We start from the raw sequence: 61,247 nt of genomic DNA, 5'->3' as shown, positions 1-61,247 counted from the left end.
AAGATAAGATGCAGGCCATCAAATATGAAAATTGTTTTGTGTTTCTGATTTGTCTGTACAAAAATTCAGGCAGCTTTTGTTTTCAAAAGTGATGGCACAAACACATTGCAATATAATGCATATGTTTCTTTCCCTTAGAGCGGCTAGGAGGGAGTTCAACGTCATGCCGTTTGGCCTTTGCAACGCCCCGGCAACTTTCGAACGCCTGATGGACACCATCCTTAGTGGACTCAAGTGGGAGAGTTGTCTTTGCTATCTCGATGACATCGTCGTCTTTTCTGCGGACTTTTCTTCTCATCTCATCCGCCTGGAGCGCGTTCTGACTTGTCTTACTGACGCTGGGCTCCAGATTAATTTGAAAAAGTGCCGCTTTGCTGCCCGACAACTCACCATTTTAGGACATGTAGTCTCTAAAGACGGCATTCTTCCGGACCCCGCCAAACTTCGTGCAGTTGCCGAATTTCCGAAGCCCACCTCACTGAAGCAGCTCCGTAGCTTCGTTGGCCTTTGCTCGTACTTCCGTCGCTTCATCTTAAATTTCGCCTCGATCATCGCTCCTCTGACCCAGCTACTCGCAGGCAGCTCCAACCTCTCCGCTTGGACGCCTGCTTGCGATGACGCCTTCTACACCTTGCGCCGCCTTTTGGTTTCGCCTCCTATCCTGCGCCACTTTGACCCGACTGCGCCTACTGAGATCCACACTGACGCCAGCGGTATTGGACTTGGTGCCGTTCTCACCCAACGCAAACCTGGCTTCCGTGAATATGTGGTCGCCTACGCCAGTCGGACCTTGAGCAAAGCGGAGGCCAACTATTCTGTTACCGAACGAGAATGTTTGGCCATCATTTGGGCCATTGGAAAATTTCGTCCCTATGTCTACGGTCGCCCGTTCTGTATAGTAACCGACCACCATGCCCTGTGCTGGCTGGCCTCTCTCAAAGACCCGTCAGGCCGCCTAGCTCGCTGGGCTCTGCGATTGCAGGAGTATGACATTCATGTCATTTACCGCTCCGGCCTCAAGCATAATGACGCGGACGCTCTTTCCCGCTCGCCGCTACCTAGTGCCTCATCGCCTGCTCCTGTGTCTGCTTACGACTTGTCCTCGCTTGCCACTGCCGACATGTCAACCGAGCAGCAGAAGAAAGACCCTTGGATCGCCACTCTTATTAACTTCCTTTCGAGTCCTTCGACTGATAATTCGTCCCGTTCTCTCTTACGTCAAGCCCGTCACTTTTCTATTCGGGACGGTCTCCTCTACCGTCGCAATTACCTGTTCGACGGACGCAAATGGCTCCTAGTGATCCCCCGCCATCTACGCACCGACATTTGCGCCGCTTTTCATGCGGACCCACAGTGTGCCACACGGCGGCGTGTTGAAAACCTACATGCGTCTGCGTCTTCGATTCTACTGGCGTGGCATGTACAGGCGCGGACAAAAGTAAACGGAGCACGCAACTGTCTTCGAATATTTTTCACCCGTCACCTAATTGAAATTTCCAGCAGTCGTACGCGCATACTGGTAGAGGAGGTTGGTGGGCTTTCTTGTAAATAAACAACGCTTCTTCATTGCTAATGGAGAAAGCGTGATTGCACTTCTAACGCAATAGCGTGCTCCGTTTACTTTTGGCCGCGCCTGTACCGCTTTGTTCGCCACTTTGTGCGATCTTGCCCATCCTGTCAACGGAGTAAATGTCCGCCTCACACCTCGCCTGCTCCACTGCAGCCGTTACCCTGCCCTGCCCGCCCGTTTGACCGCGTTGGCATAGACCTCTACGGCCCCCTCCCTCCCACTCCCGCTGGTCACCGCTGGATTATCGTGGCCGTGGATCATCTCACACGTTATGCTGAAACGTCTCCATTACCACCTGCCTCCGCCCGCGACGTGGCTTCCTTTCTTCTAAAGAACCTGATTCTTCGCCATGGTGCTCCTCAAGAACTGCTCAGCGACCGTGGACGCGTATTCCTGTCTGACGCTCTTGAGGCCCTCCTCAAGGAATGCCGCATTATCCATCGAACCGCTTCGTCTTACCACCCTCAGACCAACGGCCTGACCGAGCGTTTCAACCGAACCCTCAGTGACATGCTGTCCATGTACGTCGACGCCAACCACTCCAACTGGGACCAAGTTCTTCCCTTCGTCCCCTACGCATATAACACTGCGACACAAACCACCACTGGATTCTCTCCCTTCTTTCTTCTGTACGGCCGCGAGCCCCCCTGCACGATGGATACTCTTCTTCGCTACCGACCCGACATTTCCGAGTCCACGCCATTGTCCGACGCTGCCAGGTACGCCGAAGAATGCCGCCAGCTTGCTCGCTCGTTTACCACGCAGACCCAGTGGCAGCAAAAACATGACCGCGACACTTCCGCGGCCTCTACCTCCTACCGTGCCGACTCCCTTGTGTGGCTCTGGGTGCCTCCCACAACTCCCGGCCTTTCGCGGAAACTGCTGCATCGGTATCATGGTCCCTACCGGGTTCTCAAGCAAACATCTCCGGTCAATTATATATTGTTGAGCCTGTTGCACCCGCTGCGGACTTGCGTCGCCGTGGCCGCGAAACCGTCCACATCGACCGACTGAAGCCGTACTACGACCCCTCTGTTCTTCCTTCCCCTTAAGACGCCAGGATGGCTCCTTTTCACCCGGGGGAAACTGTAGTGTGCCAACTGTTACAGGTTCCGCTACCGCCATGCGCCGACACTACGCTGCGCCTGACGACGACGAAGTTATGCGCCGACACTACGCTGCGTCTGACGACGACGAAGTTCCCCCGCTCTCTTGGAGCTGGCTACGCCCGTCTACGCTGCCAGACCCTGCACAGCGGTTCGGTCTCTTGAGGACGCCTAATAAACGCACCCCTACACTTGTTACATATTTCACTAGTACTGAGCCACGAGGAGCTTCCAGTATGGAAAAAGCTAGGGTGAAAGCAGCCCCCGCTTTGAGCACCGCTAAAGCACCGGCGAAGTGCCTCTTCCGCATCTTCACTTGCATCCCCTTCAACGCAAACACAATACGAAGCTGTGGCGAGGGAAAACGTGGCGATAGCTGTATTTTCTATCTTCCCGTAATGCAATGACCAAGAAACCCTGGAATAAAGTGTTGGGTTTTAACGTAGTCATACCGAGCAGACGCGCGAAAACGTGTTCATTCTTCGCCTTTTCTTACTGGCATCAGCGGACGTGAGGCCGAGCCGAGGACCGCGAAAGGCAGAGGCAAAAATCAATCAAGGTAGCACACAAAAATACTACGCTAGCGCGACTGTCGGCGCGGCTCGCTCGAGCAAAGAGCGTGCAAGGTGTCCAATGGCGTGATATAAACACACACAAAACAGAGGCGATGCTGCAACGCGGCCTTGAAAGTTTCGCATGTCACGCTAGAGCGGCGTGCGAACGCTCGCGTTCCCAAGGCACACAGACGTACTTACACTAAATGGCATGAGCCAAGCTCTGTACACTAAGCGACACAATACGAAAAAATGAAAACCGAAACCATTAGCGTTCGCCAACATCATCATCATTCCCGATTCTGCGACACGACACAGTCACGGGGAGCTCGGTTATAGTCTTAGAACTAAATAGTTAGTGCAGCCATGTAGCGACTGCGGCTTCCCGCATGAGCCGACCTGCGTCGCCTGTAGCCAGTGATGCCAACTCAGGTCAACGTTTTCTCCCTGGATTAAACCCCCCAAAATCCCTAGATTGAAGAAAAATCCCTAGCCTACAATTGTTCAATTGGTAATGCGACCATTTGAGCTTTAACAAAGTCTCAGCGCAGTTCACTGTTTCGTCCATTGGTTATACATTTTGTCAGACATTTTGTCAGACCGTCAAATAGTTTTGGAGGTACTAAGGATTGACGTCCCGAGAAACTGACATAACCAAAAATGTAATCTTGTTATAGTTACACAGCAATGATACAGACTTAAGATTGGTAATTACAAAATCAGAAAGTGATTCCTTACAACTTTGAATGTGTTTTTTGGTTGAACAGCACGTTTAAATCAAGTTGTCTAGCATATGTGGAGAATACGAACAATTGTGGAACTTTTTGGTAAAGGTAAGCGGTGAGCGTAAACGTAGCGCGTTGATCCAGGCACTACAAGTCAAAATTCAACTTCGTCTTTCGTAGAGGAGCAGTCACTCGAAGCACCAGAGATGGCACGAACGTTAAACAGTTTGAAATTCACATGGTTTCGTTTTTCCTCCCTGTGCAGCAGTCGATAATTTCGCGTTGCAGAACTGCTTTCGCCCTCTCTCGGCTCGGCAGAATACCAAAAATAAAGGAGTAGTAATTAGCATTTTTCATAGTTTTTTCTGTTACAAGCGCAAAATAATCACATAGACCTGCTATTAAGCCGCTTAGAGTAGCAATTCTACGGCCTCTCAAAAATCCCTAGATTTCACAAAAAAGACGCTAGATCCCTGAAGCAAAGAAAAAAACCCTAGATCTAGGGATAAATCCCTAGGGTTGGCATCACTGCCTGTAGCTGCCCGCCTCTGCGAGCTTTCGTTCGCAGCGCTGCCAGAAGCAGATGGTTGTGAATAGTTGCATTTTTTCGCCTAAATTATTATAAATTTGAAGACTTTGTGATTGAAACAAAATATTTTGTCTTTTAATGCACAACTGTTTGACAAACAGAGCGTTTACAGTGCTTTTTTTTAAGTGTGTAACGTTAGGCGAATTTAGCGTCCTCTTTCCATTCGCTGGCGGCGGATTGCGCGTCTCATGTTGGCCGCGCGCTACACTACCTTTTCAGTACGCTGAAACGACTCTTTGTTGACGGGGTGCGATGGTTGTGAAGTTGTGGGTGACTTTCTTCGGTTTGTTTGTGTTGAATGTGCGGCCTCGTTAGTGTTGTGGTAGTGTGACTGAACTCGGAATGTGACAGATGGCTCCAGTGCTGCGGAAGACGTTCTTACGCGCATGCAGTGCTCAAAAACTGCTCTGACGTACTGCACCCAACCACGCCGAGAGCGGGCGGCGCCCGATGCCCGATAGAAGAAACGGCTTGCCGCGAACGTTGACGAATGTAAGTACAGAACTGGAAAGTGACTTTTGCGATGTGTCGGGGGGGATGCATGAGGGCTGCGAATGCATTTGGGTTGGTCTTCACGTCTTGTTCGCAGTGAGATGCAAAATACGAGCACCACGCGATCTTTTGCAGATTTAAAGGGACACTGAGGAGAAATTGAAGTTGACTTGCATCAACAGAATACCAGCTCCTGATTACAAAAACGCCATTCATACTGACAACAAAGCTCCTGTAACATAGAAAAGAGCAAGAACCAAAATACAGGTATCGCCGCCACAGGCCAAACTCGCAAGTACAAGCTTCATGGCATCAGAGGACAAAACAGTGTTGCTAGAACCAATAGTTCTAGCAACAGTAGGACACGAGAAGTTACGAATCACTGAGGCGCAGCAAATGCATGCGCAAATCTCCTTGACGTCGCCAGATGGCGCCACGTACCCGATAGCTACGCGCCTCCTGCAGCGCCGGGACCAATCAGCGCTTGCTCTCAGCGGTATGGGGGCTCCCGGTATTCCGCTAACGGTAACAAGGTACACAGTATGCTCAAGGCGTCTATTTGCGAGAACTTCGTTGACGACTTCGAGAACGGGTCCATTGTAACGCTGGCAAAATGCCGGTGCAAATGTAAACGAAGCGACGGCCGCAATAGCCGATAGATGCCTTCAACGTGCGGCCGGCGGTAGCTTTCTTTTCGGCTGCTGCTGGGCCGCACTGCTGGCCGCCAGAAATCACAGAGTCTGCGTTACGTCATGTGAATGTCATGTTTCACGTCACTTAGTTCTGTGTCGTCATAGCAGAATCCCAAGTTGGAATCAGAGCGGCGGGAAAAACTATTTCAACTTCGAATCCAAATTTCTTCGAAATAAATGCATCTTTCGCTGCCGGCCAAGTGGCAACAAAGCCATGCAATGCCGAACTATCGGGTTTTGCTATAAAAAAAAATATTAATAGAGCTCTCCTCAGTGTCCCTTTAAGGTGTTCTGGCACGCTCGCTTGCCAACTATGCAACTTTTAGCCCGCCGCCTTGCGCTCTTTGCGTCAGCTCCTCGGCGGAGAAGTTATGTGATAGAATTTGGTTGCACGCTGAGAACTATGGGGTGCTCCTTGATTCGTTATTCCGACTGAACAGGAGCAGCGGGTGAAAAGGAGACCATAAGAACGAAAAGTGCTTGTATTGGCGTGCGTCTTTTGATTCTGCTGTCTGAGTGTTTACTGGATATGGAGCATTGCCCGTTCCACATCTCAGTCACGTCAAGTGCTGTGGTTCTTAGTACCTCTGGTCAACGTAACGACGATTAAAAATAGCGGAACCATTCCTTTGCAGTGCAGCTGAGGTAATCGCACAGTGGAAAGTTTGTTGTCATTTTATTTGAATTACATTCAGTACATTCATGTCATTCCCATATTTTCAGCCCGAAGTGATAAATTATAACGTGATTCGCGAATAATGGCTCTAAGAAAAGTATGACTAGCTTTGTAAACCATTTTTATGCGAACTATAGGAGGCGTAGGCAATTAATCGTTAGCCTCCACTCCTGAACACATTGCACTGAACAGCTGGAGGTTGTAATGGGATGTGGCTTCTGTGATGATGTTTATAAAAGCATGGCTCTAATACAGCCTTTCTTCAAATCTGCCCGCAGTCAAGTTCTGTACAGCTGCTATACCGGTATCATTACGCTACTTTTGCACCAGCTTTCATCTGTCATCGAGCCAGTGCTACCTCAACCGGAGGCAAATGACATCAAGACCTGCTGGTGCAGGTCTATCAGCCATTCACACTGGATATCAAGCATGTGCCACTTGTAAAAGGATAGGTACATGAGTGGGTATTTTCTCCTTGTCTTTTTTAGCCTGACAAGAATCTTCTGGCCCAGGCTCCCTCTTTCTTTCATTTGTTTTTTTTTCATCTTTTAAAAGAGGACCAAGAGAAAGGGAAAAGATTGTGGGCGTCATGAAAGCACTCCCCTAGTCAAGCGCATGGTGTTATAGTGTGAAATGCTTTTCTATAGTTTTTTTCCCTCATGCCTCTCATGCTTGGGAATCTTGATCATAGTATAGACCAAATTAAAACAATTATCTGCTTCATGACCTTTATACAGTAATCTAAAAACAGCAAATAAATTTTATAGGTTTACTTCAGCAGTACCTACCTCTTACAAGGTATGGGATGTTTGAAGTGAACCAGTGGTGTGGTAACTGTATGCTAGGCATAGCCTAACGGGCATAATTGCATAATTCAATATTAGCGTTCAAGTGGAGCACTCTGCTTTAGAAGCATAGGTGTTGCTAGCATCAATAATTGATACCTTACCAGATTATCCTTGCATTACATGAAACCCTGTAAAGCTTATATTGAAGCTGTACAGAAGAAAGGTGCTTATTCGATATGTCATGAGCATTGCTGAGGTTTTCTTTCACACTCCCTTTGTCACAACTGACTGCACTGTACAGTTGAAATGCATTTGGCATTGAGTACTGGTCCATTGTTATTTTATTCATGCCGAAGTTCAGTTACTGGTCCCATTACACTAGCTGAGCCTAGGTCAACAAATATTGCTGTGACCTTAACATGACCCCTTGCTGTACTTGAACCAATGCGTTTGATGTTGCCTCTCCCCCGTGCCATCAAGGTTTGTAATAAGCTGTGTAAATAACTTAATTTACTTTCTCGAGGTATTTATTGCTGCAATTAGTAACAGGTAATTTCCTAAAGAACAACCTAAGTACTCCTTTGGAACACTTGTTTCCCTTGTATTCTTAACTTAAACAGATATGAGCAGGCCTCAGCACTGGAGGGAAGTGCTGTGGGACAAATAAAAAACTAGCAGTCCAGCTGCTCCGTTAGGGGCACGTTGCTGAGCCTTTTATCGCTTGTAGTTCGATGCATCTTTACTTACAAGTGTTGTATCTGATGCAGTGTGTGCCTTAATATTTTGATTCATTTGCTTTAGAGTGTGCCACTCTTGCCCTGAGAACTTGCTCACCTCTGTACTCTTTGTTCATACATTTTCCCGTAACACCTGGCATAGCTCGAAGTGATGCTACATTATCTACAAGCTGGTAAATAAAATGAACAGCAAGTAAAGTTAAGTTACTCCCTCCTAGCCGCTCTAAGGGAAAGAAACATATGCGTTATATTGCAATGTGTTTGTGCCATCACTTTTGAAAACAAAAGCTGCCTGAATTTTTGTACAGACAAATCAGAAACACAAAACAATTTTCATATTTGATGGCCTGCATCTTATCTTCACATGACTGGAATGGCCTAATTAGGCGTAGTTCCTGTGAATATCATTCAGTCTTTGAATGTGGGGGCAGAATTGAACACAACAGCATGTTATATAGCTTTTTCTTGTTCAAGGAAGCATTGCATTTAGCTCTAGTCTTGTGACTGCTGCTTATGCTTTTACTCAGCAGCCTTATCAAACTCACTCGGAGTGCTGAATTTTAGTGCAGATTTAACTGATTATTGCTTCTCTGTGTTTGATTCTATCAGAAGTTACTATATCTGTATACCTTGAATGTTTTCTTTTGCAGTTCTCTTCCTGCTGCATTCCGCCATGGAGGAGGCTGCCTGTTAACTGGTGCACACGTCTGATCACTAGGACGCTACCTCTTCCGCTGGTGATGCAGACTAGTAACGGCAGGGTTAATTGCAGAGACATGAGAGAGGCCTTCGCCCTGCAGTGGGCGTAGTCGGGCTGATGATGATGATGATGAACAATCAGGCTGCCTGATATTGAGGACAAGTGTCAGGGTAGTGCACCAACAAAGTTGCTTAAGCATTTCTGTGCTGATGTATGTTTATTAAAATCAGCTCATAGCTTGAAATCTACATCCATGTGGACATTTAGCATATGTTCGGCATCCTGTTTGACTTTTAATTGACTAGTGTTTGCAGCCTTTAATTTAAGACAGTGTAAGCATTGTTTCACTGTGTGGGATTTTTTAGCAGTTTTGGAGAGGTGTGTGTGTATGCATGCAGAGTTTTTTTCCACGGGTTTGTTATTTGGCTCATGGAACCTTCATGTTGCAGAAGAAATTTTTTCATTTCTGTGTTGTACTGGAAAGTGAGCAGTATTTATATCCACCAGGTGTTTCAGGGAAGAATAAATAGTTTTCAAAAATATGGCTTTTGCTCCATAGTATTACCAGTGTTAGCAGACACCAGAAAACTGGTGAGGTGTATTTAGTAAGCTGGTTAACTAATTTCTGATAATTAACTTTTTAACTAACACAGGTTTGCAACTGGTTGCAGTTAGAGACTTTTAGCCAGTCGTTAGTAGTAGCCATATCAGTTTTTAGAATGTACGAAACATGATTACTTTCGCCGCTGTGGCTCGACAAAATTTGGCTGCATCGTGCGAAAATACATGCGCTTTTGAAAGCACACAGGGAGAGGAACCCCTCCAGTTCATGTAACTGCTACAAATCTCTAATTGCAACTAGACGCCTAACTCTGATATTTAAAAGGTTCATTAATAAAAATTAGTTAACCAGCTTACTAGGTAAGACGATTCACCAGTTTTCTGGTGCCTTCCAACACTGGCAATACTATGCGGAAAAAGCCATATATTCAACTCAAAATACCTGTTTTTTGAAAATTACTTAGTCTTCCCTGAAACACCTCATATATATGTAAGAAAAACCTAACGGTATTTAATTCACGACGTTTTGGTCGGAGGGCGAACCGTTTTCAAGTGTACTACAGCATTTCAAGCACACAGCTTTTATTTTGAATGCTGTACTATACTCGAAAAAGGCTGGCCCTCTAGCCGAAACATCGTGAATTAAAACCTGTTATGTTTTTCAATTTCTATGTGTCAGTCATTGTTACTAAGAGGGAACTGAGGGGAACTGTGCCGAAGCCAATATTCTGTTCCTGTATTGTTCTCCATAATATATTTTGATGCATCATGCATATCTTCTAGCGCGTATGTACACTTGTGCACAATAAATATAATAATTTGCATTTTGCTTCTATTATTCTTTAAGCAGTCCAGGATACAGTGTTCACAAAATGATTTTGAAGTGATAACACTACATTGGTAAAAGTTGTACTGTGTAGTTAAGACACACTTTTCCAAACGTTGATGTAGGAATTATACTGTCTTCGTACTTGAGTCTTTTGAATAACGGTGGCCACTTGTCGGAAGGCCGTTGATAGGGTGTTGGTAGACATTGTCAGTATGTGGTTGATAAGAAGTGTAAAGACTTTCTATGTACTTGAGTCTTTTGGATAACGGTGGCCAATTGTCGGAAGACCTTTGATAGGGTGTTGGCAGACATGGTCGGTAAGGGGTCAATAGGAAGTGTAGAAACTGTCGATAAGGGGGTGATAGGAAGTATAACGACTTTCTTTGTACTTGAGTCTTTTGGATATCGGTGACCAATTGTCAGAAGACGGTTGATAGGTGTTTACTACAATGTATAAAGACGTTCAAAAGACTTTCGGTTCAATGTTGATAGGTTCTATTAACAATTGTCGAAAGACTTTCTGAAGAATGTTACTAAAAATTTTTGTAAGGGCATACACTGGCTAATCCAACTCCTCTGGGCCTGGATGATGGCCCTGCCCACGCACTTCGTCAGGGCCGGTGCAAACGAAGAGGCGGTCAGAGGCCGAGTCACTGCCCTCTGTCTGCTCAGTGATGGTGACGGCCTTGTCGTTCGAGTCCTCATCCTCATCATCCGTCAGCTCCGCAGTAGTGTCCGACGAAGATGTGCAGACCAAGTCGTCAGCCAAGTCTCTGCAATGGGCACGCGCTGCCGACCCTTGTCCTCGTCGTCGTCAGTCAGCTCATCGTCGTAGTCGTCGGGGTCGTGGGGCCGTGGCTGGGACAGGGAGGCGACCCACGAGCCCAGGTCGTGGTTTTGACTGAAACTGCTCGCGTTGAACGATCCCCGTTTGGGGGTGGTGGCCAGGGCCGCCTGCATCAGCTCCACCCTCTGGCTGCTTTCGCCAGAAGATGCTGCAGGGGGCTTGATGAAGAGGCCCTTCCTCGGCGGTGGTGGAGGCCGATGTGATTGGTTCGACGACTGAGCAAAAGGTTCCCTCTGTGTCCACCTGGAGTGGCCTGCCGGAACGCCTTGCTCTCTGCGCGGCTTCCAGGAGTTGGCAATGCCACTTTTGGGCATGGGTGCGACGACAGGCTCTGGATTGGCTGGCTTTTCTAATGCGGCGCTAGGCTCGTCACAGTCCAAGAAGTCTGAGGGCATGTTGAAGGTGGGCGCACGAAGTAGTCTTTGACGGTGCCAGTAGTCATCGACAACGTCATCATCACTGTCAGACAAGCCATCCTGCATGGAATGCGAGACGCCATTGGGAGGTCGTCCTCTGCCGATGCCGGTCGCTGCATGACGATTCACGAACCCAGGATTTTCCTCAGTCTTTTTTCTTGAGAAACTGGAACAAGGGCAGTTCTTGAAGAGGAATTCGTTGGCGGCTGCGGCACCAGCAAGGCAGAGGCTGGCAATCAACTGCATCTTGAAAATCCAACGGCGTCGTAATACACTGGCTATAGTCTATATCCATTACGCGGGAAGCAGTGGTTGTAACAGATTATTTTTGTTACATATAGTCTATATCCATTACGCGGGAAGCAGTGGTTGTAACAGATTACATTGTTACGTAATTGTACGCACCCAAGGAGTAGTCACTGAGGGATGCTGATGCTGACAGCAGCTCAGTCGAACTACTGCCGGCCAACGGCGCACAGATCACACTTCGTTCTCTTCGCGCTCCGTGCACGAGCCCAGCACTGTCTTCTTCGTTGTCCACTGACAATATGAACGCGGCAAAGCGAATTACAAGCTGTGGACGCAACCAGGCTGACCAGAGACCGCCGCCTTACAATATTTTGATTTTGTATAATGTATATTGTTCAAAAGTGTTATGCTTTTTATATTCCTTACACTCTTTTTACTTAAATACATTTGCCTATATATGATCTTCTTCTGTTTGTAGTAACGGGCATTATATCTTCAGCTTTCCACCTCTCCACCTTTCAATTTCTATTCCTGCCCTCGAGTTTTTTCACTCTCTTCACAAATAACGAAGGTTCTGAGTTCACATCCTCCCAGAATTCACCCACTGGGCTGAAATTTAGAGTGTAACAGAAAGCTAGAAAGTAATTGACCAGAACAGAGCACTACGGAGAGCGAGCTAAAGGTACCGTTATGGGAGAAGGAGAGTGCCGTAAATTACACAATGAACTCCAACTGATGATATCCTGCAGCGTGAGACCAGGATAGGGAAACAAACTTGGGCGGACGAGTTCGAGTAGGCTTAGATAAGGCTTGGAAATTTGCCCGGATAGGGCAGCCGTGGCGTAGGACACGGCTAGTTCGAGAACAAGTCTAGAGGTGTTAGTCATGGCATTAAAAGGAAACTTGACTGACAGTGATCACGTACTGACTCCAGAGTTTGGGGGAAAGATATATGCAGTTGGTACTGCCTCAGGGTGGTCACTTTTACAGCCAGTTTCAGATGCGGCAGTAAACCTTTCATCTTGCTATGAAGGCAGCTTCAGATGGATTTCGCGGGCTGGCGTCTAATGTACAAATTCATCTTCAAAAAAAAAAAGGCTGAGGCTTAACTTGGTTAAGCCTGGAGAATGCGAAGCATCATCGTGTCGCGTAATTTGGAGGCGCACAACCACAGCGACGGCGCGAGGTGGGCCCCCGTTTCTCCACTGTCGTGACGTCATCGTGTCACGTGGTGTGACATCATGTATCACGTGATTTGGAGGCGCACAACCACAGCGACGGCGCGAGGTGGGCCCCCGTTTCTCCACTGTCGTGACGTCATCGTGTCACGTGGTGTGACGTCATGTATCACGTGATTTAGAGGCGCACAACCACAGCGACGGCGCGAGGTGGGCCCCCGTTTCTCTACTGTCGTGACGTCATCGTGTCACGTGGTGTGACGTCATGTATCACGTGATTTGGAGGCGCATAACCACGGTGATGGGCTGAAGTGGTAGCAAAAGTAGTATGCTTCGCATAAAAAGAGTTCACCATTTGGTCTAGGTGCGTGGCAATGCCTATGTACGCGGCAACTGTTGCCAGCCGCTGCACACCGAGTGATGTCTCCGAACCCTCTCTCGAACGTAATCGTTGTGTTATGTGTCATCTAGCACAACAGGACTCTCTTCTATCAGCTTTAACTATGCCGGATCGTTGCCAACCAGACATTCGCCATGGCACTGCACTCGCTTAGTCAAGATGTGCTGCCACCGTACGAACGTCCAGCTGGTCTCTGAACGCGGCTTAATACGCCCTTTTGGCACTGGCGTGTTCTGATAGCTTTCCAGCCGCCCGATGGGCCTCGCAGATAACATACTGCGACTACAAAAACCGCGTTAGGCTCCCAGGAGGTAAGTAGCCAAGCCCACAGCAGCTCCTTGATCCGCAGGCGAGTTGAAACGTTGCCGTCGCTGCTTAGTGCCACGGTCGACATGGACAAATCTGTGAGAGCCTTAACTTGGATGGTGGCAGGCGCACGCTATGAGAAGTCGGAAAATTGTTGGAATGTGCTCATGAACATTTCTGAAGTTTGTGCGAGATCTTGTGGCTAGCAACGCTGCGTTTCTTTCCAGCCGATCGCCCATATGGCGGAGTCCGGGAGGAGAAATGGCGTCTGCTGTGGCGTTCTCAGTGGTGCTTCTGGAGGAGTGCGGCTACGACTGACGTCAATTAGAAGGCGGTCAACGCGCGGTCTCTACACTATGGCGCGCCATTGTTGCGCAATCATTCAGCAGTAAAACTGGCGAGGAGGTCCGACGTGGGTTCACTGCAATTCACAAGAGTCTCAGTATGCCGGCATACAATGGACCCGTATGGCCACCCTTGCCGTCCCTGTGAGTGACTATAAGCATAGCGCATATGACTGGAAAGACCGCATTCTAACTCTTCAGCGTTATGCTCTGAGTTTCGTCCCGCATAGTCTCGATTTTTGGCAGGGTGACCGCATGTAATCTTTTTTCTCGCCACTAAACTTTATTGAGCGCTCGAAATTACTCATTGCAGAAGAATTTATATTGAGCTTTTTTATGGAGTTTTCGGGTCCTTTGTGTGCCATTTCTTCTTTTGAATCTATGAGTCCTGTTAACCTTTTCGGCGCATTCTAGTGACCTTGTTTTACTCCACCTGTATGTCCGACAGACTTTCGTCGAAATTTCCGGAGCCCTCCACTGCGGCGTCTCTCATAGCCTTAGTCGCTTTGGGACGTTAAAACCCCTAATACATCCAACATTTCATGTTTTTTTTTTCAGTACATTAAATCCCAAGAGTGCTTGAATTCATGCAAGTAAATTTGGTTCATGTTTTACCGAGCCTCATTGTATCCTTTAATGTTTCTGATCGTCGATGTCTATGGGTTTTAATGCATTTGTCTGTTCACTTCCTGCTTGTTCATTTTTCTACTGAGTTCCCGTTTTCTGTGTTAAAGAAACGTTTGGACAAGTATTTAATTTGTATGCTCTTCCCTCCGCCTATGTACATCTCAGTGTATTTTTGTTTACCGGGACATGACGTACTCAAAAGAATAAAAAAAGGCCCTTCTCCTCGTCTACAAAAATTTTGCTATAAACTCCACACCGAGACATTACCCATTAAAACATGGTTAGAGAAGAAGGGCATTTTTGTGTCTACCACAAAATGCCGCCAATGTGGTGCTCCTGAAACGATTGAGCATTGTTTCCTCAATTGCAAAGATGCAAATACTCTTTTGAGATATCATGCAATGGACCATGTGAAAAAGATTTAATTAGACACCACATTCTGTATGATACCTCACTGCACTGCTAGTTTTAGATAAACCCTTAGACTCTTTCTTCCACATAACTGCAGCGTAAAAAACGAAGACCAGGAAGGAAGAAACACCTACGACAAGGACAAACGCTGCCCGTTATTTTTTACGCTGCAGTTTTGTGGAAACAAAGTGACCAACTTGCCCAAAAGCTCGTTTTAGTAAAACCTTAGACTTTTTCTTTTTAATTGGATTACACAGCCTCTGGATGGGGTGACATTGTGAATCAGTTGTTTCTGCTAAAGACCCCTTCAGTAGAATCATTGTGCGCCTAAAATAAGTGCATGCCCGGACCATATATTTTCGGAACGGAGTGGCGCTCATTGTTAGTGCTGTGATCGTCATTGCCTTTTTTTTCTAGTGCTTTATTCCTTAGGTGTGTCGTATTATGATGAGTCAGTTATGGGCTCTGCATTGCCTCTTGTCTCGTGCTTGGTTGCTTATAGGTGTCTCTTGTTACGCATAATATAGGTTTGCCGCTGTGTTCCTGATGTCTGTACATAGTTCATGTACGTAAAATATTACATCAGTGTAACTGATAAGGTGTCGAAGCAGGCAAGTGGCGATGGCGTTGTGTGCCAATGCTGTATCAACAAAGCTCATCTGTAAGCGCCGCCGCGTGTTCCAAACCTGCTCCTGGTCATGAAGAATGTTATTTTATTTTATTTCATTTTAGGTCACGCAAGCTTCACACAAGGACCACCGAAATCTGAGAGTGGCGGCCTTTATTGCTATAGCGCACTGGAAAAGAAGACGTTGCGTGGCATGGGTGGTGGAAGACGCGGTGAAGGAAGAGCGGGGACACGCGCCTATCGCTCGCTCCGGACGCCTTTGGAGGGAAGACGCCGTGGACGTGGCCTGTTGCCCGCAGGGCCGCCGGCCGAGCGTAATCCAGCCCCTGGAGTTGAGGAGCTTTTGTAGCAGCGCATGGTAAGTTCCGTGACAATATTACAGACACATTTGCCGGGGCTTTAACTTCGTAGTGCGCAGTTGCGTTGACGGCGAGGGTTTTCTGCCATGGGCCCCTTTCTCACTCTCTGCACCCGGAACGCGGACGGGGCGCGTACTTTGATGAGCGTGCGCATTAGGGTTGAACAGAATAAGTAGGAATGTGGACCGCTGACTAGGGGTGGTATTCTGCTGGTGTCGCCTTTTGCGACATGTCGCATTAGGGCGGGGCCTAAAAAAGTGCGTACAGTTGCTCGAGGAAACGGAAAACGCCCTTGGCACTTTCGTCTGCGGTGCTTTCATTCACTCCGAGAAGCGACAATTTACCACTGGTGATTCACTAGCAGCAGTAGTTTCGTATCTTTCATAGCAAGAATATTTGCCATCACACGACGTGTAATGTTCAAAAAACATTTGCAAATTTAATATAAACTCGCTTTACTTCATTTAAGTCTATCAAAAACCGCGAAAAAGCTCCAAATATAATTTTGTTTCGTTCCGGATGGTTGTGCTAGGTTTCGGCTGCGTTTCGGGTTGTTGCAGACGGTAGCAGTGTAGCTGGAGGTCCCATTAGGCTTGCGCGCTCCAGAATCGAGAGCGTATCAAAAACTAGGCTGAATTGCAGCTTAAACTTTATCGTCAAAGCAAGGTAACTCATAGCGAAAAGCAACAGCACCAGTAGTTGCCTGTAAACATGCCGACCGGAATCGCAAGGACTTTGGAATTCGCTGAAGCAGGCGGCTCTCGCTTGGAAGGACGCCGCCATGTTTTCACGCTAAGGGCGCAAAAGCCGTAGCTGCCGATTCCGTTCGTACGCAAACGGTAGCCCGTCGCCCGCGCGAATCGCTTTAGCGCATTCCGTTCTTCGATTAAGCGTAGTAAATTCGTGCGACGTCACGATGACGTAGCAGGAAGGAGGATCCGTGTCGTCACGCCGCCGTCACAGCGGCTCGAGCCAATCAGTGAAGAGCGAATGCGCCATGTCGCAAAAGGCGACACCGGAAGAATACCATCCTAGGTGTCTAGCTGTCACCCGGTGTCAATGTTTCGGTTGCCAATCCGAGTGAGATGCACCGCTGGCGCTCCTCCTTATCTGGACTGGACCGTCGTCCTCGTCACTTGCAGGGCCTTGGCACCGACGTTCCAGGGGGAGGATTTTCTTTTCTGCGTAAAATCTCCCATCTTAGATTGCGTCTAAGGAGAAGAGGACATCTTCATGAATTTTGGGGGGAATCTTAACAACTAGCATCGATAGGAAGAGGCACATTTTTTTTTGTTGCACTGGAAGATATTATCGGCCTACGATACACATCACGGCCAGGGCAAGGCGCAAGCCCGGCCCCAAAAGCTGAAACGGAAGCAAAAAGAACGGAAAATCGATTCCAGTACGGAATGCCTTATCCCTACGCTCACCTTCAGACCTTCTCGAAAACGACAGTCCCTACTGCTTTTATTTTGCGACGCTTTCATGAGCTCTTTCTTTTCAAGGCAGCCGTAGAAACGACTGGCATACTGCTGTCAGCAATAAGGCACACCGTGCCGTCTCCTTCTAGAAAGCGCGTTCGTCATATCGTTGCTTTGTTGTGTGATTAATAACTAACATTAACATACCACAGCGTTGACGAGCGTACGTTTATGTTCTCTGCCCAACATTGAGAGAACGAAAAGGTGGTGGTTCCATTTCGCGTATTCTGTACCGGTGAGCTATATATCTGGTTTCTGCGCTGAGCTCAAATACTGCTCTGACTCCGGTGACATGTTTCGCTCAGCGCTCCTGCATGTGCGATATACTGTGCCGGGAACCTTAAACGCATCTTGGCGGTCCAGAGCTTTCGCTGGGCGACCCATCCTAGGTTCTAACCGCAATTTTTCAATGGGAAAGCATTCCATGTCACATTAGCACAAAAGCCGGCGTCCGTCACCGTCCAGATCCCGAAATTACTAATTGACGTCGCCATGCTCTCACATTACATCGACAGTATACATAATGGCATCTAGAGCAAAAATAAAAAATTCGCTGTGGCTTAGCTTGGTTAAGGCCGGTAATTGCGAAAGCAATATCCGTACCTACGCCATGGTTCAGCTGGTAGTGTAACTGGTGGTGCTTGTGGTTCCACCAATCCAATCCAGTCTAATCTAATCTAATGTTAGGCCGCCGTTCATGTGCACCGCCGTCGCACACGGACGGCGCGAGATGGTCGCCCAGCTCTTCGGCGTGACGTCACAACACCTGTGGCGCTCCTGGCGGAGAGAGCCGGAGTTAGGCCGCCGTTGATGTGCACCGCCGTCGCACAAGGACGGCTCGAGATGGTCGCCCAGCTCTTCGGCGTGACGTCACAACACCTGTGGCGCGCCTAGCGGAGAGAGCGGGAGTTAGGCCGCCGTTCATGTGCACCGCCGTCGCACACGGACGAAGCGAGATGGTCGCCCAGCTCTTCGGCGTGACGTCATAGAAAGGTCATGCGAAAGGTCATTTCATGTGCACCGCTGTCGGACCGCAAAGGCTTGAAAGTGAAAGTAGTATTGCTTTCGCAATAAAACTAAAACTTCTTCCGAAGCTGCGGGGGATTCAACAACGGACCTTCAGATAGCGAAGCGAGTAGGCAACCCACAGGCCTTGAAACATACTTCTCGGCCCATAAAGGTGAACCTAGTGCATGTGTTTCGTTACGATTGTATGCTAATGAGTAGGCGTGTGACTGGAAAGGAAGGAATTTTTAATGAACCTCCCAACAGAGCTCACGATGAGACAATGTTTTCGCATTCCAAGCATGTAAGCAGTCTTAAGTGCCCTCGGTATTTTTTTTTCTTCCCGACGGTAGGGTGTCGACTTGTACGACGGATCACACCAACTTGGTAGAACATGTGGAATTTATACAAGGTGTCCCAGCTAATTTTAGCCAGGGTATGAAAATATGCTGAGAAACTCTTGACGACGCGACAAAACGTATGTTGCTGGTTATTGTACATAGCAAGTGACATAATTTTTGTGTTCCGCATAATTGATCATTTCTCTAGGTTAATTAACCTACTTCGCAAGCAACGAATTTACGCGAAAAATTCCAATGATAAGGTTCTAGAACGATCCGCAAAACTTGCGACTGAAGAGTTTATAACTTTCCATCGATAACGTAGTTTTTTTTTCGATCACTCCAGATGGCCGCCCATTGGATAAAAATACTATGTGACATCGGCGCTTGCGCGCCGCGATGAGAATGCTCTCAAACGTTCCACGTACAAATGGACACATCATTTAGTCGGGTGTGCTGTCACTCAAAAGTCGACGGGGCAGCGACGCAGGTGCTGGCTCTGCGATTTGCGCCGGCGATGTGTTTCCCTCGCGGCGGTTCATGACAGGGGTAGACAAGGACCGTTCTACAAGTTTCTCACTGCAATTTTCCACCTAATTTCATTGCTTGCAATATTGCCTAATTATCGACGAATTATGCAATTATGCAAAATACAAAATTAGTGTGACCTTTGTCTGCAGAATAGCCAGCAGCATAAATTTGGTCCCGTAGCCTTTGAATGCCTTGGTATATTTTTAAATCCTGGCTAATGTAAGCTCTGACGTCGAGAATATGATGAGCTGCGACAAGCACGAATTGTAAAAATCATGTACTATCAGCGTCAAATGAAACGCGAACAAAACAACTGGAATGCGAGCACAAAAAATCAAGCATATTAGAGGCTGCAGATGAAATACAGGCGTGGGCTATTATCATTTCAGAAGAGCGGTATTTTCGGCTTCAATGGGAAAATCAACTGCTCATGTATTTTGCCTCCCTTGTATAATATCTGCGAGTTGTGCTGTTCGCGTTTCAATTGGCTTGTTCGCGTTTCAATTGACGCTGATAGTACGAGATGCGAGTTGATGCTAGTAATTTTGTTCTGTTTCTTTTGATTTTATTAATCGCATTGAATTAGGTTATAAATGAAATCGTGCCATTTTGTTTTGCGTACCTTTAGGGGCTGATGGCGGCCAAGTTTTCTCCCGCGTCATCCCTGTTTCAAATACGTGGCGCAGCACGGAAAAGAAAATACAAACACGCGACACGGGTATAGGGATTGGAAAATTCAGGACAGCACTTTCGCCTTAATTCAATCTCGAGGAACTGCGATGATTGATGAAAAAATTTCTTAAATACTACTCGGGGAAGTAATGTAGGGTTTTTACAAAATGACGCAGAGTAAAAGTGCCTCAGATAGACATTTTTCGGACTGTGCCAGAAAATACATACCACGCCCACTCACTGCGCTATCTTTCATTGTGAACAAGGAACCCGCAGGGGTCCTGAAGCGTCACGTTTTAAACACCATATCTGGCGACTGTATGTTTTATTTTACCACTATATGTCAGAGAATTATCGGTCGCGGCATGGAACATTGGTGGTTTTCTCTGCCTTTGTCTTGATACCGCGGCGTTAGTGAGAACTTCCTGTGAATGCTTTTTGCTCAGTAAATTACAATATTTGCCGTCTTTGCCAAAACTAATCAGTCTGTCAACACAGCGAGAGATCCGGGCTGGTGACGCCAGTCCGACGCTCCGTTTGCCAGCCCTTATCGTTCGCGAGTAAAACCTTTGTGACGTGGAGCTGTGCCATCACTTATCTTCCGGGTGACGCATGAATGCATAAGAAGCTGGTAGGGAGAGCCTGTTTACTTATAGCAAAGACGGTATCTGTTACGAGGAGTTGTCCATGGGCCATTTTGGTACAAATCGTTCATCCTTCATGTCTACACCTGCATACCTCACGAAGCAACGCTGACCTCGTTTGGCCTTGTTTCCTTTTCAGCGCATTCCTGCTGTGGGAGCGTGGAGACAGTTGCAGTTCACTACTGGAGGCTTCTGCCCTTCCAGAGCAGCCGTTGTTTGCTACCGAGCAGGGGCCGCTCATTCGATTCCTACGGGACAAGGACTTGGCGAAGGCGCAGATGGTGAGATCAGAGACAGGATTCTGTGATGACGGATGGACTGCCACCATTTTCAGATACTGATCGAAGCACTGCCCACATGAGGTGTGCGACTGTAAATGGCCGGAAACTTGTTTCAGGATTGGTACGTTTAGAAATAAAAATGGAACACGTCAAATTAACCGTAACGGCGTCACCGGCAGACCCTATAAAAAGTTCTGTATTTGAATGTCTATAAATTGTGTAATGAAAGAGAATGATTTCTTATAAGTCTGCAGCAGAGAAGATACTATGACCTGGAAGGAACGAACTGACGAGGACGGCGCTGTTATCCCTTCTGTGTCGTTGTTTACCCTGTGCTGCAATATCATAATAATGCACAAACTAGCTCAGCTATCCACCCTGGTAATAAATGATTTCATCCGCCTGAGAACGTCCTCTTTTCGCTCCCTAGAATGTATCATAAGCCGCCGACGTCGCTCTAAACGAAGCATGACACTCGTACACCTGTTCTCATTTTTAAGGCGAAAGCCTTTAATGCCTCATACTGTCGCTAGCAGCCGTTTCGGCAGATGTGTCCTCGTTTCGGTTACGTGCCTTATATGGCCATATGCTTATCATTACTTGATCAATACTTCATCGATGGCATTCGAATGATGTCGGAACGCCATTTAAGGCATTCGATGGTAATTGCATGATAATTAATGACTAATTGAGTAGTAATCGTTTAGCAATTAGCCAAATTAACCTTTCTAGTCAGACGACATAAACAAATAAAACCGAGTAGGTAACTGGTCGAGTTGGTAATCGAATCAGCGTCTCCGGTGTGCGAGACGAGCACGCTAACCACTCCGCCATGCCAGCTCGATGGTTTGGAATGAACAAAGGCGAATACGGTGTCGAATTCGTTCACTGCCATCTTCCTCCCTTCTCGTTACGGCGAGGTTCACGTGTCCACTGAGATATGCGCGACAAATACATTTCCTTTCCTCAAAAACCAATTTACCGACGAGCGGGTCTACAGCCGAACGGGCGATGGCGTTCTGTGGACTCCCTGGCAGCGCTGCAAGACGCTTTCGCGTTTCACTCTTAGAGGCGCAGCTTAACATCGTAACCACACATCACTGACACAAGCAGCAACACCGCGCTTAAGGCTTTCGGCTCAGTGCACTTTAGGACAGCAACGTGCCCCCTCCCCCCCCCCCTGAATTTTTGCTGCTACTGGCTTCGGTCAGTGGAATTTCGACCATGTCCACGGTGCAGGACAGGCACTGCGAGAACCATCATCCATGCTTGCTGCATATTGCGTTTGCAAGCTCATTGTGCAGAAGACATGTAATTATTTCATTTGGCTATGAAGGAAACGTTTTTTTAATTGTGATTGATTCATAAAAAGGGATGCAGCAGCTTTAAGGATCAAGAGTTATAAAAGCTGCGCTTTTCGGCATCTTTGTCGTCTATACAAATGTTAGTTTCTCTGCGATTTCATTTTCCAGGTTCTGCACGTGAGCAGCACTTTCTTCGACTTGGAGAACATTACCTTGGAGCTGACATCAGCCTCCGACCTGCCCTTGACGCACACCCGCTTTTTGGGAGAAACGGTCTGCCACAACAAAGGCGGTCGATGAGCGCACAGTTCTCTCCCACGACTGCTCTTGTCGACGAGGTTTGAGCTAGACCGGATCCGCTAGATATAGCCGCTTCGTGGTTCCGCCCTGCAAAGCTGCGGTGGCCACAACGGTCGCCTTGGCAGGTTCGTTTTGCCGAAGAAGATCAAGGGCACTCTGGACATCGAAGGCACCGTCGCTGGAAAGGGGCCTTGCTGGAAAGCCACGTCGTCTGCGACCCAGGTCGTCGGCGTGACTTAAACTGCTCGCGTTGAACGATCCCCGCTTGGGGGTGGGGGCCAGAGCCGCCTGCATCAGCTGCGCCCTCTGGCTGCTTTCGCCAGCAGATTCTGCAGGCGGCTTGATGAACAGGCCCTTCCTCGGCGGTGGTGGAGGCCGATGTGATCGGTTCGACGAGTGAGCAAAAGGTTCCCTCTGTGTCCACCTGGAGTGGCCTGCCGGAACGCCTTGCTCTCTGGGCGGCTTCCAGGAGTTGGCAATGCCCCTTTTGGGCATGGGTCCGACGACAGGCGCTGGATTGGCTGGCTCTTCTAATGCGGCGCTGGGCTCGTCACAGTCCAAGAAGTCTGAGGGCATGTTGAAGGTGGGCGCACGAAGTGGTCTTTGACGGCGCCAGTAGGCATCGACAACGTCATCATCACTGTCACACAAGCCATCCTGCATGGAAAGCGAGACGCCATTGGGAGGTCGTCCTCTGCCGATGCCGGTCGCTGCATGACGATTCACGAACCCAGGATTTTCCTCAGTCTTTTTCTTGAGAAACTGGAACAAGGGCAGTTCTTGAAGAGGAATTCGCTGCCGGCCGCGGCACCAGCAAGGCAGAGGCTGGCAATCAACTGCATCTTCAAAATCCAATGGCGTCGTAATACACTGGCTATAGTCTATATCCATTACGCGGGGAAGCAGTGGTTGTAACAGATTATATGAAAGCGGCAAAACGAATTACAAGCTGTGGACGCAACCAGGCTGACGAGACACCGCCACGTTACAATGTTTTGATTTTGTATAATGTATATTGTTCAAAAGTGTTCTACTTATGCTATTTTTATTCCTTACACTCTGTTTACTAAAATACATTTGCCTATGTATGCTCCTCTTCTGTTTATAGTAACGGGCATTTTATCTTCAACTTTCCAGCTCTCCACCTTTCAATTTATATTCCTGCCCTCTAGTTTTTTCACTCTCTTCACAATTTACGAAGGCTCTGAGATCATATCCTGCCAGAATTCACCCACTGGGCTGAAATTCAGAGTGTAACAGAAAGCTAGAAATTAATTGACCAGAACAGAGCACTACGGAGAGGGAACTAAGGGTACCGTTATGGGAGAAGCAGAGTACCGTAAGTTACACAATGAACTCGAACTGATGATATCCTGTAGCGTGAGACCAGGCTAGGGAAACAAACTTGGGCGGACGAGTTCGAGTAGGCTTAGATCAGACTTGGAAATTTGCCCAGATAGGGCGGACGTGGCGTAGGACACGGCTAATTCGAGAACAAGTTTAGAGGTGTTAGTCATGGCATTAAAAGAAATTGACTGACAGTGACGACATACTGACTCCAGAGTTTGGGGGAAAGATATATGCAGTTCGTACTGCCTCAGGGTGGTCACTTTTACAGCCAGTTTGAGATGCGGCAGAAAAGCGTTCATCTTGCTATAAAGGCAGCTTCAGATGGGCTTCGCGGGCTGGCGTCCAATGTAAAAAGTCATCTTCAAAAAAAAAAGAGTTCACCATTTGGTCTAGGTGCGTGGCAATGCCGATGTACGCGGCAACTGTTGCCAGCCGCTGCACAGCGAGTGATGTCTCCAAACCATCTCTCGAACGTAATCGTTGTGATGTGTGTCATCTAGCACAACAGGACTCTCTTCTATCAGCTTTAACTCTGCCGGATATTTGCCAACCATTCATTCGCCATGGCACTGCACTCGATAAGTCAAGGTTTGCTGCCACCGTACGATCGTCCAGCTTGTCTCTGAACGCGGCTTAATACGCCCTTTTGGCACTGGCGTGTTGTGATAGCTTTCCTGCCGCTCGATGAACCTCGCAGATAACATACTGCGAGTACAAAAACCGTCTTAGGCTCCCAGGAGGTAAGTAGCCGAGCCCACAGCAGCTCCTTGATCCGCTGGCGAGTTGCAACGTTGCCGTCGCTGCTTAGTGCCACGGTCGACGTGGACAAATCTGGGAGAGCCTTAAAGGGAGACTGCAGCACTTTTTTTGAAAGTCAGGCTGGCAGTGTCGTCCTATAGTTTTTCATGCTGTGTACTGGAATATCGCATCCAAATAAAGGAAAAACAAGCGCGAATTGCCTTTTTTTTAGCAGAAATAGGCGGCCTGTGCCGCGGGGCACGCCGTGCGGCGCGCCGCCGCCCTTGATTGGTCAAGAGAGGTCGTGACGTCACTTTCAGGACTGGAGAAGCTGCCGATGCGGATCCGGCTCTGCGTTGAGTGCAGAGCAGCCTTCGTGGTGTTGTAAAAGTGAATGTGGCAACTATTTTTTGCTGACCTCCAAAGAAAAGGATATTACAGTTTGTTCATTCCACGTATCACCTGAAAGCAAAAAAGACACAAGCAAAAATTCTATGCCTAGCACAAGCATACGCCAGCGTGAAAAACGAGTAAGCAGTCCCTGCGTAAAGGGTGCCAGCACAACCTCGGCTGGTGTTCTCGGAAAGAAAGCGGTGCGTACAATACTCAGGTCAATTACCACCACCGGACGCCTCTTGGCTCGCCCGGAAGAGCGTCATTCTAAAGAAAAGGCCGAAAGGGTGTGTACAAAAAATCCTGTTCTCAGTACCCTGCGTTGTAGGTTGGGGCAAGAAAGTATTTCAAGGAAACGATGAAGCAGCACAAAGTTGATGTCAAAATGAGTGAAGCGCAGTGGCCAACCGCTTCGTGGCATGTGACCACAGGATAGTGACGCAATCACTGTGCGCTTTAAACCAAGCCAAATACGCGCACAAGGCTGCTGCTTCACTCGTGGCGCGTTCAGCAGATGCCAGAAAATATTAATCGCTGCCTCGGAAACGTTCGCCCTTCCTAGATTTGCAGTTTAGGTTCATTGAAGTAGTGGCCAATTACATGTGTGTTTAAAATCCAAGCTAGCTGCAACTCGCCCTCTGCCACAACTTGAAGAAACCGGTTTCGTAACATGGTTTTTTTTTTGGCAAAAACTTGGTTGCCATTCATTTCTCTCTTAAATTTGCATCCGAAATCAGAACGTAGAGCGCTTTCATTTTAATCACTTAGCTAGATTAAACGAGATGCCGGATATGTAGAGCTTCGATAAGCTAGCTTGCTTGCTTTGCTGAATTGTGCTTTTCATTGCTTGCTTGCTTGCTTGCTTGCTTGCTTGCTTGCTTGGACACGTCAACCCAGGGTAAAATCGCTAACTGAGCCTTGCTGAGCACGCCTCAGGTGGTCTCGCCGCACCTAACCTGAGGAGAGCAACACATGCTTAAGCCTCTATAAGGTTTCTGCAGGGGCTAAATGAGCATGTTTCTACTTATAGAAGAGGCGCTTCTTGGGAATGGTGACACGCCTCTCATTCGCGAGAAAATCGAAGGAACTGTGTCATAGTTCAGCCGCGCCTTTTCGACAGATATCTCCAGAGATCACGTTAGAGACGAGCTCGACATGTAGCCGCTCTTACGAAAGTGCTTCGAGCAGAATAGGCTTGCTTTGGTCGGCTTGAATTCATCGTCGCAGCAGCGAGCGCTTGCGCTGCGAGCTTATGATCTTTCGGAAGACAGTAAAGACGACACAGTCGCGGCCATAGTTGTTCGTGGACACGAACGCAGAGTAGTACCTCATGTTCCCAACGCACGCAGTACGTGGAACAACGCATGCAGCACGAGAAACAACGCGCGCTGAAAGCTCGCTCGGGTGCGCCGAAGTATCCCCGGCTCTAGAGTTACTGTATATGCTACCAAAGGTATGGTAGCATATACAGTAACTCTACCCGGCTCCTCAACGTGACGTCACGTTGGCCGACATGGAAGAGGTTTCCCTCTCCGCTGTTCTCCTCTCCAGCGCTCGCGCGGGGCGCGGGAGATTTAAACATCGCGTTTTTAATTGATGATTGCGCCACTGTTTTAGCCAACATCGAAAAAATAATTTCCCAGACGTGATCAGCAATGACGCTACTTCGAAATCCTAAAAAATTAGCTGATTCGAAAACCGCCTCAGTATCCCTTTAACTTGGATGGTGGAAGGTGCACGCTATGAGAAGTCAGAAAATTGTTCGAAGGTGCTCATGAACATTTGTGAAGTTTGTGCGAGATCTTGTGGCTAGCAACGCTGCGTTTCTTTCCAGCCGATCGCGGGTATGGCGGCGTCTGGGAGGAGAAATGGCGTCTGCTGTGGCGTTCGCAGTGGTGCTTCTGGAGGAGTGCGGCAACCACTGACGTCAATTAGAAGGCGGTTAACGCGTGGTCTCTACACTATGGCGCGCCATTGTTGCGCAAGCATTCAGCAGTAAAACTAGCGTGGGGGTCCGACGTGGGTTCACTGCAATTCACAAGAGTCGCAGTATGCCGGCATACATTCCACCCGTATGGCCACCCTTGGCGTCCCAGTGAGTGACTATAAGCATCGCGCACATGTGACATGACTGGAAAGACCGCATGCTAACTCTTCAGCGTTATGCTCTGACTTTCGTCCCGCATGGTCTCGATTTTTGGCAGGGTGACCGCATGTAATCTTTTTTGTCGCCACTAAACATTATTGTGTGCTCCAAATTATTCATTGCAGAATAATTTATATTCAGCTTTTTCATGGAGTTTTCGGGTTCTTTGTGTGCCATTTCTTCTTTTGTATCTATGAGGCCTGATAACCTTTTCCGCTCCTTCTAGTGACCTTGGTTTAGCCCATCTGTATGTCCGACAGACTTTCACATTTCATGTTTTTTTCAGTGCATTAAATCCCAACAGTGCTTGCATTCATGCAAGTAAATTTGGTTCATGTTTTACCGACCCTCACTGTATCTTTTAATGTTTCTGATCGTCCATATCTATGGGTTTTAATGCATTTGGCTGTTCGCTTCCTACTTGTTCGTTTTTCTCCTGAGTTCCCGTTTTCTGTGTTGAAGAAACGATTGGACAAGGATTTAATTTGTATGCTCTTCCCTCCGCCTATGTACATCTCAGTGTATTTTACTTTACCGGGACACGACGTACTCAAAAGAATAAATAAAAGGCCCTTCTCATCGTCTACAAAGACATTTTGCTATAAACTCCACACCGAGACATTACCCATTAAAACATGGTTAGAGAAGAAGGGCATTTTTGTGTCTACCACAAATTGCCGCCAATGTGGTGCTCCTGAAACGATTGAGCATTGTTTCCTCAATTGCAAAGATGCAAATACTCTTCTGAGATATCATGCAAAGGAACATGTGAAAAAGATTTACTTAGACACCACATTCAGTACGATACCTCACTGCACTGCTATTTGTAGATAAACCCTTAGACTCTTTCTTCCACATAACTGCAGCGTAAAAAACGAAGACCAGGAAGGAAGAAACACCTACGACACGGACAAACGCTGCCCGTTATTTTTTACGCGGCAGTTTTGTGGAAACAAAGTGGCCAACTTGCCCAAAAGCTCGTTTTAGTAAAACCTTAGACTTTTTCTTTTTAATTGGATTACACAGCCTCTGGATGGGGTGAAATTGTGAATCAGTTGTTCCTGCTAAAGACCCCTTCAGTAGAATCATTGTGCGCCTAAAATAAGTGCATGCCGGGCCATATTTTCGGAACAGAGTGGCGCTCATTGTTAGTGCTGTGATCGTCATTGCCTTTTTTTTTCTAGTGCTTTATTCCTTAGGTGTGTCGTATTAGGATGAGTCAGTTATGGGCTCTGCATTGCCTCTTGTTTCGTGCTTGGTTGCTTATAGGTGTGTCTTGTTACGCATAATATAGGTTTGCCGCTGTGTTCCTGATGTCTGTACATAGCTCATGTAGGTAAAATATTACATCAGTGTAACTGATAAGGTGTCGAAGCAGGAAAGTGGCGATGGCGTTGTGTGCCAATGCTGTATCAACAAAGCTCATCTGTAAGCGCCGCCGCGTGTTCCAAACCTGCTCCTGGTCATGAAGAATGTTATTTTATTTTATTTCATTTTAGGTCACGCAAGCTTCACACAAGGACCACCGAAATCTGAGAGTGGCGCCCTTTATTGCTTTAGCGCACTGGAAAAGAAGACGTTGCGTAGCATGGGTGGTGGAAGACGTGGTGAAGGAAGAGCGGGGACACGCGCGTATCGCTCGCTCATTCAGCCCGAGGACATCATCATCATCATCATCGCTCGCTCCGGACGCCTTTCGAGGGAAGACGCCGTGGACTCGGCCTGTTGCCCGCAGGGCCGCCGGCCGAGCGTAATCCAGCCCCTGGAGTTGAGGAGCTCTTGTAGCAGTCCATGGTAACTTCCGTGACTACATTATAGACACATTAGCCGGGGCTTTAACTTCGTAGAGCTCAGTTGCGTTGACGGCGAGGGTTTTCTGCCATGGGCCCCTTTCTCACTCTCTGCACAGGGAACGCGGACGGGGTACGCACTTTGATGAGCGTGCCCGTTAGGGTTGAACAGAATAAGTAGGAATGTGGACCGGTGGCTAGGTGTCAAGCTGTCACCCGGTGTGAAAGTTTCGGTTGCCAATCCGAGCGAGATGCACCGCCGGCGCTCCTCCTTATCTGGACTGGACCGTCGTCCTCATCACTTGTAGGGCCCTGGCAGCGACGTTCCATGGGGAGGATTTTCTTTTCTGCGTAAAATCTCCCATCTTAGATTGCGTCTAAGGAGAGAAGGACATCTTGATGAATTTTGGGTGAATCTTAACACCTAGCATCGATAGGAGGAGGCACATTTTTTTTTTTTTTTGCACTGGAAGATATTTTCGGCCTACGATACAGATCCTGGCCAGGCCAAGGCGCAAGCCCGGCCCCCAAAGCTGAAACGCAAGGAAAAGAACTGAAAATCGATTCCAGTGCGGAATGCCTTATCCCTACGCTCACCTTCGGACCTTCTTGAAAACGACAATCGCTACTGCTGTTATTTTCCAACGCTTTCATTAGCTCTTTCTATTCAAGGAAGCCGTAGGAACGATTGGCGTATACGGCTGTCAGCACTAAGGCACACCGTGCCGTCTCCTTCTAGAAAGCGCGTTCGCCATATCATTGCTTTCTTGTGTGATTAATAACTAACATTAACCTACCACAGCGTTGATGAGCGTACGTTTATATTCTCTGCCCAACATTGAGAGAACGAAAAGGTGGTGGTTCCATTTCGCGTATTCTGTACCGGTAAGCTATATATCGGGTTTCTGCGCTGAGCTCAAATACTGCTCTGACTCCGGTGACATGTTTCGCTCAGCGCTCTTGCATGTGCGATATACTGTGCCGGGAACCTTAAACGCATTTTGGCGGTCCAGAGCTTTCGCTGGGCGACCCATCCTAGGTTCTAACCGCAATTTTTCAAGGCGAAAGCATTCCACGTCCCATTAGCACAAAAGCCGGCGTCCGTCACCGTCCAGATCCCGAAATTATTAATTGACGTCGCCATGCTCTCGCATAACATCAACAGTGTACATAGTAGCGGCTAGAACAAAGAAGAAAAAAAAAACTTCTTCCGAAGCTGCGGATGATTCAACAAAGGACCTTCAGATTGTGAAGCGAGTAGGCAACCCATAGGACTTGAAACATACTTCTCGGCCCATAAAGGTGAACCTAGTGCATGTGTTTCGTTACGACTGTATGCTAATGAGTAGGCGTGTCACTGGAAAGGAAGGAATTTTTAATGAACCTCCCAACAGAGCTCATGATGAGACCATCTTTTCGCATTCCAAGCATGTAAGCAGTCTTAAGGGCCCTCTGTATTTTTTTTCCCCGATGGTAGGGTGTCGACTGGTACGACGGATCACACTAACTTTGTAGAACATGTAGAATTTATACAAGGTGTCCCAGCTAATTTTAGCCAGGGTATAAAAACATGCTGAGACACTCCAAGACGACGCGACTAAACGCATGTCGCTGGTTATTGTACGCAGCAAGTGACATAATTTTTGTCTTCCGCGTAATTCATCATTTCTCGAGGCTAATTAACCAACTTCTCAAGCAACGAATTTACGCGAAAAAATCCAATGATAAGGTTCTAGAACGATCCGCAACACTTGCAATTGAAGAGTTTATAACTTTCCATCGATAACGTAGTTTTTTTTTTTTCGATCACTCCAGATGGCCGCCCAATGGATAAAAATACTATGTGACATCGGCGCTTGCGCGCCGCGATTGGAATGCTCTCAAACGTTCCACGTACAAATGGACACATCATTTAGTCGGGTGTGCTGTCACTCACAAGTCGACGGGGCAGCGACGCAGGCGCTGGCTCTGCGATTTGCGCCGGCGGTTTGTTTCTCTCGCGGCGGTTCATGACAAGGACAGACAAGCACCGTTCTACAAGTTTCTCACTGCAATTTTCCACCTAATTACATCGCTTGCAATATTGGCTAATTATTATCGACGAATTATGCAATTCTGCAAAATACAAAATTAGTGTGACCTATGTCTGTAGAATAGCCAGCAGCATAAATTTGGTCCCGTAGCCTTAGAATGCCTGGGTATATTTATAAACCCTGGCTAATGTTAGCTCGGACATCGAGAATATGATGAGCTGCGAAGCACAAATTGTAAAATTCATGTACGAGATGTGAGTTGACGCTAGTAATTTTGTTCTGTTTCTTTTGATTTTATTAATCGCATTGAATTAGGTTATAAATTAAATCGTGCCATTTTCTTTTTACGCGTACCTTTAAGGGCTGATGGCGGCCAACTTTTCTCGCGTGTCATCCCTGTTTCATATACGTGGCGGAGCACGGAAAAGAAAATATAAACACGCGACACGGGTATAGGGATTAGAAAATTCATGACAGCACTTTGTCCTTAATTCAATATCGAGGAACCGCGATGATTGATGAAAAAATTCCTTAAAAACTACTCGGGGAAGCAATGTAGGGTTTTTCCAAAATGACGCAGAGTAAAAGTGCCTCAGATAGGGATTTTTCGGACTATGTCAGAAAATACATACTACGCCCACTCACTGCGCTGTCAAGTGCGCATATATGGAGCGGCCCATTCCGTCCATCTTTCATTGTGAACAAGGAACCCGCAGGGGTCCTGAAGCGTCACGTTTTAAACATCATTTCTGGCGACTGTATGTTTTATTTTACCGCTATATGTCAGAGAATTATCGGTCGCGGCATGGAACATGGGTGGTTTTCTCCGCCTTTGTCTTGATACCGCGGCGTTAGTGAGAACTTCCTGTGAATGCTTTTTGCTCAGTAAATTACAATATTTGCCGTCTTTGCCAAAAATAATCAGTCTGTCAACACAGCGAGAGGTCCGGGCTGGTGACGCCAGTCCGACGCTCCGTTTGCCAGCCCTTATCGTTCGCGAGTAAAACCTTTGTGACGTGGAGCTGTGTCATCACTTATCTTCCGGGTGACGCATGAATGCATAAGAAGCTGGTAGGGAGAGCCTGTTTACTTATAGCAAAGACGGTATCTGTTACGGGGAATTGTCCATGGGCCATTTTGGTATAAATCGTTCATCCTTCATGTCTACACCTGCATACCTCACGAAGCAACGCTGACCTCGTTTGGCCTTGTTTCCTTTTCAGCGCATTCCTGCTGTGGGAACGTGGAGAACGTTGCAGTTCACTACGGGAGGCTTCTGCCGTTCCACAGCAGCCGTTCTTTGCTACCGAGCAGGGACCGCTCCTTCGATTCCTTCGGGACGAGGACTTGGCGAGGCGCAGATGGTGAGATCAGAGACAAGATTCTGTAATGACGGAAGGACTGCCACCATTTTCAGATACTGATTGAAGCACTGCCCACATGAGGTGTGCGACTGTAAATGCCCGGAAATTTGTTTCAGGATTGGTACGTTTAGAAATAAAACTGGAACACGTCAAATTAACCGTAACGGCGTCACCGGCAGACCCTATAAAAAGTTATGTATTTGAATGTCTATAAACTGTGTAATGAAAGAGAATGATTTCTTATAAGTTGGTTTGGTTTGGTTTATGGGGTTGTGGGAATCTGGCTTTCCGCCGTCGCCTTTGCGCGGCTAGCCGGCCTCCCGCGTTGTTTCTCCTCTTTCCCTTGCTCCCGCCTCAGGCGGTGGAGAGGCGGCTGGGTGACTAATCACTGTCATTTAGCCACAGCTCCGCCCCGGCTCCCCAAGGGCCTTTGCCATTGGCGCCTTTTGGCGGGAATTCGGGACCCCGCTTTGGGCGGCCGCGCGCCGCGCGACCGTCCGAGCGGGGCCCAGTGAGAGAGATCCCTCCGAGACAGCGTAAGGTGCGTACGCTACTGTTTGTCCGTGCCGGCTTTGCCGCTCGGACCAGTGCTTACTCGAGCTCGCCCGCACGTGTCCTCTGACCTGCAGCGGCTCGAGCCTGTCCAGCGGGGTCCAGCGACCTCTGACAGGCGTACCTTGCGTTGAATGCCCACTCTCTCTCGCAACCGGCCCAACGGTCGACACGAGAGAGAGATCACAGCACTGCCGCGGGGACATTCTCCTGCAGCGGCGTGCTAGCGGTGCGCATTACTCGAGTCGCTTCGTGCGCGCAGCGGAGCCTTGCTCCTCGCGCGCCCCCGGGACGGGGTGACTATTGAGTGTGTGTGTATCAGCTGGAGGACGATGTGAATAAACGTCTCCTTTGTGAACTTGGAGGCTTATTTCTTTGCGGCGAATCGCTCTCCTCCCAGCGGAGGTTGAGTGCGCTGCATCGGTGTCCCAGTGTGTGTGTGGTGACGGCTGATCGGGGCCCTTGGCTCGCGCGAAGCTCGAACCCGCGGTGGGTGGTGGCCTGTGTCCACGTAGAAATCCACAGTGTTTAACGTCCCAAAGCGACTGAGGCTATGAGAGACGCCGTAGTGAAGGGCTCCGGAAATTTCGACCACCTGGGGTTCTTTAACGTGCACTGACATCGCACAGTACACGGGCCTCTAGAATTTCTCCTCCAAAGAAATTCCAGCCGCCGCGGCCGGGATCGAACCCGCGTCTTTCGGGTCAGTAGCCGAGCACCATAACCGCTGAGCCTCCGCGGCGGCGATTTCTTATAAGTCTGCAGCAGAGAAGATAATATGACCTGGATGGAACGAACTGACCAGGACGGCGCTGTTACCCCTTCTGTGTCGTTGTTTACCCTGTGCTGCAATATCATAATAATGCACCAACTAGCTCAGCTATCCACCCTGGTAATAAATGATTTCATCCGCCTGAGAACCTACACTTTTCGCTCCCTAGAATGTATCATAGGCCGCCGACGTCGCACTAAACGAAGCGTGACACTCGTACATCTGTTGTTTTTTTTAAGGCGAAAGCCTTTAATGCCTCAGACTGTCGATCGCTAGCAGCCGTTTCGGCAGATGTGTCCTCGTTTCGGTTACGTGCCTTATATGGCCATATGCTTATCATATGAGAGAAGCCAACAGCCACAGAAACCAAGGGGCACAGGGGATTTTTAATTTATTTATTTATTTTGTGGTGTTGATCAGTTTAGAATATTACTGAATATGTTATCGCTTAAAGCTAATTGATTAGAAAAGCAGAAGAAAAAACAACCACTGCCGCCGGTGGGATCCGAACCCACGACCTCCGAATTACGCGTCCGGTGCTCTACCTCTGAGCTACGGCGACGGCTGTGAAATCTTCTGCTTTGGGGGGTATTTATGTTTACAAGTAACCTAACCTTGAGAGTGTTCATCAGCGCCACCCACGTTCATAAGCGGCGGACGTAGAACGTCCTGAGTTACCGCAGGTGTGACGTAGAACGTCATCGAACGAAGAGGGTGGAAGCTGCGTGAGAACCCTCTTATGCTTCCTATGGCGTCATGGCTGCCAGAACCGAGGCCCTCGCTAAGCAATTAAGCAAACAAGGGAAGGGGAATGAGGGGCTCGTTATATAAATATGAGAGAAGCCAACAGCCACAGAAACCAAGGGGCACAGGGGATTTTTAATTTATTTATTTATTTTGTGGTGTTGATCAGTTTAGAATATTACTGAATATGTTATCGCTTAAAGCTAATTGATTAGAAAAGCAGAAGAAAAAACAACCACTGCCGCCGGTGGGATCCGAACCCACGACCTCCGAATTACGCGTCCGGTGCTCTACCTCTGAGCTACGGCGACGGCTGTGAAATCTTCTGCTTTGGGGGGTATTTATGTTTACAAGTAACCTAACCTTGAGAGTGTTCATCAGCGCCACCCACGTTCATAAGCGGCGGACGTAGAACGTCCTGAGTTACCGCAGGTGTGACGTAGAACGTCATCGAACGAAGAGGGTGGAAGCTGCGTGAGAACCCTCTTATGCTTCCTATGGCGTCATGGCTGCCAGAACCGAGGCCCTCGCTAAGCAATTAAGCAAACAAGGGAAGGGGAATGAGGGGCTCGTTATATAAATATGAGAGAAGCCAACAGCCACAGAAACCAAGGGGCACAGGGGATTTTTAATTTATTTATTTATTTTGTGGTGTTGATCAGTTTAGAATATTACTGAATATGTTATCGCTTAAAGCTAATTGATTAGAAAAGCAGAAGAAAAAACAACCACTGCCGCCGGTGGGATCCGAACCCACGACCTCCGAATTACGCGTCCGGTGCTCTACCTCTGAGCTACGGCGACGGCTGTGAAATCTTCTGCTTTGGGGGGTATTTATGTTTACAAGTAACCTAACCTTGAGAGTGTTCATCAGCGCCACCCACGTTCATAAGCGGCGGACGTAGAACGTCCTGAGTTACCGCAGGTGTGACGTAGAACGTCATCGAACGAAGAGGGTGGAAGCTGCGTGAGAACCCTCTTATGCTTCCTATGGCGTCATGGCTGCCAGAACCGAGGCCCTCGCTAAGCAATTAAGCAAACAAGGGAAGGGGAATGAGGGGCTCGTTATATAAATATGAGAGAAGCCAACAGCCACAGAAACCAAGGGGCACAGGGGATTTTTAATTTATTTATTTATTTTGTGGTGTTGATCAGTTTAGAATATTACTGAATATGTTATCGCTTAAAGCTAATTGATTAGAAAAGCAGAAGAAAAAACAACCACTGCCGCCGGTGGGATCCGAACCCACGACCTCCGAATTACGCGTCCGGTGCTCTACCTCTGAGCTACGGCGACGGCTGTGAAATCTTCTGCTTTGGGGGGTATTTATGTTTACAAGTAACCTAACCTTGAGAGTGTTCATCAGCGCCACCCACGTTCATAAGCGGCGGACGTAGAACGTCCTGAGTTACCGCAGGTGTGACGTAGAACGTCATCGAACGAAGAGGGTGGAAGCTGCGTGAGAACCCTCTTATGCTTCCTATGGCGTCATGGCTGCCAGAACCGAGGCCCTCGCTAAGCAATTAAGCAAACAAGGGAAGGGGAATGAGGGGCTCGTTATATAAATATGAGAGAAGCCAACAGCCACAGAAACCAAGGGGCACAGGGGATTTTTAATTTATTTATTTATTTTGTGGTGTTGATCAGTTTAGAATATTACTGAATATGTTATCGCTTAAAGCTAATTGATTAGAAAAGCAGAAGAAAAAACAACCACTGCCGCCGGTGGGATCCGAACCCACGACCTCCGAATTACGCGTCCGGTGCTCTACCTCTGAGCTACGGCGACGGCTGTGAAATCTTCTGCTTTGGGGGGTATTTATGTTTACAAGTAACCTAACCTTGAGAGTGTTCATCAGCGCCACCCACGTTCATAAGCGGCGGACGTAGAACGCCCAAAGCAGAAGATTTCACAGCCGTCGCCGTAGCTCAGAGGTAGAGCACCGGACGCGTAATTCGGAGGTCGTGGGTTCGGATCCCACCGGCGGCAGTGGTTGTTTTTTCTTCTGCTTTTCTAATCAATTAGCTTTAAGCGATAACATATTCAGTAATATTCTAAACTGATCAACACCACAAAATAAATAAATAAATTAAAAATCCCCTGTGCCCCTTGGTTTCTGTGGCTGTTGGCTTCTCTCATATTTATATAACGAGCCCCTCATTCCCCTTCCCTTGTTTGCTTAATTGCTTAGCGAGGGCCTCGGTTCTGGCAGCCATGACGCCATAGGAAGCATAAGAGGGTTCTCACGCAGCTTCCACCCTCTTCGTTCGATGACGTTCTACGTCACACCTGCGGTAACTCAGGACGTTCTACGTCCGCCGCTTATGAACGTGGGTGGCGCTGATGAACACTCTCAAGGTTAGGTTACTTGTAAACATAAATACCCCCCAAAGCAGAAGATTTCACAGCCGTCGCCGTAGCTCAGAGGTAGAGCACCGGACGCGTAATTCGGAGGTCGTGGGTTCGGATCCCACCGGCGGCAGTGGTTGTTTTTTCTTCTGCTTTTCTAATCAATTAGCTTTAAGCGATAACATATTCAGTAATATTCTAAACTGATCAACACCACAAAATAAATAAATAAATTAAAAATCCCCTGTGCCCCTTGGTTTCTGTGGCTGTTGGCTTCTCTCATATTTATATAACGAGCCCCTCATTCCCCTTCCCTTGTTTGCTTAATTGCTTAGCGAGGGCCTCGGTTCTGGCAGCCATGACGCCATAGGAAGCATAAGAGGGTTCTCACGCAGCTTCCACCCTCTTCGTTCGATGACGTTCTACGTCACACCTGCGGTAACTCAGGACGTTCTACGTCCGCCGCTTATGAACGTGGGTGGCGCTGATGAACACTCTCAAGGTTAGGTTACTTGTAAACATAAATACCCCCCAAAGCAGAAGATTTCACAGCCGTCGCCGTAGCTCAGAGGTAGAGCACCGGACGCGTAATTCGGAGGTCGTGGGTTCGGATCCCACCGGCGGCAGTGGTTGTTTTTTCTTCTGCTTTTCTAATCAATTAGCTTTAAGCGATAACATATTCAGTAATATTCTAAACTGATCAACACCACAAAATAAATAAATAAATTAAAAATCCCCTGTGCCCCTTGGTTTCTGTGGCTGTTGGCTTCTCTCATATTTATATAACGAGCCCCTCATTCCCCTTCCCTTGTTTGCTTAATTGCTTAGCGAGGGCCTCGGTTCTGGCAGCCATGACGCCATAGGAAGCATAAGAGGGTTCTCACGCAGCTTCCACCCTCTTCGTTCGATGACGTTCTACGTCACACCTGCGGTAACTCAGGACGTTCTACGTCCGCCGCTTATGAACGTGGGTGGCGCTGATGAACACTCTCAAGGTTAGGTTACTTGTAAACATAAATACCCCCCAAAGCAGAAGATTTCACAGCCGTCGCCGTAGCTCAGAGGTAGAGCACCGGACGCGTAATTCGGAGGTCGTGGGTTCGGATCCCACCGGCGGCAGTGGTTGTTTTTTCTTCTGCTTTTCTAATCAATTAGCTTTAAGCGATAACATATTCAGTAATATTCTAAACTGATCAACACCACAAAATAAATAAATAAATTAAAAATCCCCTGTGCCCCTTGGTTTCTGTGGCTGTTGGCTTCTCTCATATTTATATAACGAGCCCCTCATTCCCCTTCCCTTGTTTGCTTAATTGCTTAGCGAGGGCCTCGGTTCTGGCAGCCATGACGCCATAGGAAGCATAAGAGGGTTCTCACGCAGCTTCCACCCTCTTCGTTCGATGACGTTCTACGTCACACCTGCGGTAACTCAGGACGTTCTACGTCCGCCGCTTATGAACGTGGGTGGCGCTGATGAACACTCTCAAGGTTAGGTTACTTGTAAACATAAATACCCCCCAAAGCAGAAGATTTCACAGCCGTCGCCGTAGCTCAGAGGTAGAGCACCGGACGCGTAATTCGGAGGTCGTGGGTTCGGATCCCACCGGCGGCAGTGGTTGTTTTTTCTTCTGCTTTTCTAATCAATTAGCTTTAAGCGATAACATATTCAGTAATATTCTAAACTGATCAACACCACAAAATAAATAAATAAATTAAAAATCCCCTGTGCCCCTTGGTTTCTGTGGCTGTTGGCTTCTCTCATATTTATATAACGAGCCCCTCATTCCCCTTCCCTTGTTTGCTTATATGCTTATCATGTTATGCTTATCATATGCTTATCATGGCCATATGCTTATCATATGCTTATATAGCTTAAGATGCAGCGATGGCGTAGAGGTAGAGCATCCGCCTCGCGTGCAAGAGGACCGGGGCTCGAATCCCGGCGCCACGCAATTCTCCACCGGATTAAAAAAAAAAAAATCCGCGTGTCGATGGAACTGCATACCCAGGCTTGGAGTGCGGCCTGATTTCGGTGACCAGAACCGACAACGCACTTCCTCACCAGAACAGGATTTGGCCACCCTGGTGTAGTACACGGCCATAACCTTCTATGAACAAACCAATTAACCCTCGGCCCTCAGTCCCCAGCAGCTGCGGAGCAACTGACCAAGGCGGCGGTCAGATCTGTGACGCAGCGGAGGGTGCTAAGAATCTCTGGCTCCGGACAGGCCGCCTTTGGAAACTGAACCTGGCAACGTTTAACGCAAGAACCTTATCATGTGAGGCTAGCTTAGCAGTGCTATTGGAGGAATTAGCTGGTATTAAATGGGATGTCATAGGGCTTAGTGAGGTTAGGAGGACAGATGAGGCGTATGCAGTACTAAAGGGCGGGCATGTACTGTGCTACCGTGGATTAGCAGATAGGCGAGAACTAGGTGTGGGATTCCTCATTAATCAGGATATAGCTGGCAACATCGAAGAGTTTTACAGTATTAACGAGAGAGTGGCAGCTATCGTAATTAGGCTTAATAAGAGGTACAAGCTGAAGGTGGTGCAGGCCTACGCGCCTACATCAAGCCATGATGACCAGATAGTTAAAAGCTTCTATGAGGATGTGGAATCGGCAATGACGAAAGTAAAATCACAGTACACTGTACTTATGGGCGACTTTAATGCAAAGGTAGGTAAAAAGCAGGCTGGAGACTAGGCGGTAGGTGACTATGGCATAGGTTCTAGGAACAGTAGGGGAGAGTTATTAGTAGAGTTCGCAGATAGAAATAATTTACGGATTATGAATACCTTCTTCCACAAACGAGCAAACCGGAAGTGGACGTGGAAGAGCCCCAATGGTGAGACTAAAAATGAAATAGACTTCATACTGTGTGCACACCCTGGCATCGTAGAGGATGTGGAGGTCCTCGGTAAGGTCCGTTGCAGCGACCACAGAATGGTAAGGTCTCGTGTTAGCTTAGATTTGAAGAGGGAACGGAGGAAACTGGTGAAGAGAAGGGCTATTAACGAGTTAACATTAAGAGGGAAGGTAGAGGAATTCAGAATGTCGCTGCAAAACAGATTTTCCGCTTTAACTGAAGAAGACGACCGTAGTGTTGAAACAATGAATGATAATCTTACAGCTATCGTTACAGAGTGCGCCGCAGAAGTAGGTGGTAGGGTTGTTCGACAGGATACCAGGAAGCTATCTCAGGAGACTAAAGATCTGATTAAGAAACGTCAAAGCATGAGGACGTCTAACCCCACAGACAGGATAGAACTCGCAGAGCTATCGAAGTTAATAAATAAGCGCAAGGTAGCCGACATAAGAAAGTTTAACACGGAGAAAATCGAGCGTGCTCTAAGGAACGGAGGTAGCCTAAAATCAGTGAGGAGAAAACTGGGCATAGGTAAAAACCAGATGTATGCGCTAAAAGACAAACAGGGCAATGTCATCAGCAATATGGATAAGATTAGCCGAAGAATTCTACAAAAATCTATACAGTAGCGAATCTAATCATCAAGTTACTGAGGGAGGCAGTCGAGCACAGCAATGGGACATCCTGCCAGTAACGAAGGAGGAAGTAAAGAAAGCATTAGGAGCAATGCAAAGAGGGAAAGCAGCTGGTGAGGATCAGGTAACAGCAGATTTGTTGAAGGACGGAGGAGAGATTGTGCTACAAAAACTAGCCACCCTGTATACGCAATGCCTTGTGACCTCGAGAGTACCAGAAGCTTGGAAGAACGCTAACATTATCTTAATTCATAAGAAAGGAGACGTCAAGGACTTGAAGAATTACAGACCAATCAGCTTATTGTCCGTTGCCTACAAGGTATTTACTAAGGTAATCGCTAATAGAGTCAGGACAACCTTGGACTTTAGTCAACCAAATGATCAGGCAATTAAGCAAACAAGGGAAGGGGAATGAGGGGCTCGTTATAAATATGACAGAAGCCAACAGCCACTGAAACCAAGGGGCACAGGGGATTTTTTTTTATTTATTTATTTTGTGGTGTTGATCGATTTAGAATATTACTGAATATGTTATCGCTGAAAGAAAATTGATTAGAAAAGCAGAAGAAAAAACAACCATATGCCGCCGGTGGGATCCGAACCCACGACCTCCGAATTACGCGTCCGGTGCTCTACCTCTGAGCTACGGCAACGGCTGTCAAATCTTCTGCTTTCGGGGGTATTTATGTTTACAAGTAACCTAACCTTGAGAGTGTTCATCAGCGCCACCCACGTTCATAAGCGGCGGACGTAGAACGTCCTGAGTTACCGCAGAGTGTGACGTAGAACGCCATCGAACGGAGAGGGTGGAAGCTGCGTGAGAACCCTCTTATGCCTCCTATGGCATCAAGGCTGCCAGAACCGAGGCCCTCGCTAAGCAATTAAGCAAACAAGGGAAGGGGAATGAGGGGCTCGTTATAAATATGACAGAAGCCAACAGCCACTGAAACCAAGGAGCACAGGGGATTTTTTTTTTATTTATTTATTTTGTGGTGTTGATCGATTTAGAATATTACTGAATATGTTATCGCTGAAAGAAAATTGATTAGAAAAGCAGAAGAAAAAACAACCATATGCCGCCGGTGGGATCCGAACCCACGACCTCCGAATTACGCGTCCGGTGCTCTACCTCTGAGCTACGGCAACGGCTGTCAAATCTTCTGCTTTCGGGGGTATTTATGTTTACAAGTAACCTAACCTTGAGAGTGTTCATCAGCGCCACCCACGTTCATAAGCGGCGGACGTAGAACGTCCTGAGTTACCGCAGAGTGTGACGTAGAACGCCATCGAACGGAGAGGGTGGAAGCTGCGTGAGAACCCTCTTATGCCTCCTATGGCATCAAGGCTGCCAGAACCGAGGCCCTCGCTAAGCAATTAAGCAAACAAGGGAAGGGGAATGAGGGGCTCGTTATAAATATGACAGAAGCCAACAGCCACTGAAACCAAGGAGCACAGGGGATTTTTTTTTTATTTATTTATTTTGTGGTGTTGATCGATTTAGAATATTACTGAATATGTTATCGCTGAAAGAAAATTGATTAGAAAAGCAGAAGAAAAAACAACCATATGCCGCCGGTGGGATCCGAACCCACGACCTCCGAATTACGCGTCCGGTGCTCTACCTCTGAGCTACGGCGACGGCTGTCAAATCTTCTGCTTTCGGGGGTATTTATGTTTACAAGTAACCTAACCTTGAGAGTGTTCATCAGCGCCACCCACGTTCATAGGCAGGCTTTCGTAAAGGATACTCGACAATAGATCACATTCACACTATCAATCAGGTGATAGAGAAATGCGCAGAATATAACCAACCCCTATATATAGCCTTCATTGATTACGAGAAAGCATTTGACTCAGTGGAAACCTCAGCTGTCATGCAGGCATTGCGGAATCAGGGTGTAGAAGAGTGCTATGTGAAAATATTGGAAGATATTTATAACGACTGCACAGCTACTATAGTTCTTCATAAAGTCAGCAATAAAATTCCAATACGGAAAGGTGTCAGGCAGGGAGACACGATCTCGCCAATGCTCTTCACTGCCTGCTTACAGGAGGTATTCCGGGGACTGGAATGGGAACAGTTCGGGATAAGAGTTAATGGAGAATACCTGAGTAATTTGCGATTCGCTGATGACATTGCCTTGCTAAGCCACTCAGGACAAGAACTGCAAAGCATGATCAATCAGTTAGACAGGCAGAGCAGAACGGTGGGGCTAAGAATTAACATGCAGAAAACCAAAGTAATGTTCAACAGCCTAGCAAGGGAACAGCAGTTCGCCATTGGTAGCGAGGTGCTGGAAGTAGTAAGAGAATATGTCTACTTAGGGCAGGTAGTGACCGCAGATCCGGATCATGAGAGGGAAATAACTAGAAGAATAAGAATGGGGTGGAGCGCATATGGCAGGTTCTCTCAGATCATGAATGGTAGCTTACCAATATCCCTGAAGAGAAAAGTATACAACAGCTGTATCCTACCGGTACTCACCTATGGGGCAGAAACGTGGAGGCTAACTAAGAGGGTTCAGCTTAAGTTAAGAACAACGCAGCGAGCTATGGAAAGGAAAATTATAGGTGTAACGTTAAGAGATCGAAAGCGGGCGGAGTGGGTGAGGGAACAAACGCGGTTTAATGACATCTTAGTTGAAATCAAGAGGAAGAAATGGGCGTGGGCAGGGCATGTAATGCGAAGGCAAGATAACCGCTGGTCCTTAAGGGTAACGGAGTGGATTCCAAGAGAAAGCAAACGTAGTAGGGGACGGCAGAAAGTTATGTGGGCGGATGAGATTAAGAAGTTTGCGGGGATACAGTGGCGGCAACTGACAAAGGAAAGGGTTAATTGGAGAGGCATAGGAGAGGCCTTTGCCCTGCAGTGGGTGTAGTCAGGCTGATGATGATGATGATGCTTATCATTACTTAATCAATACTCGAACGATGGCATTCGAATGATATCGGAACGCGATTTAAGGCATTCTATGGTAATTGCATGATAATTAATGACTAATTGAGTAGTGATAGTTTAGCAATTAACCTAAATAACCTTTCTAGTCAGACCAGATAAACAAATAAAACAGAGTAGGTAACTGGTCGAGTTGGGGAATCGAATCAGGGTCTCCGGAGTGCAAGACGAGCACGCTAACTACTCCGCCATGCCGGCTCGATGGTTTGGAATGAACAAGGGTGAATACAGTGTCTTCGTTCACTTCCATCTTCCTCCCTTCCCGTTACGGTAAGGTTCAGGTGTTCACGGAGATATGCGTGACAGATACATTTCCTTTCCTCAAAAACCAATTTACCGACGAACGGGGCCTACAGCCGAACGGGCGATGGCGTTCCGTGGACTCCCTGGCAGCGTTGCAAGACGCGGTCGCGTTTCACTCTTAGAGGCGCAGCTTAACATCGTAACCACACATCACTGACACAAGCATGCAGCAACACCGCGCTTAAGGCTTTCGGCTCAGTGCACTTTAGGCCAGCAAAGTGCCCTCCCCCCCTGAATTTTTGCTGCTACTGGCTTCGGCGAGTGGAATTTCGACCATGTCCACGGTGCAGGACAGGCACTGCGAGAACCATCATCCATTCTTGCTGCATATTGTAGCGTTTTGCAAGCTCATTGTGCAGCAGACAAGTAATTATTTCGTTTCGCTATGAAGGAAACACGTTTTACAATTGTGATTTATTCATGAAAAGGGATGCAGCAGCTTTAAGGATCAAGAGTTCTAAAAGCTGCGCTCTTCGGCATCTTTGTGGTCTATACAAATGTTAGTTTCTCTGCGATTTCATTTTGCAGGTTCTGCACGTGAGCAGCACTTTCTGCGACTTGGAGAACATTACCATGGAGCTGACATCAGCCTCCGACCTGCCCTTGATGCACACCCGCTTTTTGGGAGAAACGGTCTGCCACAACAACGGCGGTCGATGAGCGCACAGTTCAGTCCCACGGCTGCTGTTGTTTTTGAGGTTTGAGCTAGACCGGATCCGCGAGATTTATCCGCTTCGTGGTTCCGCCCTGAGAAGCTGCGGTGGCCACGACGTTCGGCTTGGCAGGTTCGTTTTGCCGAAGAAGATCAAGGCCACTCTGGACATCGAAGGCACCGTCGCTGGAAGGGGCCTTGCTGGAAAACCACGTCGTCTGCGACATGTGGCCAGAAGGAGTCATCGCAGTCTGCAGCGCAGCCACTGGAGCGGCTTTTTTTTGTACATATTGGGACGAAGACGACGAAGCTAGCAGTGGAGGAATGCCTGGACTGACTGCTCAGACTAGGGCTTGGTCTGGCACATTGCTGACACCGGAGGTGGTTTTGGGCAGGTCCAAAGCTGTGTCTGCATTACTTCAATGTGCAGACTTCCTGGCACCCTTACAAAAATGGATATCAACTTTCTTTAGAATTTGTATTAACACTCTATTGACTCTAGTAACCTTGTATTAACTTTTACATTCTATCAACAATTGTTCATACAACGTTGGTAGAAGTTACTTCTTTGTATGTACTCCTGTCAATAGAAAGTTACTAGAAGATAATTTTTACATTCTATGCACCTTTGTTAATACAATGTTGGTAGATTGTTACTTCTTTGTATTTACTCCTGTCAATAGAATGTTACTAGAAAATCTGGGTACAGGTTGACACGTCGAGAGAAATAAATGAACAAACTGCATGGGGTTCGAGGTAATTAACACTATCTAGTTCGAATAATCGTGACGACATCATGTCTGATTGCATGGTGGAATCTGTTGCAGCTAGTCAACAATTTCACTATATCGAAAAGCGACGAACATTATTCGCAGCAAATGCGTTTGGAATCAAATCAGGATATGGGAAAACGTTTTAAAACAGAAGATATATTCCATTTTAATACTTTATGTACTTTACGGACTGCTGTGAGCAGAAATACTATAGAAACTGACAAAATATTTTTGATCATGCGAATAGTTGCCTCAAATCATGTACCGTGGGCGAACACTTCAAAGCTATTAAAAAACCTTGAACACGCAACAAACATTACATTCACATTCTCTTAGCCGAGCAGATTCTATTAACATTCGTTGATAGGAAGGTCATACAACTTCCTTACTGCTTTCTATGTACTGCTGTCAGTAGAAACATACTAGACACCGACAGAACGTTTTATCATGGGAATAAATGCCTAAATTAATTAAGTACTCTAGCCTAACATGTCAAAGCAACTAAAGCAACCTTGAACACGAAACAAACATTTGCAGTCACATTTTCTTAGCCGGGCATATTTTATCAACATTTGTTGATAGAAAGGTCATACAATTTTCTTACTGCTTATATACTGCTGTCAATAGAAATATACTATAAACCGAGAAAGCATTTTGGTGATGCGAATAAAAGCCTAAAATAATCAAGTACTGTAGCCGACAATTTCAAAGCGCCAACTAAACTAACCTTGAAGACGGAACAAAAATTTGCAATCACATTCTCATAGCCGAGCACACTGTGGTTTTTTAGAAATTTCAGTTCAATTTTCTCAATACTAGCCTTACTGCTTTCACATTTTCGAGTGCGGGAAAAAGGGCAAAGTTCATAGCAGAACATTCATCCCGAAATTCAGAAATGCGCCCTGAATCGAAGATATTTAGTGACACTTTTTCATTGTATGAAGTATTGTACGAAAAAAGTTGCCAGCAAAAGAAATAATTTTGGTACAAAGTGAATGAATTCATAGAATACTCAAGTATTATTGCCTCGCACTTCAAGGAAGTTAAAAGAACTTTCTAACCAAAATAGGAGTTAGTGACATATTGAGTTACATAAGCGCAATGATTTCGTTACAGCGAATTAGTTTCAGTAATGGCTGCTTCTACACGAAAACAATGCTTTCTGCTGCGTATTCGGCCTGAAATTCTGTACTCAGGCAGTCATTAACCAGATTTAACATTTCAGAACTAACAAAGAGTTTCAGCAGAGCTGTACAACCACTCTGCCAATTCGATAACACGATGGTGTTGCTATTGTTGCAATTCTTGATAGGTCATATTTTAACGTGCAGTCGAACAGTAATGTACCGTACGACGGTGTTAAAACACACTAGTGGTAAGAGCGTTTCGTTCTGAGGTTTCAGAGGGATTATTGTTGCGAGCTAGAAAAAAATTCAAGTTTAGCATTGCACCGGTGTGTTTCCACACTCATTGAATGACACGTTCTCGCTAGCTCAAAAGGCGCCCAAATTATATCACCAGCTTCAGGAGAACTCCTTCCTGAACCTTCACCGCAAGCACACTTTCTTCCCCTCACAATAACCTGCACACTGCCCGCCATGCAAAAGTGCCCGGTACACTTTAGGCCACTCCACGTGGGAGCGCCCAATTTAAACCCTCTCACTACCCTCCTCCTCGAGCGACCAGCAATGGCTGATCGCACGGGACTGAAAACCCCGCGCGAAAAGGGTCGCGCCGCTTCGCGCTCTGAGTAAATTCTGTGTAACGTGTGCAGGCTTACAGCTTCGAGAACTCAAGCTGCTTTGTTCCTCAGCGACTGTACATGCGAAATTTCGCGCAAGGCAATATTAATTTTTATTCATGTTCGGCGGCCGATACTATAAAGAGAAGTATAGAGGAACAAAACAGGTAACAGCGGCCCGCTGTACTCAACTCCGGTAACAAGGGCTTTGCATGAGGAAGGTGCACGGTAATTGGAGCACTTTAAGCCCTCATTCTTGACTTGTTACATTTTTCACTAGTACTGAGCCACAGAGGAGCTTCCAGTATGGAAAAAGCTAGGGTGAGAGCAGCCCCCGCTTTGAGCACCGCTAAAGCACCGGCGAAGTGCCTCTTCCGCATCTTCACTTCCATCCCCTTCAACGCAAACACGGTACGAAGCTGTGGCGAGGGAAAACGTGGCGATAGCTGTATTTTCTATCTTCCCGTAATGCAATGACTAAGAAACCCTGGAATAAAGTGATGGGTTTTAACGTAGTCATACCGAGCATACGCGCGAAAACGTGTTCATTCTTCGCCTTTTCTTACTGGCATCAGCGGACGTGAGGCCGAGCCGAGGACCGCGAAAGGCAGAGGCAAAAATCAATCAAGGTAGCACACAAAAATACTACGGTAGCGCGACTGTCGGCGCGGCTCGCTCGAGCAAAGAGCGTGCAAGGTGTCCAATGGCGTGATATAAACACACACAAAACAGAGGCTATGCTGCAGCGCGGCCTTGAAAGTTTCGCATGTCACGCTAGAGCGGCGTGCGAACGCTCGCGTTCCCAAGGCACACAGACGTACTTACACTAAATGGCATGAGCCAAGCTCTGTACACTAAGCGACACAATAAGAGAAAATCAAAACCGAAACCATTAGCGTTCGCCAACATCATCATCATTCCCGATTCTGCAACGCAGTTACGGGGAGCTCGGTTATAGTCTTAGAACTAAATAGTTAGTGCAGCCATGTAGCGACTGCGGCTTCCCGCATGAGCCCACCTGCGTCGCCTGTAGCTGCCCGCCTCTGCGAGCTTTCGTTCGCAGCGCCGTCAGAAGCAGATGGTTGTGAATAGTTGCATTTTTTCGCCTATATTATTATAAATTTGAAGACTTTGTAATTCAAACAAAATATTTTGTCTTTTAATGCACAACTGTTTGACAAACAGAGCGTTTACAGTGCTTTTTTTAAAGTGTGTAACGTTAGGCGAATTTAGCGCCCTCTTTCCAATCGCTGGCGGCGGATTGCGCGTCTCATGTTGGCCGCGCGCTACACTACCTTTTTGAGTACGCTGAAACGACTCTTTGTTGACGGGGTGCGATGGTTGTAAAGTTGTGGGTGACTTTCTTCGGTTTGTTTGTGTTGAATGTGCGGCCTCGTTAGTGTTGTGGTAGTGTGACTGAACTCGGAATGTGACAGATGGCTCCAGTGCTGCGGAAGACGTCCTTACGCGCATGGAGTGCTCAAAAACTGCTCTGACGTACTGCACCCAACGACGCCGAGAGCGGGCGGCGCCCGATGCCCGATAAAAGAAACGGCTTGCCGCGAACGTTGACGAATGTAAGTACAGAACTGGAAAGTGACTTTTGCGATGTGTCGGGGGGGATGCATGAGGGCTGCGAATGCATTTGGGTTGGTCTTCACGTCTTGTTCGCAGTTAGATGCAAAATGCGAGCACCACGCGATCGTTTGCAGAGAGAAGGTGTTCTGACACGCTCGTTTGCCAACTATGCAACTTTTAACCCGCCGCCTTGCGCTCTTTACGTCAGCTCCTCGGCGGAGAAGTTATGTGATAGAATTTGGTTGCACGCTGAGAGCTATGGGGTGCTCCTTGATTCGTTATTCCGACTGAACAGGAGCACCGGGTGAAAAGGAGACCATAAGAACGAAAAGTGCTTGTATTGTCGTGCGTCTTTTGATTCTGCTGTCTGAGTGTTTACTGGATATGTAGCATTGCCCGTTCCACATCTCAGTCACGTCAAGTGCTGTGGTTCTTAGTACCTCTGGTCAACGTAACGACGATTAAAAATAGCGGAACCATTCCTTTGCAGTGCAGCTGAGGTAATCGCACAGTGGAAAGTTTGTTGTCATTTTATTTGAATTACATTCAGTACATTCATGTCATTCCCATATTTTCAGCCCGAAGTGATAAATTATAACGTGATTCGCGAATAATAGCTCTAAGAAAAGTATGACTAGCTTTGTAAACCATTTTTATGCGAACTATAGGAGGCGTAGGCAATTAATCGTTAGCCTCCACTCCTGAACACATTGCACTGAACAGCTGGAGGTTGTAATGGGATGTGGCTTCTGTGATGATGTTTATGAAAGCATGCCTCTAATACAGCCTTTCTTCAAATGTGCCCGCAGTCAAGCTCTGTACAGCTCCTCCACCGGTATCATTACGCTACTTTTGCACCAGCTTTCATCTGTCATCGAGCCAGTGCTACCTCAACCGGAGGCAAATGACATCAAGACCTGCTGGTGCAGCCTATCAGCCATTGACACTGGATATCAAGCATGTGCCACTTGTAAAAGGATAGGTACACGAGTGGGTATTTTTTCCTTGTCTTTTTTAGCCTGACAAGAATCTTCTGGCCCAGGCTCCCTCTTTCTTTCATTTGTTTTTTTTTTCATCTTTTAAAAGAGGACCAAGAGAAAGGAAAAAGATATTGCGGGCGTCATGAAAGCACTCCCCTAGTCAAGCGCATGGTGTTATAGTGTGAAATGCTTTTCTATAGTTTTTTTCCCTCATGCCTCTCATGCTTGGGAATCTTGATCATAGTATAGACCAAATTAAAACAATTATCTGCTTCATGACCTTTATACAGTAATCTAAAAACAGCAAATAAATTTTATAGGTTTACTTCAGCAGTACCTACCTCTTACAAGGTATGGCATGTTTGAAGTGAACCAGTGGTGTGGTAACTGTATGCTAGGCATAGCCTAACGGGCATAATTGCATAATTGAATGATAGCGTTCAAGTGGAGCACTCTGCTTTAGAAGCATAGGTGTTGCTAGCATCAATAATTGATACCTTATCAGATTATGCTTGCATTACATGAAACCCTGTAAAGCTTATATTGAAGCTGTACAGAAGAAAGGTGCTTATTCGATATGTCATGAGCATTGCTGAGGTTTTCTTTCACACTCCCTTTGTCACAACCGACTGCACTGTACAGTTGAAATGCATTTGGCATTGAGTACTGGTCCATTGTTATTTTATTCATGCCGAAGTTCAGTTACTGGTCCCATTACACTAGCTGAGCCTAGGTCAACAAATATTGCTGTGACCTTAACATGACCCCTTGCTGTACTTGAACCAATGCGTTTGATGTTGCCTCTCCCCCGTGCCATCAAGGTTTGTAATAGCTGTGTAAATAACTTAATTTACTTTCTCGAGGTATTTATTGCTGCAATTAGTAACAGCTAATTTCCTAAAGAACAACCTAAGTACTTCTTTGGAACACTTGTTTGCTTGTTTCCCTTGTATTCTTAACTTAAACAGATATGAGCAGGCCTCAGCACTGGAGGGATGTGCTGTGGGACAAATAAAAAACTACCTGTCCAGCTGCTCCCTTGGGGCACGTTGCTGAGGCTTTTATCGCTTGTAGTTCTATGCATCTTTACTTACAAGTGTTGTATCTGACGCAGTGTGTGCATTAATATTTTGATTCATTTGCTTTAGAGTGTGCCACTCTTGCCCTGAGATCTTGCTCACCTCTGTACTCTTTGTTCATACATTTTCCCGTAACACCTGGCATAGCTCCAAGTGATGCTACATTATCTACAAGCTGGTAAATAAAATGAACAGCAAGTAAAGTTAAGTTACTCCCTCCTAGCCACTCTAAGGGAAATAAACATATGCGTTATATTGCAATGTGTTTGTGCCATCACTTTTGAAAACAAAAGCTGCCTGAATTTTTGTACAGACAAATCAGAAACACAAAACAATTTTCATATTTGATGGCCTGCACCTTATCTTCACATGACTGGAATGACCTAATTAGGCGTAACACGTTAATGTCAGTTCCTGTGAATATCATTCAGTCTTTGAATGTGGGGGCAGAATTGAACACAACAGCATGTTATATAGCTTTTTCTTGTTCAAGGAAGCATTGCATTTAGCTCGAGTCTTGTGACTGCTGCTTATGCTATTACTCATCAGCCTTATTAAACTCACTCGGAGAGCTGAATTTTAGTGCAGATTTAACTGATTATTGCTTCTCTGTGTTTGATTCTATCAGAAGTTACTATATCTGTATACCTTGAATGTTTTCTTTTGCAGTTCTCTTCCTGCTGCATTCCGCCATGGAGGAGGCTGCCTGTTAACTGGTGCACACGTCTGATCACTAGGACGCTACCTCTTCCGCTGGTGATGCAGACTAGTAACGACAGGGTTAATTGCAGAGACATGAGAGAGGCCTTTGCCCTGCAGTGGGCGTAGTAGGGCTGATGATGATGATGAACAAGCAGGCTGCCTGATATTGAGGACAAGTTTCAGGATAGTGCAACTACAAAGTTGCTTAAGCATTTCTGTGCTTATGTATGCTTATTAAAATCAGCTCATAGCTTGATATCTACATCCATGTGGACATTTAGCATATATTTGGCATCCTGTTTGACTTTTAATTGATTAGTGTTTGCAGCCTTTAACTTAAGACACTGTAAGCATTGTTTCACTGTGTGGGATTTTTAGCGGCTTTGGAGAGGTGTGTGTGTATGCATGCAGAGTTTTTTTCCACGGGTTTGTTGTGTGGCTCATGGAACCTTCATGTTACAGAAGAAATTTTTTTCATTTCTGTGTTGTACAGGAAAGTGAGCAGTATTTATATGCACCAGGTGTTTCAGGGAAGAATAAATAGGTTTCAAAAATAAGGCTTTTGCTGCATAGTATTACCAGTGTTAGCAGACACCAGAAAGTTGGTGAGGTGTATTTAGTAAGCTGGTTAACTAATTTCTGATAATTAAATTTTTAACTAACGCAGGTTTGCAACTGGTTGCAGTTAGAGACTTTTAGCCAGTCGTTAGTAGTAGCCATATCAGTTTTTAGAATGTGCAAAACATGATTACTTTCGCCGCTGTGGCTCGACAAAATTTGGCTGCATCGTGCGAAAATACATGCGCTTTTGAAAGCACACAGGGAGAGCAACCCCTCCAGTTCATGTAACTGCTACAAATATCTAATATCAACTAGACGCCTAACTCTGATAGTTAAAAGGTTCATTAATAAAAATTAGTTAACCAGCTTACTAGGTAAGACGATTCACCAGTTTTCTGGTGCCTTCCAACACTGGCAATACTATGCTGAAAAAGCCATATATTCAACTCAAAATAGCTGTTTTTTGAAAATTACTTAGTCTTCCCTGAAACACCTCATATATATGTAACAAAAACCTAACGGTATTTAATTCACGACGTTTTGGTCGGAGGGCCAGCCGTTTTCAAGTGTACTACAGCATTTCAAGCACACAGCTTTTATTTTGAATGCTGTACTATACTCGAAAAAGGCTGGCCCTCTAGCCGAAACATCGTAAATTAAAACCTGTTATGTTTTCAATTTCTGTGTGTCAGTCATTGTTACTAAGAGGGAACTGAGGGGAACTGTGCCGAAGCCAATATTCTGTTCCTCTATTGCTCTCCATAAAATATTTTGATGCATCATGCTTATCTTCTAGCGCGTATGTACACTTGTGCTCAATAAATATAATAATTTGCATTTTGCTTCTATTATTCTTTAAGCAGTCCAGGATACAGTGTTCACAAAATGATTTTGAAGTGATAACACTACGTTGGTAAAAGTGTTGTACTGCGTAGTAGGAATTATACTGTCTTCGGACTTGAGTCTTTTGAATAACGGTGGCCAATTGTCGGAAGGCCGTTGATAGGGTGTTGGTAGACATTGTCGGTATCTGGTTGATAAGAAGTGTAAAGACTTTCTATGTACTTGAGTCTTTTGGATAACGGTGGCCAATTGTCGGAAGACCGTTGATAGGGTGTTGGCAGACATGGTCGGTAAGGGGTCAATAGGAAGTGTAGAAACTGTCGATAAGGGGATGATAGGAAGTATAACGACTTTCTATGTACTTGAGTCTTTTGGATATAGGTGACCAATTGTCACAAGACGGTTCATAGGTTGTTACTACAATGTATAAAGACGATCAAAAGACTTTCGGTTCAATGTTGATAGGTTCTATTAACAATTGTCGAAAGACTTTCTGAAGAATGTTACTAAAAAATTTTGTAAGGGCATACACTGGCTAATCCAACTCCTCTGGGCCTGGATGATGGCCCTGCCCACGCACTTCGTCAGGGCCGGTGCAAACGAAGAGGCAGTCAGAGGCCGAGTCACTGCCCTCTGTCTGCTCAGTGATGCGGTCGAGTCCTCATCCTCATCATCCGTCAGCTCCGCAGTAGTGTCCGACGAAGATGTGCAGACCAAGTCGTCAGCCAAGTCTCTGCAATGGGCACGCGCTGCCGACCCTTGTCCTCGTCGTCGTCAGTCACCTCATCGTCGTAGTCGTCGGGGTCGTGGGGCCGTGGCTGGGACAGGGAGGCGACCCACGAGCCCAGGTCGTGGTTTTGACTGAAACTGCTCGCGTTGAACGATCCCCGTTTGGGGGTGGTGGCCAGGGCCGCCTGCATCAGCTCCACCCTCTGGCTGCTTTCGCCAGAAGATGCTGCAGGGGGCTTGATGAAGAGGCCCTTCCTCGGCGGTGGTGGAGTCCGATGTGATCGGTTCGACGAGTGAGCAAAAGGTTCCCTCTGTGTCCACCTGGAGTGGCCTGCCAGAACGCCTTGCTCTCTGGGCGGCTTCCAGGAGTTGGCAATGCCCCTTTTGGGCATGGGTGCGACGACAGGCTCTGGATTGGCTGGCTCTTCTAATGCGGCGCTGGGCTCGTCACAGTCCAAGAAGTCTGAGGGCATGTTGAAGGTGGGTGCACGAAGTGGTCTTTGACGGTGCCAGTAGGCATCGACAACGTCATCATCGCTGTCAGACAAGCCATCCTGCATGGAATGCGAGACGCCATTGGGAGGTCGTCCTCTGCCGATGCCGGTCGCTGCATGACGATTCACGAACCCAGCATTTTCCTCAGTCTTTTTCTTGAGAAACTGGAACAAGGGCAGTTCTTGAAGAGGAATTCGTTGGCGGCCGCGGCACCAGCAAGGCAGAGGCTGGCAATCAACTGCATCTTCAAAATCCAACGGCGTCGTAATACACTGGCTATAGTCTATATCCATTACGCGGGAAGCAGTGGTTGTAACAGATTACATTGTTACATATAGTCTATATCCATTACGCGGGAAGCAGTGGTTGTAACAGATTACATTGTTACGTAATTGTACGCACCCAAGGAGTAGTCTCTGAGGGATGCTGATGCTGACAGCAGCTCAGTCGAACCACTGCCGGCCAACGGCGCACAGATCACACTTCGGTCTCTTCGCCCTCCGTGCACGAGCCCAGCACTGTCTTCTTCGTTGTCCACTGAAAATATGAACGCGGCAAAACGAATTACAAGCTGTGGACGCAACCAGGCTGACCAGAGACCGCCGCGTTACAATATTTTGATTTTGTATAATGTATATTGTTCAAAAGTGTTCTACTTATGCTTTTTATATTCCTTACACTCTGTTTACTAAAATACATTTGCCTTCTTCTGTTTGTAGTAACGGGCATTTTATCTTCAGCTTTCCAGCTCTCCACCTTTCAATTTCTATTCCTGCCCTCGAGTTTTTTCACTCTCTTCACAAATAACGAAGGTTCTGAGTTCACATCCTCCCAGAATTCACCCACTGGGCTGAAATTTAGAGTGTAACAGAAAGCTAGAAAGTAATTGACCAGAACAGAGCACTATGGAGAGCGAGCTAAAGGGTCCGTTATGGGAGAAGGAGAGTACCGTAAATTACACAATGAACTCGAACTGATGATATCCTGCAGCGTGAGACCAGGATAGGGAAACAAACTTGGGCGGAAGAGTTCGAGTAGGCTTAGATCAGGCTTGGAAATTTGCCCGGATAGGGCAGCGGTGGCGTAGGACACGGCTAGTTCGAGAACAAGTCTAGAGGTGTTAGTCATGGCATTAAAAGGAAACTTGACTGACAGTGATCACGTACTGACTCCAGAGTTTGGGGGAAAGATATATGCAGTTGGTACTGCCTCAGGGTGGTCACTTTTACAGCCAGTTTCAGATGCGGCAGTAAACCTTTCATCTTGCTATGAAGGCAGCTTCAGATGGATTTCGCGGGCTGGCGTCTAATGTACAGGGTCGTCCACTCTAAAGGCGCGGTTATACTCCGACGTAGCGCGCGCGCGGGCGAGAGCCGGTTGTGGTCGGATACGTCAGATCGGCGACGGTACGCCAGGCTCAGTTCGGGAGCTCTACACTCAAGCCGCTCCGACGCGAGGCAGCGCATGCGCAGAACGTTCTTCGTTCGAAAACCGGCTGGGAGAGGAGGCGAGTGGCGAAGGGGGTAGAGGGGAGGAGTGGCGTGGGAGGCGCGCGCGGTGCATTCTGGGTGGGCGGCTTCGGCGCGCTCTCGGCGCGGCCCGCGCGAAATGCAGCCGGTTGCATTCCGCGCCGGGCGCCGTCAGACCGCGCCGGAAGCCGCCGAACACGCCGGCGATCGGGCGCCGCTGGAGTATAGGGAAGCGCACCTGAAGTTTGCTGCCACTGCACCAGCGCCACTTCTCCCCTGCCGGTCATTTTGGCGTTTCCGTCCGGGCCCGTCGCGGGCGGAGCGCATTGAGCCAGCAGCCTGTCGACTGGTATGCGCGTGCTGCTCGCGCAGCTGTCACTCTCTCTTTCATTGTGAGCACGCGCCGTCCTGCTCGCGGGCGCACAAAAGTGTTGTTGCCGCTCGCTGTGAATTCCGCGACGTTCTAAGAGTGGAGAAACTTGTGTCTGGGGCTGTCACAATAGTTCTCTGAACATCGACGGCCAAGGACTGCCCGTGGAATTCTACAGATTTCCTGGAGATGTCCTACATTCTTGGGGGAAAAAATTTAATATTGGAAAATTGTAACGTACAGTAACGGAAATATTGAAGGTAATGGTCCACCCTTTCTATATGCAGCAAAATCTTAAATATTTTTCATCGCTCGTATCGAGCAGTTGACGATAGGAAAAACGTTAAAACGAAAAAAAAATGCAAGCCTATCGATGGGAGATTGCTATAGTGAAATCTTCCAGTATATAAAAAAAAAATGCGTTCATACACTTTTTCCTATTAAAAAGTGTTTTTGTCCGGTGTATGAAATGGATGAGAACGAGAAACGGCAGGCCTCGATAACTGCTATGGGCAGGGTGAAGTAAGCTTTTGCCTGTTGCTAAACACGTTTGGCATGTTGCACGCGTAATATTATTTCTGAGCAGTTTTTGTTGTAATTCACTAAGCATGCAGTGTTTAGTAAAGCTCGCGCTAACGAAACTCATTTCTTTTGCCATTGTTTATTTTGGAGACTGACAACAGCTAGCGGCATTATGCAGACGCGTGTGAGGGAAGGTCAGTGATCGCCTCAATGTTCCCACTTGTGACGCCTGGCTCAATTTTCGAAGTTGCTTTACATGTAAAAAATTTCTAAAAACAAAAATAATCAAAATGTTTGCTTGCACATGAATGAGCGATGGCTCTGCAAATAAATTGGGGATGCGCGTGCGCTGTAATTGGCATTAAAATAAATATACCAACCGCTTATCTCCGTTGTAGTGATTGACCAAACTAGAGCATTTTTTCTCTTTGCCGTATATAGCAAGAAGCTGGTAGGCGCATTTCGTGAGTGTTTTCGTTTTTCTCCTCAGCCTCGCGTGTCGCCTTAAGGCCACTTTATTTTAAGTTAAAATAAAAATTATTTCCATTATTTTTCAGCGAAACACGTAACAAATTCCTTATTATTTGGCCAACAAACCTGCATGCATCTAACTGCTCAGCCACCCAACGAAATTAAGCATCTTGCGAAGATGGCTGCGCCAAAAAAAAATGGTATTGACCTCGAATTCCACGTCTTAAATGACCTCGTCATTTACTTGCGATACACATTTCGCCGTTACGGTACCGACTTTTTCGTCAACAATCTGCTTCACGTAGTGGGCCTGATCCACTAGCAGTTCATTTTTCAAGTTTGCGCAGCGAAAAAAAAAATTCACTGTCCACTATCTGAGAGCGTACTGCCGCGACAGAAACAAATGCGAACAGCGCAGTGCCTAGGCGCTCCGCTGTTGGAATTTATTTTCGTCACGCTTATACTTGGCTCGCAACACAAATACGCTGGAGACATCCGTGATACAATAATGTACCACTCTAGCGTCTTTTTGTTACTACCGAGATAAAAACGCATTGAAGATAAATTCCGACTGCGCAGCGCGTGGGCGCCGTGCAGTCCGCATTTTTTTCTAGCGCCCCTGTACATTTTGCTAATCCTCTGAAGCTCGTCAGCGTTCAAGCACGAGGGAAAAAGCTCGCGACTGCACAAAGAGATTTGCAGGCTGGCCAACACGTGCAAAGTACGTGCAGAACTGGCTTTTTTTCAGGAGAAAGCGCGCTGCTCGCGCAGCTACTCAATGGGAGGGAGACCGGTTTGCCCGGACAATAGTGCGGAGTCGGCCGGAGAGGGCGCTTTTCAGTGGCGTCCGCAGCGCCCCCCTGCGAAGCTGCGGTCCCCTATAGAGGGTCGCGTTTCGCCGACGTGACGTCGCCGTGCCGCGCGCGCACGCGCGCGCGCGCTACGTCGGAGTATAACCGCGCCTTAAGTACGAACACGGCGCAGCGTGGCCGCGCTCCGCGGGGCGCGAGCGTATCCGGCGCGGCCGCGCATCGAAGCTCTGCGGCGCAGGCGCACACGGGCCTGGAGGCGGTGCTTTGTGTCGTCTGCTACAGCGCGGGTGAACACAGTGCTTGCTCTGCGGTGAAGCGCACCTAACTTTCTGCATGATTACAGCGCTCGCGTGCGCCGAGACAGCACTGCGGGAAAGCCCACCAACTACAGCGCGTTATGGCTGGTTGCGCGTACGACAACCCAGCGGCCTCTCGTCTCAGTGCCACGATCTCGGTGATATGCAGGTATTGCTGAAAACTTGTCATTTCAGGTTTGAATTGATTTGGTTTATGCGGTTTAACTTCCGAACGCGACATAGACTACAATGGAGGTTATAGCCGAGGACCCCAGATTTTTGTCGACCATGTGGGGATTTTTAACGTGCGCAGATATCCCACAGTAAACGGATGCCTTGCGTTTCGCATCCGTTGGAACGGGGCGGCCGCTGTCAGGGTCAGACGAGCGACTTCCATTGCGAACACTTTGGCTTCTGTTAGATATATGTCTTACCCTTACTGCAGCGGCCCTGTTCCAATGGAGGCGAAACGCAAGGCATCCGTTTACTGTGTGATATCTGCGCACGTTAACAACCCCAATGGGGTCGACGATAATCGGGGGCCCTCTATGTCGCTTTCGGACGTTAAACCCCATAAGCCAAATCAATTCAAACCTGAAATGACAAGTTTACAGCAATACCTGCATATCACCGAGGTCGTGGCACTGAGACGAGAGGCCGCTGGGTTGTCGTACGCGCAACCAGCCATAACGCGCTGTAGTTGGTGCGCTTTCCCGCAGTGCTGTCTCGGCGCACACGAGCTCTGTAATCATGCAGAAAGTTAGGTGCGCTTCACCGCAGAGCAAGCACTGTGCTCACCCGCGCTGTAGCAGACGACACAAAGCACCGCCTCCAGGCCCGTGTGCGCCTGCGCCGCAGAGCTTCGATGCGCGGCCGCGCCGGATGCGCTCGCGCCCCGCGGAGCGCGGCCACGCTGCGCCGTGTTCGTACTTAGAGTGGACGACCCTGTACAAATTCATCTTCAAAAAAAAAAAAGGCTGAGGCTTAACTTGGTTAAGCCTGGAGAATGAGAAGCATCATCGTGTCGCGTAATTTGGAGGCGAACAACCACAGCGACGGCGCGAGGTGGGCCCCCGTTTCTCCACTGTCGTGACGTCATCGTGTCACGTGGTGTGACGTCATGTATCACGTGATTAGGAGGCGCACAACCACAGCGACGGCGCGAGGTGGGCCCCCGTTTCTCTACTGTCGTGACGTCATCGTGTCACGTGGTGTGACGTCATGTATCACGTGATTTGGAGGCGCATAACCACGGTGAAGGGCTGAAGTGGTAGCTAAAGTAGTATGCTTCGCATAAAAAGAGTTCACCATTTGGTCTAGGTGCGTGGATATGCCTATGTACGCGGCAACTGTTGCCAGCCGCTGCACACCTAGTGATGTCTCCGAACCCTCTCTCGAACGTAATCGTTGTGTTATGTCTCATCTAGCACAACAGGACTCTCTTCTATCAGCTTTAACTATGCCGGATCGTTGCCAACCAGACATTCGCCATGGCACTGCACTCGCTAAGTCAAGATGTGCTGCCACCGTACGAACGTCCAGCTGGTCTCTGAACGCGGCTGAATACGCCCCTTAGGCACTGGCGTGTTGTGATAGCTTTCCAGCCGCCCGATGGGCCTCGCAGATAACATACTGCGACTACAAAAACCGCGTTAGGCTCCCAGGAGGTAAGTAGCCGAGCCCACAGCAGCTCCTTGATCCGCAGGCGAGTTGAAACGTTGCCGTCGCTGCTTAGTGCCACGGTCGACGTGGACAAATCTGTGAGAGCCTTAACTTGGATGGTGGCAGGCGCACGCTATGAGAAGTCGGAAAATTGTTGGAATGTGCTCATGAACATTTGTGAAATTTGTGCGAGATCTTGTGGCTAGCAACGCTGCGTTTCCTTCCAGCCGATCGCCCATATGGCGGAGTCCGGGAGGAGAAATGGCGTATGCTGTGGCGTCCGCAGTTGCGCTTCTGGAGGAGTGCGGCTACGACTGACGTCAATTAGAAGGCGGTCAACGCGCGGTCTCTACACTATGGCGCGCCATTGTTGCGCAATCATTCAGCAGTAAAACTGGCGAAGAGGTCCGACGTGGGCTCACTGCAATTCACAAGAGTCTCAGTATGCCGGCATACAACGGACCCGTATGGCCACCCTTGCCGTCCCTGTGAGTGACTATAAGCATAGCGCATATGACTGGAAAGACCGCATTCTAACTCTTCAGCGTTATGCTCTGAGTTCGTCCCGCATGGTCTCGATTTTTGCCAGGGTGACCGCATGTAATCTTTTTTCTCGCCACTAAACTTTATTGTGCGCTCGAAATTATTCATTGCAGAAGAATTGATATTGAGCTTTTTTATGGAGTTTTCGGGTCCTTTGTGTGTCATTTCTTATGTTGAATCTATGAGTCCTGTTAACCTTTTCGGCGCCGTCTAGTGACCTTGTTTTACTCCATCTGTATGTCCGACAGACTTTCGTCGAAATTTCCGGAGCCCTCCACTACGGCGTCTCTCATAGCCTTAGTCGCTTTGGGACGTTAAACCCCATAATCCAACCAACATTTCATGTTTTTTTTTTCAGTACATTAAATCCCAAGAGTGCTTGCATTCATGCAAGTAAATTTGCTTCATGTTTTACCGAGCCTCATTGTATCCTTTAATGTTTCTGATCGTCGATGTCTATGGGTTTTAATACATTTGTCTGTTCACTGCCTACTTGTTCATTTTTCTACTGAGTTTCCGTTTTCTGTGTTAAAGAAACGGTTGGACAAGGATTTAATTTGTATGCTCTTCCCTCCGCCTATGTACATCTCAGTGTATTTTTGTTTACCGGGACATGACGTACTCAAAAGAATAAAAAAGGCCCTTCTCCTCGTCTACAAAGAAATTTTGCTATAAACTTCACACCGAGATATTACCCATTAAAACATGGTTAGAGAAGAAGGGCATTTTTGTGTCTACCACAAAATGCCGCCAATGTGGTGCTCCTGAAACGATTGAGCATTGTTTCCTCAATTGCAAAGATGCAAATACTCTTCTGAGATATCATGCAATGGACCATGTGAAAAAGATTTACTTAGACATCACATTCTGTACGATACCTCACTGCACTGCTATTTGTAGATAAACCCTTACACTCTTTCTTCCACATAAGTGCAGCGTAAAAAACGAAGACCAGGAAGGAAGAAACACCTACGACACGGACAAACGCTGCCCGTTATTTTTTACGCTGCAGTTTTGTGAAAACAAAGTGACCAACTTACCCAAAAGCTCGTTTTAGTAAAACCTTAGACTTTTTCTTTTTAATTGGATTACACAGCCTCTGGATGGGGTGACATTGTGAATCAGTTGTTTCTGCTAAAGACCCCTTCAGTAGAATCATTGTGCGCCTAAAATAAGTGCATGCCCGGACCATATTTTCGGAACAGAGTGGCGCTCATTGTTAGTGCTGTGATCGTCATTATCTTTTTTTTCTAGTGCTTTATTCCTCAGGTGTGTCGTATTATGATAAGTCAGTTATGGGCTCTGCATTGCCTCTTGTCTCGTGCTTGGTTGCTTATAGGTGTGTCTTGTTACGCATAATATAGGTTTGCCGCTGTGTTCCTGATGTCTGTACATAGTTCATGTACGTAAAATATTACATCAGTGTAACTGATAAGGTGTCGAAGCAGGAAAGTGGCGATGGTGTTGTGTGCCAATGCTGTATCAACAAAGCTCATCTGTAAGCGCCGCCGCGTGTTCCAAACCTGCTCCTGGTCATGAAGAATGTTATTTTATTTTATTTCATTTTAGGTCACGCAGGCTTCACACAAGGACCACCGAAATCTGAGAGTGGCGGCCTTTATTGCTATA

At 47.3% G+C, this 61,247-nt stretch overlaps 2 long non-coding RNA genes and 2 pseudogenes across 3 annotated transcripts; 2 read left to right on the top strand and 2 right to left on the bottom strand.

The window, feature by feature from the left end:
- The first annotated feature begins 4,722 nt into the window (after positions 1-4,722).
- On the top strand, positions 4,723-52,252 carry LOC149350628 (uncharacterized). Of its 2 annotated transcripts, none has more exons than XR_016289461.1 (3): positions 4,723-5,036; positions 48,894-49,074; positions 50,813-52,252. It is a non-coding gene; the product is annotated as an uncharacterized LOC149350628 (long non-coding RNA). The 2 variants fall into 2 exon arrangements; XR_016289460.1 differs by lacking the exon at positions 4,723-5,036 and adding an exon at positions 47,833-48,083.
- LOC149350630 (uncharacterized) lies at positions 10,582-11,528 on the bottom strand (annotated as a pseudogene).
- Positions 28,691-44,648, top strand: LOC149350629 (uncharacterized). Its single transcript, XR_016289459.1, has 3 exons — positions 28,691-28,764; positions 32,017-32,157; positions 43,869-44,648. It is a non-coding gene; the product is annotated as an uncharacterized LOC149350629 (long non-coding RNA).
- Positions 52,253-52,784: 532 nt separating the features above from the next.
- LOC149350627 (uncharacterized) lies at positions 52,785-53,766 on the bottom strand (annotated as a pseudogene).
- Positions 53,767-61,247: the final 7,481 nt, after the last annotated feature.

The sequence above is a fragment of the Amblyomma mixtum genome, chromosome 3 (genome assembly GCF_055824585.1).
Source record: "Amblyomma mixtum isolate Tamu chromosome 3, ASM5582458v1, whole genome shotgun sequence".
In the NCBI taxonomy this organism is placed as follows: domain Eukaryota; kingdom Metazoa; phylum Arthropoda; class Arachnida; order Ixodida; family Ixodidae; genus Amblyomma; species Amblyomma mixtum.
The sequence above is the reverse complement of the archived record's forward strand: the minus strand, read 5'-3'. Positions and strand labels throughout refer to the sequence as shown.